Genomic DNA, 72,089 nt, shown 5'->3' on the forward strand with positions numbered 1-72,089 from the left:
TGCCCGCAACGCATGACGGAGTTCACATCCTGAGACGTGTTGGCTGCCCTAACAGTTTTGCACGAGACTATTGATCGCCACGCCCGAGACCTGGGTGCAAGGATAGACGCCATCATTGTTTCGCCATCTATGGCGGCCACGGTACTATTCCAGGGGTCGGTCGTTGGACTTGCTGCTGCATCCGTGGTGGAGGTTTCGGATCCTTGGAGGCACCTTGGGTCACTTGAAGACCGGGCTCCCGTGCCCGCACGGACTGTCTCGGTTGCTCGTATGGAGGAATCTTTGGGACACATGTCTGGCTGGTGGCTGGGGGTGGAGCGCTGTTTTCCTTCTTGGACTGGCCTGGTTGTATTGCGATGGTGGCCAAACTATTTGTCTCTCCTCTCCTGTATGATGTTATTATCTGCCAGCTTTGGGAGGTTCATGGGACCGGCGTTGTTGTTGCCTGATCTTCGCTTTCAATATTTGGACAGATTTGGATTACTATGCTCTTTTATGGCTTCGCCCCGTCCGGGCTCATCCATGCTGCTTGGACCCTCAGGACTGTGCTTTACATTGCTTAACGAGAGGACTTCGGGCGGTACTACCGCCAAACGGGGTCAGGGATGAGGTGGTTTACAATCTATCTGCTTTATTATTGACAGACGGTGCAGTGGGTAACTTTGATTGATATTTCACTGTTTTTGTACTCGGGATGTGTTATTCTTCCTTATGGTATTGTTTCCTACTTGTGTTTCCGAAGTGTAGGGGTGAAGGGCGGGGCGAGGCGGCGAGATGAGGGCCCTCCTCCGTTTATTTTCTTTTCCTTTCTTTTTTCCTTTTCCCTATCTTTCTATATTTCGGGTCCATTAGGGCGACAGGCACGCGGCTGGGGGGTAGGCCATGACCTTCTGCGGGTGTGCAGGGTGGGGGATTGCGGGATGGGTGTTAGATTAGTATTTATTTTGTTTCCATGGCCCTTAGTCTTTTTCCTTTTTCTATAGTGTCGTCTTCACTCACGGTTCCTGTAACGTGTATGTCTTAAGAGGTGGGGTTAGGATTTGCTATCCATTGGATTTGTGCCTACGTTTCTCCTGATTTGTGTGCCTTTCCCCACTACTTCGTCTGTATTTATGCTAATTGTTGACATCCTGATTGCGTGCTGTGTTGCAGGACCACATGTGATTGTACGGCACTTTCTCAGTTCTTATAAATTTAAAAATGAACCTCTGTAATCCTGATTCCGGACCTGATCATCTGTTCAGGAGTTGTCTCCTGGTCTACGTATCGTTCTGGCTTTTGAACTGTGCTGATTTTCCGCATTGACTGCTACAGTTTTACTTTACTTCGCGGCCGGCCGTGAAGGTTGTAGGCCCGTACCTGTAATTGATTGCAAGATTAATAAAGGTTTTCAAAAAAAAAAAAAAATCGTACCAACTACTGAAACATAATTACTTACCTGTCTTAGGTCGAGACCCCAGTACTGAACCTAGGAGCCAAGTCCAGGATTACAAAGGTAACCAGAACCTACTTTACCTGTGACTTGAATTTCCTTTCATTGGAAAACATCTATTACTGAATCTAGGATCCAGTCATAGAGTTACAAAAGTAATCGATAAAGTAATCAGCTGCATTTATGTAGAAAAACCCATTGAGCTCAATGTTGAATTGTGTTTAGAATTGTGTTGCCTACTGCACCCACTGTACCTATTGTGTTTACAAAGTTTATTGGCCCTTTGTAAAGTAATTACCTGAGAGTCATCCAATTGAGTAAAGCATATTTTTATACCTGCTAGTTTTAAAAATAAAAGAACTATATCTCTTGATATAAAAACAATTGGCTTATAGTTCAGTTCTAGAGTGTGTGAAACTTTTTGCTGACTGAGTGTGTACAACAAATGCTTTACACTGTCCTCTGGTACTGCCTTACTACTCGACCAAGCTACCACTTTAGAGAGTAACGTCAGACCTGACTTTAACCTCTGTTTTTATCTCTGGGGTTTGTGGGCTCCATACACACTGTACCTTACTTTGGTCCAGTATATATAGAGCCACTTTTTCACACTGAGACATTCATAAGGCTCGCATGATGTACCTCTATACCGGCCTGTGGCATCCACTAATAACCCAGAAATGAGGCATGCAGAGGGCTTGACTTGCATCAAAGATGCAAGTCAAGCCAGGGTGAAGAGCTCTGAAAATGCCCCTCACTATGCACTGAAATTTAAGTACAGAGTGTCGCGGGGGTGGTGGAGTGGGACTTAGTGGGTCCAGTGCCTCAACTTTAAATGTCCTTTCATCCTCTTGTACCCCTATTACCAGCGACAGCCACAGCTAGCAAAAACAGACAGTGCCCTCTCACCCTGAGAAGAGTCATGTTCCTGCTTAAATTTCACGTTTTACTTACTCTTGCACTCCCAAAAAGTATTTCCTTTGCCATGATGGTATGTTTCTGCTATATTTCCTGCAACATAGTACTAATTGAAGTGTCTAGTGTGAAAAGAGTTGCTCATATGTCACTGTGTGAGTTTCGGTTGTGGGCTGGCCATCATTGAGAGCTGTGGAGTTCAGGCCAAATGCAGTGTGACTTTCTCAGCCACGGCCCGTTGAGGGAGTTGCGGTGGGGCAGAGAGGCAGGGCGGGGGAGGGGCAACAAATTTCGTAGCGTGCCCTGCATCGCAAAATGCGATGCAGCGGGCGCTACAAAATTTGTTTTATTAATTACATTGTTTACTTACCTCCAATTATCCATATGCCGTTTTTTAGCACCCCCGCCCCACCTCTCTGCCCCACCGCAACTCCCTCCACGGGCCGCGGTTGGACTTTCTCACAGGGACTGACAGCGGATCACAAAAAAGATTGGAGTACATGCTCATACAGTCCTTGGCCTTTCTGCAGAGAACACAAAGAAATGGTCATTTGTGCCAATTGTAGGTGTGATTATATGCAAATGCATGTGAAGGAGGTACACATCTGTCCAAATATTGGCACGGCAAAGTTAATAAAAAATGTACTGTGCACAGGTGAGTGAGTGGGTTGCATAAGTGGGAGGATTGGGAAGTGAAGGAGATGCACGGAAGTATGTGCAGGAGAAAGTTAAAAGAAGCTGCTGAAGAGGAAAGAGATGAGGTGTGAGATATGCAGATGGATTGTTTCAGAAAGAAATGAGGAGAAAAAGAGTGTAGATGTCTAACAAAAAGACTGCAGAAGAGAGGGTGTGAAGAAGAGAACAGGAGTGATTGAGACAACCTGAAGTCATGCTTCTTTCACAGACCACAGTAATCTTTAATTCACAGTCTGCTTAAAAAGTTAAAAGTATTTTTATACGCTTGTCGGTGGCCCTATCCGTTTTATCTGTGGCCCTTTATGGGGGCCCTATTTAAATCACATCTAGAGATGCCACTGTTTAAGTAATGAAGCATCCTTCGTACACTCAGTATGTCTCTGTGCATCCTTTGGTATCCCAGTACTGAGACCTCTACTGAATTCTCGCAGTACCACTTTGATTTTGCTGCTCTCTTTGCATTCAGACACTCACGTGCCTCCCACGATACATCTCTATACTGACCTGCACCGTGCAGGACTTGCCTACTGCGAGACGTCCGTGTGCCTCTCACTGTGCCTTCCATTTTCACTTCTACCATGCCCTGAATTGTAGGAGGTCTCATGATTCACATATATCCTGATCTGCAACTCAACATACACCCTAACCAGCCAATATCAAATGTTCACTTAGGCACCGCCTTTGTGACCTGCAGCATGCACTGATGTTCCAATACTGAGACGGTAACAGGGCTTGACAGGCACCCTGCACTTAGTGAGATCTCAGTACTGAGACACATTTACAGGGGTCTCATGTTGCACCTGTGCATGCCCCACTAACACGTCATCTGCTTATTTAAAAGAAGTTTATGACATATGGCTGGGGAATCTCTGACAGAATATCGAGAGACAGGGTATCGACACTCAAAATATCGACGTTGGAATATCGAAGGCAAGTATATCGACACCCTATCTACAACATGGTAAGTACAAAAATATCGAAAATAAAATATCGATGTTAAAAATATCGTAAGTAAATATATCGTTTTTTTATTATTAAAAAAATTTTTTTTTAAAGTAAATAATACTTTTATATAATTTAAACTTATTTAAAAATATTTTAGAATGTTTAAAATGATTAAATAATACATATTTAATGTTAAACATTTAATTAAAATTAAACGTACAATATGTAATATATATTTAATTAATTATAATATATTTTTTTAATTAATTAAAAAAAAATAACAAATACTATAAATTACAAATATATCAACACTCATAAAATAATAACATAAATAATAATAAATATTTATATTTAATACATAAAAACAATGAAATATACTTTAATTATTAAAAAAATTATTTAAACACAACATTTAATTTTTTTTTTTTTTATCCTCATATTGCGATTTTATGTTTTGTGGAAATATCAAGGTTCAGCCTATGCATTAACTGTACCAGCACTGCCCCTGAATACGAGTGTGTACGGGGAGTTTCCCAAAGATTTTGCAGAGGAGTCCCCTTTAGAACCATCACATAAACAACTTTTCTGTTTTTTCGATTGTGGGAGAGAGATAGCCACCTTGACTACCCAATGAGTACTGTACCTATCAACAGAATGTTACCATCGCTTAATGATAGGATCATCATTCCGTCTCGACCACTGAGTTTGGGTTAAAATAATTTTCCCATATTGTCCAGAAATTATTTCTATTGGTATGCTTTCCCCTCCTGTCTAGTTTGTTTATTTTCAAGACTGAATTCATCCATTCCCCAATTGTAGGGGGTACTGAGCTAACCCATTTAATACATATCTCTCTTCTTGCAAGGAGGATTAAGACAAAAACCACATTTTCTTGCTTTTTTGTTAGCTTACCCACTCCTATGTTACTATCGATCCCAAAGAGTACAAGGGTGATACTTACAGTTAGTTGCTGTTGTAAGATCGAGCTTATAGTCTTACCCACTTCAGACCAAAACCCGTCCAGGTATGGGCACTCTTTAAAGATGTGAATGTCGTCTGCTCTCTCCTCTCCGCATTTTGGACATTTCCTGATTTGGGCCCCTTTAAATTTGGACAGTTTTTTTGGGGTCCAATAAGCCCTATAAATCGTGAAGAGATGATTTCTTTTTAAAGCCGCTGATTTTAGTGTGGCCCAGCATTTTTCAATTGACTTCAACCATACTCCCTCTGGGTCTGAAATTTGTAAATCCTTCCCCCAGATTAACTCTGCAGTCTGAGGATTTTCGTCTCCTGATGTTATTAGGACCCAGTACCATTTGGCTATCTCTTTCTTTATGGGTAAAACTTTCTGCATATCTTTCTCCAGCTCTTCGGTATCCTTTTCGTGTTCTGTGAGGCTTTTTGCCCAACTAGAAAGCTGATAGTATTTGAATTTAGAGATGGTAAACTTAGTGATAGTATGAAGATCATCCCATGAGATCAGAGTTGATCCGCTTATGATTTGTCCCCAGTACTTAATGTCGGCTGTTTTCCGAGGGTTTGCCAAGCTGTCTTTTAGGCAGTCTTGGGTGCCCGGGGAGTCCCATATAGGGGCCAGAGGGCTATAGCATGAGATGTTTAAGGTCCCTCTGATCTGAAACCATAGCCTGGCCGCGTCTTTCAGGACCTTCAACTTTATTATTTTTTTTTAATTTTGGATGGCCGAATTTATATAGGAAGTGGTCATCTCTCTTAGTCATTGCTTGAAGGTATTCGGGATAGTATTGGTGAACCCTCAACAATGGTCTCATGTTCTTAAAGTAAAAAGCTCTGTAATACTCTCACAGATCAGGGCTGGCTATCCCTCCGTGCACTTTTCGTCTCCTAATTTTCCTCCAAGATATTCTGGTTCCCTTAGAAGCCCAGATGAAGCTCGCAAAATTCTCCCTGTAGTTTTTTCAGTGAATTCCTTTTGAATTCTAAGGGGATTGTATTAAACAGGTAGGTATATTTGGGCAAAATAGTCATTTTTATGATATTTGATCTGCCTAGGAAACTTAAGGGGAGGGCAGTCTAGACTTTTAAAAGTTTTCTTGTTTCGGCTGCCACACGATTTAGGTTTATCTGCGAAATTTTCTCCAGGTCATGAACTAATGTAATTCCTAGGTATTTAATTTCATTTTTAATACTGGGATTGGTGAAATTTGTTTTCCAAGTGATAATCTCGGTTTTGGAGTCGTTAATCAAATAACCTGAAACTTTCCCAAAATTCTCAAGGGAAATTTTGATTTCAGATATGGAAGACGGATAGTCATTGGTGAAAAGCATTAAATCATCGGCATATAGAGCTACTTTTTTGGACCACCCCTGGTGTTTGAATGGTAGTGTTTTTTCATTTTCCCTTAAAAGGTTTGCCAGTGGCTCAATATACAAGTTAAAAAGTAATGGCGAGAGGGGGCAACCTTGCCTAGTTCCTCTTTCAATGCGTATGTTATTAGTAAGATCTCCATTCACCAAAATTTTGGATCTTGGGGTTTATAGATCTCTTTCACCATATGTAAGAAAGATTCGCCCAGGTTATTTTTTCTCATTACCTTATTTAAAAAGACCCAGTTAACCCGGTCGAACGCCTTTGCGGCATCAAAGGTGAGTATTGTGAGAGGGTTTTTTTCGGAGGTAGCAACGTCTATTGCCCCAAATAGTTCATGAGTCAGGTCCTGGAGTTGTCTTCCTCTGATGAAGCCTTTTTGATCACTATGAACCAACTGGGTCATCACTCTCCCCAGCCTTTTTGCCAAGATTTTTGTGCAGATCTTATAATCACAGTTGAGTAGTGATATTGGCTGGTATGAATCACATCTTGTGGGCTTCTTTCCAGGTTTTAAGATTATAGTTATAATGGCATCGTTCCAAGAGTCTGGGATCTTTTCGTGTTGTTTATACACCAGATTGAGTAGGTCTGTGATTTGTGGCGACAGAGTTTCTCTAAGTGCCATATATAACTCGTTTGGAAGAGCGTCCGGACCTGCAGCTTTCCCTTTTTTCAACCCTTTTATTGCTTCCTCTACTTCTTCTTTGGAGGATTCTTCATTTAGATATTTTTTTTCTTCCTCTGCTAGAGCTAAAATGGGTAGAGTATTTAAGTAACCCTCTATTTGTTGTTCCGATGGGTTGACATCTTCGGAGTATAACTCAGCAAAGAATTTTGTAAATTCCTGCCTTATTACCGTTTCCTCAGATGATGGTGATGACTGGCTGTCTTGTTGTATATTTACTACCTTATTCCTTGCTAGATCTGATTTTAGTTTCCAAGCTAGTAGTTTCCCACAGCCTTCCCCATACTCGTGATTTGCTAATTTACTCGCTTCCCACTCCATTCTTACTCTGTCTTCTAAGATGTCAGCGAGACATTCTTTTTGCCTTTGTCTTTCCTTCTCCATCTCTTCCCTTTTGTTTGTTGTTTGCTCACCCAGTATTTGTGTGTCCAGAAGATTTATAGAGTTTTCCAAGTCCCTTATCTTATGTTTTATTGTCTTTGATCTAAATGCCCCTTGGCTTACTAGTTTCCCTCTAATGACTGCCTTATAGGTATCCCATGTAATTTGTCTTGATGTACCTGCTCTGTTATTTTCAAAGAAGTTTTCTGTTTCTGACCTGAGTTCCTGTATACAATGCTGGTCGAGCAGAATAGCCCGTTTAATTGTCAGTCTACTTTGCGTTTTAATTTTAGTTCTTTTTAACGTAAGCCGGACTGCAGAATGATCTGACAGGTGAGCTGGAAGGTGTTCCAGATTTGTTACCTCTTCTGAGAGGCTTCTATCAATTAAAAAATAATCGATTCTTGATGACCTATGTCCAAGTTTCTTGTTGTGTAGGGTGAAAGGTTGTCTTTTGTCCCCTTTTATTTTCCAAATGTCCATTAGGTCTAGATCCCTCCTATAGTTTCCAAGCCATTCTCTCATTTTTGGGAGATTTGAATGTGTTCCCGGGGGTGATCTGTCTATTTTAGTTAATGTGCAGAGCAGAGAAGCTAAAATCAGAAGAGAAGTGACAGGTCCCAAAAATAAGAGTTACTCCCTCTCTGAAAACTTTTTTTAAAGTCCAACAACTCGCACAAAACGCACAGAACGGCGAATACCTACCCGGTAAGAAACAGAGACAGCAACCGGCCCCACAGGATTTAAGGGACCCCTTGTCCACTGCCTCAGAAGTGCAACCTTCAAACCTAAAGACACAATTCAGGGGGAAAGACCTCACATTTTCCGAAGGTATAGATACGACAAATATGGAAGAGGTAGATCGCACAGGAGAAGCGCCTCCATTGAGCACTGAGGGGAACCCAGTAGGAGAGGAAGTAGAAAATACCATAACGGGCTCTGGGTCTCAGGTTGACTCTATGGAGAAATTTTTGGAGAAAATATTAAGCGAAATGAGAGACAAATTTGCGATATCAGAGGCCAACCAAGGTAAAATTCAAGATGCATGCGAGGCACTGGACTGCAAGTTAAATGCGCTTAGCGACAGGGTAACAGCAGTGGAAGAGGAGGTGGGTGCCCTCAGCAAGAAGGTCGATGCCCACCAAAGAGAGATTAGATCCTTAAGACAGGAGGGCAAAAACATGAGTGAGAAACTCGAGTCACTAGAAAACCAGGCCAGAAAAAACAACATAAGAATTTTGAATGTACCGGAAAATCAAGAAGGTGCTGATATAAAAAAAATTGTAATAACACTTCTTGCAGAACATTTCTCGTGGGCAAGTAAGGAACTGCTCGAAGAGGATATACAAAGGGTTCACCGAGACCCATTCGGAAAAGCCAAAGAAAGGACAACACCCAGGAAAATTCTCGTCAATTTTAAAACATATACGTTGAAGGAGAGAATCCTTGGTGAGGCGCTAAAAAAAGGAATCTTCAGTAAGGACAACTGGTCCTTCAGGATCAGGTCAGATATGTCCAAAGCCTCGCAAGACAGGCAATGGGAACTGGGGCAATTCATGACGGAACTAAAATCTCTCGGTGCTGTGGTGCAAATGAAGTTCCCTCTGTCACTAAGAATCATGTGGAGAAATAAAATGCGCAACATACGAGACCCTGAGGAGGTTAAAGAATTTCTTGAGATGGCCAGAGACAATATCAGGTCTGAAAACCCCATGAACCATTAGAAAACTACATTATGGAAAAGGCAGAAAGAACAAAGTATAGGCGCAAATAAAAAATATAAGAGTCTAGGAGCCTGAAAAGGGCAAGGAGAATGGCCCAAAAAAAAGAAGAAGTAGGCTTCCCCAGGGAGGGTAAACAAGATGTACATAAAGTTAAAGAAAAATATATGAAACAAAACATGGGTGGGGAGCAAATTAGGGAAAAAAAATCAAAAAAAATCCTCAATAATTCAGAAAAAATTGGAAAATCAAGGTTCCGACCAAGACAGTCATAATGACTACCTTTACTCAGCAATAATATATGGAGTCAAACAGTAGAGAGTTTAATATACTCTCATGGAACATAAACAGACTCAGGGTGAAAAACAGAAGAAACAGGATTTTAGAGTATTTAAAGACATCAGACAGTGAGGTTATCATATCACAAGAAACACACCTCCTGAAAAAAGAATGGAACCGAATAATGAAAAATCTAGGGTGGGTGGATATGTACGTATGCACGAATCAGGAATGCAACATAAAAGGGATAGCTATAATCTTCAAGAAAACTCTTAACATCAAGCTTGAATATTCCGATGTAGACAACAAAGGTAGATGGGCAGTAGCTAGGGTAAGAATGGTGAATACCCTCTATACAATAGCAGGTTATTATGGCCCGAACACAGACGATCCGGGACCTTTACAAAAGTTGTACACTCACTCATTGTCAGCTACCTCTCCAATAATTTTAGGTGGTGATTTCAATATATTTAAACACAACATTATGTAACATAATAACAATATTATAAAATACATAAATATTTATAATTTATATTGGATAGCATAAGGCTAAAAATTCCTATTCAAACTCCATAGGGTGCAACAGTAGGGAAAGTGTTAGATAGCAAATAGGTAAAAATTACTATTCCCACTCCAATGAGTGCAACAGTAGGGAAAGCGTTGGATAGTGTAGGGGGTAAAATTACTATTCCCACTCCAGAGAGTGCAACAGTAGGGAAAGCGTTGGATAGCGTACGGGTAAAAATTACTATTCCAACTCCAGTGAGTGCAACAGTAGGAAAAGCGTTGGATAGTGTAGGGGGTAAAATTACTATTCCCAATCCAGTGAGTGCACAGTAGGGAAAGCGTTGGATAGCGTACGGGTAAAAATCACTATTCCAACTCCAGTGAGTGCAACAGTAGGGAAAGCGTTGGATAGCGTAAGGTTTAAAATTACTATTCCAACTCCAAAGGGTGCAACAGTAGGGAAAGCGTTGGATAGCGGGTGGGTAAAAATTACTATTCCCACTCCAGTGAGTGCAACAGTAGGGAAAGCGTTGGATAGCGTACAGGTAAAAATTACTATTCCAACTCCAGTGAGTGCAACAGTAGGGAAAGCGTTGAATAGCGTAGGGGTAAAATTTACTATTCCCACTCCAATGAGAGCAACAGCAGGGAAAAGGTTGGATAGCGTAGGGGTAAAAATTACTATTCCCACTCCAGTGAGTGCAACAGTAGGGAAAGCGTTGGATAGCGTAAGGGTTAAAATTACTATTCCAACTCCAAAGGGTGCAACAGTAGGGAAAGCGTTGGATAGCGGGTGGGTAAAAATTACTATTCCAACTCCAGTGAGTGCAACATTAGGGAAAGCGTTGGATAGCGGGTGGGTAAAAATTACTATTCCAACTCCAGTGAGTGCAACAGTAGGGAAAGCGTTGTATAGCGTAAGAGTAAAAATTACTATTCCAACTCCAAAGGATGCAACAGTAGGGAAAGCGTTGGATAGTGTAGGGGGTAACATTACTATTCCCACTCCAGAGAGTGCAACAGTAGGGAAAGCGTTGGATAGCGGGTGGGTAAAAATTACTATTCCCACTCCAGTGAGTGCAACAGTAGGGAAAGCGTTTGGATAGCGTACGGGTAAAAATTACTATCCCAACTCCAGTGAGTGCAACAGTAGGGAAAGCATTGGATAGCGTAAGGGTAAAAATTACTATTCCAACTCCAAAGGGTGCAACAGTAGGGAAAGCGTTGGATAGCGGGTGGGTAAAAATTACTATTCCCACTCCAGTGAATGCAACAGTAGGGAAAGCGCTGGATAGCGTACGGGTAAAAATTACTATTCCAACTCCCATGAGTGCAACAGTAGGGAAAGCGTTGGAGAGCGTAAAGGTAAAAGTTACTATTCCAACTCCAATGGGTGCAACAGTAGGGAAAGCGTTGGATAGTGTAGGGAGTAAAATTACGATTCCCACTCCAGAGAGTGCAACAGTAGGGAAAGCGTTGGATAGCGGGTGGGTAGAAATTACTATTCCCACACCAGTGAGTGCAACAGTAGGGAAAGCTTTGGATAGCGTACGGGTAAAAATTACTATTTACACTCCAGTGGGTGCAACAGTAGGGAAAGCGTTGGATAGCGGATAGGTACAAATGGCTATTCCCACTCCAATGAGTGCAACAGTAGGGAATGCGTTGGATACTGTAGGGGGTAAAATTACTATTCCCACTCCAGAGAGTGCAACAGTAGGGAAAGCGTTTAATAACATAGAATTTTATTGTCACATACTTCTAAATAATGTTTATATTTGAAATAATGTATAATAAATGTTTCAAATACATCAACATAAATAAAAAACAATTAATGTTTAATAAAACCAATTACATTTCAATAATTTATTGACTATACATTAACAACAAACACAAATAAATAATTATTATTAAATATTAATTACCAAATAATACATATTAAAGAATAATTTATTTATCATAACAATAAAATATTATTTGAATGTACATCAATATTAAAAATTATAAAACATTATACACATTAATATTTTTAGAAAAAATAATGTTTAACAATTATTTAATTATGTTTTCTAGTTATTAAAAAATATTTACAAATTACAAGTATTAATTAACAATTAAAAAAAATTATTATCTATTAAAATGAATATTTACCAAATAATAATTTTTTAATACATTAATCATCCATAACTAAAAATATATAAATAATTAAACATTTACAATAAAATTACTTTCCACCCAATACCCCTATAAACCCACAACACGCTCAGGTACTAAAACATAACATTTAATTAAAATTAACATTAATTACCAATTATATAATTAATTTATCAATTAAAATAATTAATTGCCAATTAATAATTAATTACAAAATAATTTATACATCAATAAATATTTTAATAATTACAATTAAATTACTTCCCACCCTATTCCCCTATAAGCCCACAACCCGCTCCGGTACTAAAACATAACATTTAATTAAAATTAACATTAACTACCAATTATATTCTTAATTTATCAATTAAAATAATTAATTACCAATTAATAATTAATTACAAAATAAATTATACATAAAAAATATTTTATTAATTACAATTAAATTACTTCCCACCCTATTCCCCTATAAACCCACTACCCGCTCCGGTACTAAAACATATAATTTACTTATAAAATAATTTATTAATATATAAAATGAATAGACATATAACATTATTTATTTTAAATGCTTAACTAAAACATATAACACATACATAATAAAAATAAAAAAAATACTAATATCGATAGTAGTGTCATCGAAATTAGTTACATCGATATATATGCTATCGATATTACTAACTTCGATATTACTTACATCGATATAAAGAATTTCGATATTACTTACCTTAGGGTCGATATTCTGTCCAACGATATTCTTGACATCGATATTCTGCACCTTCGATATTTCAAACACGATATTTTGGTAGGTCGATATTTAAAACTCGATATTTTGACTGTTTCCCCTGCTACATTCCAGCAGGTTTGATCTGCTGGAAGTTAACAAAGGGTGAGATATGAACCACATCTGATATTTGCAGGATGTGGTAAATTCCATCCACCTCGTAATACCTACTCTTGCGTGAGCAGGGGTGAGGCATGGAATGGAAAACACGACCCCCTCATCATCAGGGCAATAGAGAGCAAGGCACATAATAAAGAGTAAAATAAAAGAATAAAAACGTAAATATAAAGGTTAAGTGTCTTATACTTGCAATAATTCTATCAAAAACCTGCAAAGCACCCCAAGTGCTCAAAATCTACATATCACCTCAAATTTTTTTTATTTTTTTTAAAGATGTTCGGGTAAGGTAGGCTAAAGTTTCACACCCTCTAATCACCAGGGTTTTCCACTTATCAGCACTCAAAATATTTGTCAGTTTTAGCTTTGTATGAACACCAGAATTTAATTGTCCTGATAGAGCAAGGTCATTAAGCATGGGCGGAAAATCCGTTACGCTCGCGGATTTTGCGGATTTTCGGTAAATTCGCAATCCGCAAGATTCGCGAATTTCCCGCAAAATCCGCAAATTCGCACGCAGCAGATTTTTTTTCTTTGCGGTGTAAGTTCGCAATTGCGAACATGTAGGTGCGGCGGGCAGCAACAATCTCGCACTCGCGAAATTACAAAAATTGCAATTCTGCACAAGAAATCTACAAGCAAGCACCATAGACCTTCTGAAAATGATTATTTTTATCAGAATAACTCCTCAGGTTGACATTTGCCTGCACTTTTTTAGATTTGAGGCCTTTTGATTTTCTTTGGATAACTTTTGGATTTGAAATCAACTTTCTCATATAAGCTTGGTGGGGCATTAAAGTTGCTGTAATGCTGCTCTGCAGAAAAACGAGTTTTGCAGAAGTGAAAGCAGGTTCAAAAGTTCAAACTCATCATTAGTAACCGTTCCCTGTAGTGCTTCCTGACAAGGGCTCCTCCAGAGTTCAGTTGCTAGTTGCAACAATTATATGACCCTGCTCTGACCCTCACAGCAGGCTCATAGAATAGCTACAAGTAGGCCACAAAGGTCCTGGAAAAAAAAATTGCACTGCAACAGAAAGCAAATTACAGATAAGGAAGCAGGTGCCAGACTGGAATTTTAAAACAGTGACACATTAATAAATCAACCCCAAATTAATTCATGTCAGTTGAAGCAGGCAGGTGTGCTTGCTTTTTCCCCCCATAATCTACAGTGATGATGAACCAGAGGGTGGCATAAGGCATTGATGTACCAGAGGGTGGCATGGGTGAAACAGAGGAGGCAGGGGTGAAACAGAGGGTGCTGGGAACCTGTGATGATGAACCAGACGTAGAAACAACATAATCGTGACCGTTGCGGGCCGACATGTAAGTTTGCAATTGCGAACTGTTACAAAACCCTCGCGAACTGTCAGAAATCCTTGCGAACTGGCAGAAATCCTTGCGAACACCAAAAAAAAAATCCGCAAATTCCCAGTTCAGTTGCTAGTTGCAACAATTGTATGACCCTGCTCTGACCCTCACAGCAGGCTCATAGAATAGCTACAAGTAGGCCACAAAGGTCCTGGAAAAAAAAATGCACTGCAACAGAAAGCAAATTACAGATAAGGAAGCAGGTGCCAGACTGGAATTTTAAAACAGTGACACATTAATAAATCAACCCCAAATTAATTCATGTCAGTTGAAGCAGGCAGGTGTGCTTGCTTTTTCCCCCCATAATCTACAGTGATGATGAACCAGAGGGTGGCATAAGGCATTGATGTACCAGAGGGTGGCATGGGTAAAACAGAGGGTGGCAGGGGTGAAACAGAGGGTGCTGGGAACCTATGATGATGAACCAGACGTAGAAACACATAATCGTGACCGTTGCGAGCCGACATGTAAGTTCGCAATTGCGAACTGTTACAAAACCCTCGCGAACTGTCAGAAATCCTTGCGAACTGGCAGAAATCCTTGCGAACACAAAAAAAATCCGCAAATTCGCGAGAATTCGCGGATTTTGCGGATTGCGAGTTCGCAAATTCACAAAATTCGCGAACGCCAGATTCGCAAAATGCACCCATGCTTAAAGGTCATTCATGCGGATAACAGGGCTCAGGGCTGTGTCAGGTAAAGTGAGCAGTGGGGGTATCACTTTAAGACAAGTACTTTATCGCATAATGTGACCACTGAAGTGTAAATTTAAGATGGAGCTTTGTCACATAAAGAGAAGACGGACGTGTTAAATTAAGACACTGGGTGGTGTCACAAAATGTAAGCATTGGAAGTGCTAACTTAAGTCATGATCTGTGCTATTGGTTTGGCCTGGCTTAAATATTGTAAGAGTTGGACAAGCACAAATTTACCACCTAAGACTATTATAAATAGTTGTTTGTTACTGAAATCTTGTAGGAACGTGTATAATTTGGCTGGAAATATACCAGTGTATGTTGACATTGCTAAGTTATTTGCAAACTGCAATGTAACTCAAGAAAATAACAGAGACCAATGCAAAATAGAAATACAACAAAAATGTAACAAGGAACAACACAAAAACAATAAAGAACACCACACGATATCTGGAGGATAACACGACAATAACTCAATGCAATAATGCTACACAGAAACTACATAGGACTAAAAACAATGCAATGCATCGCCCCCACAACAAAATGCAACACTATAAGTATGCACAAATATTCTTCTCTCATGATATGATCTCCAGGAACTCTGGTGCCCTAGTGTGGTGATTACAGGTGTTTGTACCAAGCACAGTCTTAGCACCAAGGACCAGCGGTGGCGCCAGCCAAACACCTTTTTGATACAAACCCAACATATTTTAATCAGTCCTTGCATCACATCCATAAGGTGCAAGACGACTTCTGTCTCTACAGTAATGTAGGCGTAAGATGGCTGTCTCCTCTATACGTTAGTTTCCTAGGTGTGGTCGGGAACATATTCCAATGAGGACTAAACATAGTAGTGTGTTACGTTTGAAAGTGTATCCTCCTAAAGTACAAAGAAATTCTACTGTCAAAATCACCCACAGGCTTTTGACTCCTCTTGGTGGGGGGAAGGGGCTGAGCTAAATTAAGCTTTCCCTCCTATAACCATTCAGCATTGACAAAATGCCCAACAAGGCCCCACCACAGCATCATCTGACCCCCCCCTGGAGGCCCACCAGGATCTGGGCACTGTCAGAACAGAGATGGGACATGAGTTAGCAGTCTCAGATCACCTGAGACAAAGGGAACATGCATGGGGGACAAAATGAGGAAGAATCCACAATGTTTAGAATAAAACAACAAGCCAGTGCAGCTTACTTGCCTCTGCCTGTGTAGAAGCACTGGATCTATTCTGATATATATAGCTGGCTTCCAATTTACCAGTTGTAACCCATGAGGAGAAGTCAGTGATCCAGTGTCATCTGAAAGTTGTTGGGTGTTTTTCAAATACTGCTGTGTTTTTTTATTCATAAGCTCCACTCTTTTGATTCTGTTGATATAAGGGAGGGTAAAAATTGAATGGGGATGGATTGCATTGAAAGGCCCCATCTTGCATTTTCCTAAAGGGTCAGTAGAATAACTTGATTGAGAATGGCCGGTTCATACCTCTTCCCAGGTAAGTATTAATAACAAATGTCAAATCCTCTGCCATCATTTCCGCATTACCCACAAATTGGACTGTTGGAAAGGATCCAGTTGTGAGCCTGAGGCTCTCACAGCCTCTATGCGTGGGGTTACATTATTCACCAATAGTGAAGCAAGGTTATATAATAAACCCTTTTAGATGGTTCTTGATTAACCACCATCACTTTAGCTTCATCCACCATGCTGCTCTTGAGTCAATTTAATTGAATATTTTATTTGAATAATTTAATTGAGTCATTCTCTTCCATCAAATTGCCCATCTCCTCAATATGTTAAACAACTTTTGTACAGTGTTACTTCTACGCTAATCAAAAAAATGGCGGACTGTATTTCGGTTTTTATAGGTTATTTTGTATTCCACAAGTTACAGGTGTGATGATAATCTCACAGTACATATACAAATATAAGGTACGAAATACAGACATCATTAAGCTCAGTAATCGTCATGCTAACAGAGTGCTAAGCATCTCATTGGTTACATAGAACAAAGTGCACAACACAGGAACTGATGCATATCTGTCCAGGTACAATGCAATCAATAAAGCACAGTGGTAGCTACCTATGCTATTGTGTGCAGAAAAATTCATGGGGAGTAGTTCACTTGTACCAAGAAAAATGCAAGGGCTTCCTGCCTTCTGGGTCGGATGTATGTCATTACTATGCAGTTTCTACACCGCGCTACCATTACAATGCAGGTATCACAACGCAAGTCGTTACAACGACTTGCGCTGTAGGTGCTGGACTTAGGAATAGTATGATTTACTATTCCAACTATAGCTTACGCAACAGTAGGGAAGGTGTTGGAATAGTAAATCTACCATTCCTTGGACTCTAGCGCCATCCAGCGCAAGTCGTTGTAACGACTTGCGTTGTGATTCCTGCGTTGTAATGGTATCGCGGTGTAGAAACCGCGTAGTAATGGATGTTCCCCTTCTGGGTCCATCCCCATACACATAAAGGGTCATTTTCAGGCTGTTTATTGTAACTTGGCAACTCCTGATGGTGGTGACCTAAGGCTGCTTGGTAACCTTGTCTTTAGGTCGCTCTGGCCCTGATTAATGCAATAACTTTCTGGATGAATCGTTTCAAGCATATATTCCTCTAGACAAGAACATTTTTTATTTGAAAGCAGCAGGAATCATAAATGGGTGGTTGTCATGTTCTTTTTATTTTTGTATTTTAGTAGTCAAGAAAGGTGTGGCATTGTTTGCATGCTATTATGAAATGTTATTGTATTTTGCTGTCAGTTTCAATACGTCATCACGGTAAAACATTTTTCAAATTTCATAAACATTTTTATACTCTCCGGGAGAAATAAACAGTAGCGGTAAGTGGTGGGAGTGCTGCCGGGCGTTGATGTGGGGCGGGGGAGGGAAAGGGTGGAGGTAGTAAACTATGGAATACGGCCAAATGCAGGTAAGTAAACATATAAATAAATAAAACGAATTTCGTTGCGTGCACTGCATCGCCAAATTCGACGTCACTGCCCGGCATGCACTACTACCACCAACCGCTACTGGAAATAAATGTAAGCCAGTGTACCTTAGCAGAATAGTGCCTTATTTCATTTAAGCCTCCCTCTTTTTCCTCCAACTTCCTTACCTGTGTCTCTCAAAATGCTCTGACACGGATGAGCTAGCTGTGTACACACTTTACGAAATATTATAAATCAACACTTGTAATAATTAGCAGATCTATCTCTCAAACTGCCTTATGATTGTACCCTTATAAATTAAATTTCACACAACAAGTGTGACTAAAGTCTGTGTATCTAACAAGACGTGTGGTCATCATAGTATTGCCAATGCAAATAATGTGACTGAAATATATGAACTTTAACCACATTCATTTAGCATTGGTTTAAAAAATGTCTTCCTGGGAAAGGTTATTGCAGAAAAAAACACAGAGCGGTCCAGTTTCTGGTTTGACCTCACATAGCAGCAAGGGCCAGCACTTGTGTCAGAATCTATCCATCCAGACCTCAGTTCAAGACAGAAATCAGCAAGATTAACAAATAAATACATTTTCTTTGGGTTAATCTTTACATGGAGAGTGACATATTTATTTATAAAGTTTTATATAGCGCAAACTTGATCCCGAAGGATATCAGAGCGCTTTTCAATTTGAGGGAAAGGACGGTAATAGATCACAACAAGAATCAAATGTGGAATCTAATAGGCATTGAATCATACAGTGCACACATAACAGATCCTTTATATACCAGGGGTAACGAAGAATGGGCTAGTCGATGAAACATAATGCCATAAGCAGGAGAGACTGTGGTCCATAACGGGCCCAAATGTGTACATAACATTTCATTCCCTTAAAATCTCCCAAATATGCCTGCGGTGAGGACAATTTCATTTATTTTTTAACAACTGCAGTAGATCCGGTGATGGATCCCAGTAACAACAGAGCTGCAACTCAGTTAATGAGGACAACGGAAATTTGACCCAGGGTTAATACCAGCAGGCTCACTACTGATGGAAGACCACATTAATGCCATTAAGATGTGCTTTGCAGCCAGCCCGAAACGCAAACAGGCATTAACGAAAATAATTTGTGTTTTTGACTGAGCAGGCTATGGATGAATATTAAATATGTTGCAAAATGAAGAACGTTGTGGGAGCTAAAGCCAAGGAAAGAACTTTCCAGGGTGGACAATGTGGCCATAGTTCAGGGTAGACATGAGGTTAAATATTGAAGAAAGTGGCTCCAGAGTGTTACAATCTCTGACCCATCATTCTCAACCCATGGATGACAGCATTAGGTTTAGTTTTTAACCCCTTGCCCGTGGCCGGAATTCCGCTCCTGTGCGGCACATTCCGATCGCGGGCGTGGTCATGACGACTGGGAGCCGTCATCAGCACACGAGCACTGTGTGCCATGACGGCTCCCGGCCGTCATCAGCATGGAAGGGGTTAAAGACTACTGGTGTAATATAAGACCTCTTCTTTACACAAAACATATTCCCAAGTAATACTTTTGATACAACTGTCTACTTCCAGATGTTTAATTTGCCATCTGCACCGTTTATGTTTACCTTAACCAAAGATCTCTACTGCAGATTTCTGAAAACGAACCCGCAACCCATCTTCATGTCAATCTGGTGAAGTGCGGAGAGTGACTTCTCACACCCAACTATGGTCTGATCAGCAATATTTGTGTCATCTGCTTAGCACAAAATATACATGTGAAATGGTCCTGATCTGGGAGGAAAAGACCTTACTTTGGAAAATTTGCTACCCAGATGCAATACCTATAGGCTTTATAATAAAATGTCCAGGACACTGCTCTACCTTAGGCCTTCATTGTATGTATTTGTAGTAGGAAGTATTTATTCTGATCCACTTTTATTCATACCCAAATATGTGTGTGGAGAATTGGAATGGCCCTTCATAGAGATTATGATGTTTATGATGGAAAAAGTCTAGCCTATAATGTATGACATGAGGATAACCTTAGCATGTCAATCAATCAACCACTCAGGGGTTTATAAAGGGACCCAGAGAGGGTCTCAAGGTGCTGGGGGGGGGAGGGGATGGGCTGTGGGGGGGGTCAGCTCCCGATCAGTCGAACAGCCAGGTCGTGAGGTTCTTCCTGAAGGTGTGCAGGGTTGGGGAGCATTGGATGTTCACGGGGAGCTCGTTCCAGGTCTTGGCAGAGATGTAGGAGAATGCTCTCCCGCCTGCTTTGTTTCTGCAGATGTGGGGGACCTCTGCCAGGGCGAGGTCGGCGGAGCGGAGGTTCCTCTTGGGCACGTGGAATGATACTCTATCGTTGAGGTATTTGGGTCCGATGTTTTTTTTTTTTAAACAATTTTTATTATTTTCTGAACATTCAGTTACAACATGCCATTGCCGTCTGCTCCCATCCCCTCCCCCACGGTCTAATTCCATACTTACTACATTCCCTCGATCAATAGCTCACCCCGTTACTTCCTGCTCATTTTTCTGAACCCCCTCCCACCTTCCCTCCCCCCTCCCTACCTGCTGTTGGGTCCGATGTTGTAGAGAGATTTGTAGGAGTGGGTTAGAAGTTGGAAGATGACCCTTTTCTCGACAGGATGCCAGTAGAGGTTTCGCAGGTGTTGGGTCATGTGTTTGTGACGCGGCGTTCTGAGGACGAGTCTGGCCGCAACGTTCTGGATGGTCTGGAGTCTGTGTAGCAGAGATCTGTTCATTCCGACGTACAGTGTGTTGTTGTAGTCCAGTCTGCTGGTTATGAGTGCAGTCGGGCGGATCCACTTGAAGGTTTTGCAGAGGGTGCGCAGGCAGTTAAAGCTAGTGGAGCCGGCGGCGTTGATCAGAAAGTTCATGGAGAGGGAGGAGTCGAGGATGATGCCAAGGTTGAATGCATGGTCTGTAGGAGTGGGTGGGTTCCTGAGGGCAGAGGGCCACCAGGTGTTGTCACAGATAGAGTTGCAGGGTCCGAGGATGAGGACCTCGGTCTTCTCTGAGTTGAGCTTCAGGCAGCTGTCTTTTATCCAGGCTGCCACATTCTTCATTCCTTCCTGGAAACAGAGTCTGGTGTCTGCGGTATCTTTTGTGAGTGAGAGGATGAGTTGGGTGTCGTCGGCGTAGGACACAATGCTGAGCCCATGCTGTCTGACGACGGCGGCGAGGGGGGCCATGTAGATGTTGAAGAGTGTGGGGCTGAGAGATGAGCCTTTGTGTACTCTGCATTTGATATCGGTGGGTTAGGAGAGGAAGGGAGGGAGTCTGATCCTCTGGGTTCTGTCTGAGAGAAAGGATCAGATCCAGTCGAGGGGGGTTCCCTGTATCCCTGTGTCATAGAGTCTGGCTGCAAGGTTGCGATGAGAAACAGTGTCAAAGGCTGAAGAGAGATCTAGAAGGATGAGGGCCGCAGTGTGTCCCTGGTCGGAACGCAGTCCCTCCCTTTAGGGCTCAGAGTCGCTCAAATACCAATACAAAACCTCAAGACCCACTAAAACAGAAGCAGCCATGTCCGACAACGAAGCAGCCATTCTAGCCTTTTGTTACGTCACACCTCCCTTTGACTCCCCTAAATCAAAATCCAAATGATCACAGGTCTCCGAAAAGACCTTCCCTGCACAAATCCCCCGAGACCGCCCGTCCTTACCACCATACCTAGGGCGCCCAAAAGAAATGAGCTATCCCCACCGGTACACAGTCAAAATATCGAGTTGTAAATATCGACCTACCAAAATATCGTGTCAGAAATTTCGAAGGTATAGAATATCGATGTCAAGAATATCGTTGGACAGAATATCGATCCTAAGGTAAGTAATATCGAAATTATTTATATTGATGTAAGTAATATCGAAGTTAGTAATATCTATAGCATATATATCGATGTTACTAATTTCGATGACACTAATATCGATATTTGTATGATTTTTTTGTTTTTGTTTATGTATGTGTTATATGTGTTACTTAAGTATTTAAAATAAATAATATTATATGTGTATACATTTTATATAATAATACATTTATTTATAAGCAAATTATATGTTTTAGTACCGGAGCGGGTAGTGGGTTTATAGGGGAATAGGGTGGGAAGTAATTTAATTATGTTTAATTAATTATTAATTAGTAGGAGTTATAAGTTAATTTTCATTAATTGCTAATGAATTTTAATTAATTGGAAATTAATTTTAATAATTGATTAATTGATAAATATGTTTTGTAGCGGGTTGTGGGTTTATAGGGGAATAGGGTGGGAAGTAATTTAATTATGTTTAATTAATTATTAATTAGTAGGAGTTATAGATTAATTTTAAGTAATTGCTAATTAATTTTAATTATTTGGAAATTATTTTTAATTAATTGATAAATATGTTTTGTAGGGGGTTGTGGGTTTATAGGGGAATAGGGTGGGAAAAAATGTAATTATGTTTAATTATTTATTAATTAATTGGAATTAAAAATTAATTTGAAATAATTGCTCATTCATTTTAATTAATTGGTTATTAATTTTAATTAATTGGTAAATAATTTTCATTAATTCATAAATAGATAAATGTGTTCTGTTGCGGGTAGTGGGTTAATAGGGGAATATGGTGGGAAGTAATTTAAATGTAATTAAGTAATAATGTATTTAAATTAATTGTTTTGTTAATAATATAATTGATAATTAATTATTAATTGGTCATAAAATAATATACATTGGTATTTTTTAATATTTTATTTGGGCTAAATATATTTTGATAATCATGTCTTTAATAATTATGTATAGGCATTGTGTATGGTTTATATTTATTTAATAGTTTACATTTTTATTACGATTTTTTTTATTTAGAAGTATGTTATTTTAACCCCTACGCTTCTCCAACACTTTCCCTACTGTTGCACTCTCTGGAGTGGGTATAGTAATTTTTACCCCTACGCTATCCAACGCTTTCCTTACTATTGCACTCTCTGGAGTGGGAATAGTAATTTTTAACCGTACGCTATCCTACGCTTTCCCTACTGTTGCAATCTCTGGAGTTGGAATAGTAATTGTTACCCCTACGCTATCCAACACTTTCCCTACTGTTGCACTCTCTGGAGTGGGAATAGTAATTGTTACCCCTACGCTATCCAACACTTTCCCTACTGTTGCACTCTCTGGAGTGGGAATAGTAATTTTTCCTCCTACGCTATCCAACGCTTTCCCTACTGTTGCACTCTCTGGAGTGGGAATAGTAATTTTTACCCCTACGCTATCCAACGCTTTCCCTACTGTTGCACTCTCTGGAGTGGGAATAGTAATTTTTACCCCTACGCTATCCAACGCTTTCCCTACTGTTGCACTCTCTGGAGTGGGAATAGTAATTTTTACCCCTACGCTATCCAACGCTTTCCCTACTGTTGCACTCTCTGGAGTGGGAATAGTAAATTGTACCCCTACGCTAACCTACGCTTTCCCTACTGTTGCACTCTCTGGAGTTGGAATAGTAATTGTTACCCCTACACTATCCAACGCTTTCCCTGCTGTTGCACTCTCTGGAGTGGGAATAGTAAATTGTACCCCTACGCTATCCAATGCTTTCCCTACTGTTGCACTCTCTGGAGTGGGAATAGTAATTTATACTCCTACGCTATCCAACGCTTTCCCTACTGTTGCACTCTGTGGAGTGGTAATAGTAATTTATTCTCCTACGCTATCCAACGCTTTCCCTACTGTTGCACTCTCTGGAGTGGGAATAGTAATTTTTACTCCTACGCTCTCCAACGCTTTCCCTACTGTTGCATTCTCTGGAGTGGGAATAGTAATTTTTACCCCTACGCTATCCAAAGCTTTCCCTACTGTTGCACTCCCTGGAGTGGGAATAGTCATTTTTACCCCTATGCTATCGAACGCTTTCCCTACTGTTGCACTCTCTGGAGTGGGAATAGTAATTTTTACTCCAACGCTATCCAACGCTTTCCCTACTGTTGCATTCTCTGGAGTGGGAATAGTAATTTTTACCCCTACGCTATCCAAAGCTTTCCCTACTGTTGCACTCCCTGGAGTGGGAATAGTCATTTTTACCCCTATGCTATCCAACGCTTTCCCTACTGTTGCACTCTCTGGAGTGGGAATAGTAATTTTTACCCCTACGCTATCCAACGCTTTCCCTACTGTTGCACTCTCTGGAGTGGGAATAGTAAATTGTACCCCTACGCTATCCAACGCTTTCCCTACTGTTGCACTCTCTGGAGTTGGAATAGTAATTGTTACCCCCTACGTTATCCAACGCTTTCCCTACTGTTGCACTCTCTGGAGTGGGAATAGTAAATTGTACCCCTACGCTATCCAACGCTTTCCCTATTGTTGCACTCTCTGGAGTGGGAATAGTAATTTATACTCCTACGCTATCCAACGCTTTCCCTACTGTTGCACTCTGTGGAGTGGGAATAGTAATTTATACTCCTACGCTATCCAATGCTTTCCCTACTGTTGCACTCTCTGGAGTGGGAATAGTAATTGTTACTCCTACGCTATCCAACGCTTTCCCTACTGTTGCATTCTCTGGAGTGGGAATAGTAATTTTTACCCCTATGCTATCCAAAGCTTTCCCTACTGTTGCACTCTCTGGAGTGGGAATAGTCATTTTTAACCCTATGCTATCCAACGCTTTCCCTACTGTTGCACTCTCTGGAGTGGGAATAGTAATTTTTACTCATACGCTATCCAACGCTTTCCCTACTGTTGCACTCTCTGGAGTGGGATTATTAATTTTAACCCCTACGCTTTCCAAAGCTTTCCCTACTGTTGCACTCTCTGGAGTGGGAATAGTATTTTTTACCCCTACGCTATCCAACGCTTTCCCTACTGTTGCACTCTCTGGAGTGGGAATAGTAATTTTTATCCTTACGCAATCCAACGTTTTATATAATTAATTGTAAAAATATTAAAAGTATATTTAATTTTGTATGTTTTTTACATTTTATTTATGTTATTGTTTTATGTTTGTTAATGTATTTGTAATTTAGAATATATTTTATTAATTTATAAATTAGCAAAATAATTATTACAACTTATTGTTCAGTACATATATATTATATATTTACTGTATATATTTAAATAATGTTTTATTATTATATATGTATTATTTATTAATTTTAAACATTATTAGATACTTTTAACTATGTAGAATTTATTTATTAGTGTTATTTACTTTATTTTACATTTATATGTAAAAAAAAACGATATTTTTAACATCGATATTTTTAACATCTATATTATTTTTTGGTTATTTTTGTACTTACCATGTTGTAGATAGGATGTCGATATTCTTGCCCTCGATATTTTTGACTCGATATTCCTGTAGGTCGATATTTTGGAGGTCGAAATTGTGTCAGTGATTCATCCCCACCATGCTTAGACATGCTTGTACGCCCGGGCTTCTCCCACTTCAGAAAATTTTTCAGAATTTTTCAGAAAATACCAGCGGGGGAGAGGGGTTGCTATCATCCATAAAGAAAACATGGTCTTCACGGAAATACATTCATACGACTACAGCACATTTGAATGTCTCTCAACTAACATTAAGACCAAAGACAATGGTTCTTTACTTTGTCACCTTCTCTATCATCCTCCAGGTAAAACCTCAGCATTCAGAGAACACTTATCCGACCTAATAGCTCAGGGTGCACTTGATGATGCCAAAAATCTAATTCTTGGCAACCTGAACCTACGGTGGAATGAGACCAATAACCCGCTAATCCAATCGCTATCCAGTCTCCTCTGTGACAACAATCTAATCCAGTGCTGCACAGAGGAGACGCACTACAAAGGAGCCACCTTGGATGCCATCATCGCTCAAAAAATACACAATCACTATCAATCACATACTCCCCGTCGACTGTTCAGACCACCACATGATCAAATTCCATATCAACAAACTTACTCTCTCTCAATCACCTCTGCAAGACCCCCCAAATGGTTGAGAAACTTCTCTCAGGTTCCAATGGGAGTCCTCGAAGAACAGATAAGCTCACTTCTCCCCGACACCAATGACCACCTCTCCACTAATGACCTCATCGATTGTTACAATGCAAAGCTAGTGGCCTTGCTTGACAAAATAGCTCCCCTAAAGCTCAAAAAGAGCAGAGCCATCCCATCGAGATCATGGTTCAACCCCGACCTCAACTCTGAAAGGAGAAAACTAAGGGGTCAATTAGGAGGCAGACAGACAAAGTCTGTCCCCCATCCTGTCGGGGAACGGGACCGTCCGCCACAGGGGCGGAGGTCCCGTGCCTCGAATTAGGATGCGCCCGCCACAGTGGCAGGTGCATCCCGCATTTTTAACATTGCGGTGGGCGGCGCTGAAAGCGCCGCCCGCCGCAATGCTAAAAATGCATGTTGTGCGTTCAAAGCACAACATGACAGGCACAGCGCGGTGCCTGCCATGTTGTATTTTGAAACACAGGGGGGTACCATAGGTACCCCCCATGTGCACCCCCCAGACCCCCCTTCACCCTGGGGGCCCGCAACGGTCCCCAAAGCAAAGACTGTATGCCTTTTCATGGCAGCATTGCCGCCATGGAAAGGCATTGCCCACAGCACATCATAATATGGCTGGTGGTGTGTATTAGACACTGCCACCATATTAGACCTTTTCCGTGGCGTAAAAAAGCGGCAGACGGTCTTCCCATCCGCCGTGGTCCCCCCCACCATTATAATATGGCGGGGGAGAAATAGGTGGGTGACGGGCACGGATGGCGGACGGATCGCCACCACCTGCATGGTGGTGGCGATCCGTCCGCCATCCTAATCGGCCCCTAAGAGCCAAAGAAAGAAAGTGGAGCAATAACCCTACCTCCATCCTCTGCGATCAACTCGAATCAGCCAGTAGGAAGTACAACAACCACATCAAAAACAAAAAATCCAGCCTTTTCCGCTCTGCACTGGACAGTGCCAAAAACAGACCCAAGGAGCTCTATAGCACCATCAGACAACAAACCTCCAAGCTCGATTCCTCTTCTGTACAGGCGTCCAAGGAACTATGCGACAACTTTGCCAATTTTTTCAACGATAAGATCACAAAAATCAAACTCTCACTGGACGTCAACACCACGCACCTCTCGAAGAGCATTGCGGTGAGGTCGCTTGATCTCTCTCCTGGTTCCTCTCCCAATTCCTGGCTTAGTTTCCGTCCCATTCAAGAAACTGAGATAATCACGTTGATCTCCACCTCCAAACACTCAGCTCATGTCCTAGACCCCATTCCTCCCCTACTGACCAAAAAAATGAAGCATGCTTTAGCTCTGCTTTTGAGCACGATCATAAATAGCTCCCTGAAAAACTGAGTGGTTCCAGACTGCCTTAAAATGGGACAAGTCACCCCCCTGTTGAAAAAACCTAGCCTAGATGCGACAGATCTGAACAATTTTAGACCGATGTCGAACCTCCCCTTTCTCTCAAAAGCACTAGAAAGATGCGTACTACATCAACTAGCCCCTGGACAACATCAACCTCCTGGACCCCCACCAGTCTGGCTTCAGAAAAGGCAGTAGCACAGAAACCGCGATTCTCAACATCATCGACGATATACATGGATCACTAGACTCTGACCAATGCTGCCTCCTCATTCTCCTTGACCTCTCTGCAGCATTCGATACTGTTGATTACAAACTCCTCCTAAGGGCTCTCCAAGAATGAGCTGGTCTTGGCGAGGTAGTCCTCAAATGGTTCTCCTCCTTTCTTCACAATCGCACACAAAAAATAAAAATCCAAAACTTCACTTCTGAACTCCAGCAAGTCAACAAGGACGTCCCTCAAGGCTCTGTGCTTTCACCGCAACTCTTTAACATCTACATGGAACCTCTTTCCAAACTACTCAGAAAAGCCAACATCTGCTTCCATCTCTACGCTGATGATACTCAGATCTATCTGGAAACTACCTCTCTCAAAGACATACAAAGACTTAATGATGTCCTGAAAGATGGTTGACAAGCAACCACCTGAAACTAAATCCTGATAAGACTGAGACACTCCTCATCTCGAATAAGGAAGATAACCCCCAAATTGCCGAGTGGTTAAAGGCCATCGATGTACTCAACGGGAATCTCATACTAGCAGACTCTGTCAAATCTCTAGGCATCACTCTAGACCCAAAACTGAACATGACGAGACACATTAAGAATTCGGCCAAAAGTGCGTTCCTTAACCTCAGACTTCCGAACAAAATAAAACCCTGCAATCCACCCAATGATCTCAAACAGGCCACTCAAACTCTGGTACTATCAAGACTGGACTATGGGAACGCAGTTCTCTAAGGAATTCCAAAATCACATCTGGCTCCCATCAGAACAACGTTACATGCGGCCGCCACAATGATCACCGGTATCAAGAAATTCAACCATATCTCTCCTGCACTCAAGGAACTTAAGTGGCTTCCAGTCAAAATGCGAATTAGCTTCAGAACAGCCTGCCTCACCCAGAAAGCCCTTCACACCGGCAAACCTGAGTACCTGGCAAAAAACTCATAAAAGCCGGCCAGTCCAGGAACCTGAGAAGCTCAAACTCCCTCCTACTCGTCCCACCTAAAACTAGAAGAAAAGAAACTGCGGATCGATCTTTCTCCAGAAGCGCTTCCAAAATTTGGAACTCCATTTCCCCTCACATCAGAACGATTCCCTCCTTTGTAGAATTCAAAAGCCAACTCAAAACCCTGCTCCTCAACCGCTCCCTAGGAAGTGGATAGCGTGGGGCAGATAGCAAACATTGAGCTCTGCTCCAGCTCTAAGACAGCGAAGAACCCTGAAGACAAAAGTGTCCTGCACTACAATGTGTTGTTCTTTATTTCTGCGCTCCTCTGTTGATATGTCGCTCTTCTATTTTGTATATGATGATTATCTGTTATGTACCTACTGTAAAGCGCTCCGATACCCCTGGGTCTGGCCAGTGCTATAGAAAACGTTGTCAATAAATAAATAAATGTCGTGAGTGGCGGCGAGGAGAGCGGTCTCGGTGCAGTGGTTGCTGCGGAATCCAGACTAGGAGGCACTTAGGATGGAGTTATCTTCAATCAAGGTGGTCAGCTGGGCGTTAACCAATCTCTCTGTGACTTTGACCGCGAAAGGGAGGAGAGATATGGGCTGGTAGCTGATAGGAAAGGATGTGGCATAATGGCCAGAGCTGCTGACTTCAGAATTTGGGAACCAGGTTCGAGTCTCTGCGTCAGCTCAACATCCTGTGATTCTGGACAAATCACTTTATCTACCCCTAAATTAATGTGTCTGTGCTCATGAAAAGTGCTGGTGCTGATGATTAAGGGCCATATGTATCAAACAAATTTTTAGTCGCAAACGCTGCAAATCGCAAAAAACAGCGTTTGCGATTAAAAATTTGCTATTTCCAATGTATTATGCACAATTGCATAGCCAAATGAGAAATCGCAAAAATAGCGATTCCTTACGTTGCGAGACCCAGAATTCTGCAAATTCCCTAGCAATTCCTTATTTTGTGATTTTCTCAGTTAGCGAAACTCTCAAACGGAAAATCGCAAAACAAAAAATCGCTATGGAATGTATGAAAAAATTGCAATTAGCGATTTCACGAAATCCGCAATTTAGAGAATCGCAATTACCACCAAGTAGGAGCAGGTGGTAACCAGGTGCATACTATTTAAGGAGTCCCACAAGGCAACAGACTTTTTCCACGTGTTCCTTGATGCCATGGTACAGAGGATGCATTACCACATTCACTTCCCAAGCACACCACAGGCACTAGACCAGACCAAGCAGGACTTCTATCAAATAGCCCAATTTCCCAGGGGCGTAACAAACGCCCCCGCAGTGCAGGGGGGTGGGGATTGGGGGGGGGGCACTCTCTTCAGTAAATGAAGGGGGCCCAGCTCCCTATGCTCTTCTGTGAGAGAGGCTTGCACTGAAGCAAGCCTCTCTCCCTCCAAAGCAGGTGCAGGCTGTCTACAGCATGCTCTGAGCCCTTCACCCCCTCCCTCTGACTGAAGAGAAACAATGTTTCAACTTACACTGTTTCTCTTCAGTTAGAGGCTCAAGGCCGGAAAGAGTATAGGGGGGGGCACAGAGCACTGCTCTGGACCCTGACAAGGGTGGGAGTGGGGGTCCCCAGAGAGCATTCTCCAGGGCAAAGCTCATATGAGAAGGGATGAGGCAGCAAAATGGTGTCCTCAGGTAAGCACTCTTGTTAGAAGCACCATGTGGCCGTCTGCAGGGGGGGCCAAGGGGGGCGAGAAGGGTGCAAGGCATAGAGGAGAAGGGTGCAAGGCAGAGAGGAGATGTGTGCAAGGCGTAGAGGAGATGGGTACAAGGCGGAGAGGAGATGGGTGCAAGGCGGAGGGGAGAAGGGTGCAAGGCAGAGAGGAGAAGGGTGCAAGGCAGATGGGAGAAGTGTGCAAGGCAGTGAGGAGAAGGGTATAAGGCAGAGTGGAGAAGGGTGCAAGGCAGAGGGGAGAAGGGTACAAGGTAGAGGGGAGAAGGGTGCAAGGTAGAGAGAAAGGTGCAAGGTAGAGAGGAGATGGGTGCAAGGCGTAGAGGAGATGGGTGCAAGGCGGAGAGGAGATGGGTGCAAGGCAGAGGGGAGAAGGGTGTAAGGCAGAGTGGAGAAGGGTGCAAGGCAGAGGGGAGAAGGGTGCAAGGTAGAGAGAAAGGTGCAAGGTAGAGAGGAGATGGGTGCAAGGCGTAGAGGAGATGGGTGCAAGGCAGAGAGGAGATGGGTGCAAGGCAGAGGGGAGAAGGGTGCAAGGCAGAGAGGAGAAGAGTGCAAGGCGGAGGGGAGAAGGGTGCAACGGGGAGGGGGAGAAGGGTGCAAGGCAGAGCGGCAAAGGGTACAAGGCAGAGGGGAGAAGGGAGAAGGGTACAAGGCAGAGGGGAGAAGGGCGCAACAGGGAGGGGGAGAAGGGTGCAAGGCAGAGAGGAGAAGGGAGCAATGGGGAGGGGGAGAAGGGTGCAAGACAGAGGGGAGAAGGGCGCAACGGGGAGGGGGAGAAGGGTGCAAGGCAGAGAGGAGAAGGGTGCAAGGTAGAGAGGAGATGGGTGCAAGGCAGAGAGGAGAAGGGTGCAGGGTAGAGAGGAGAAGGGTGCAAGGCGGAGGGAAAAGGGTGCAAGGCAGAGGGGAGAAGGGTGCAAGGCGAAGGGGAGAAGGGTGCAACGCAGAGGGGAGAAGAGTGCAAGGCGGAGGGGAGAAGGGTGCAAGGCGGAGGGGAGAAGGGTGCAAGGCGGAGGGGAGAAGGGTACAAGGCAGAGGGGAGAAGGGTGCAAGGCGGAGAGGAGAAGGGTGCAAGGCAGAGGGGAGAAGGGTGCAAGGGGGAGGGAAGAAGGGTGCAAGGCAGAGGGGAGAAGGGTGCAAGGTAGAGGGGAGAAGGGTGCAAGGCAGAAGGGAGAAGAGTGCAAGGGGGAGGGGAGAAGGGTTCAATGCAGAGGGAAGAAGGGTGCAAGGTAGAGGGGGGAAGAGTGCAAGGGAGAGGGGAGAAGAGTGGAAGGGGGAGGGGAGAAGGGTGCAAGGCAGAGGGGAGAAGGGTGCAAGGCAGAGGGGAGAAGGGAGGGTGCAAGGCAGAGGGGAGAAGGGTGCAAGGCGGAGGGGAGAAGGGTGCAAGGTAGAGAGGAGAAGGGTGCAAGGTAGAAGGGAGAAGGGTGCAAGGCAGAGGGGAGAAGGGTGCAAGGCGAAGGGGAGAAGGGTGCAAGGCAGAGGGGAGAAGAGTGCAAGGCGGAGGGGAGAAGGGTGCAAGGCGGAGGGGAGAAAGATGCAAGGCAGAGGGGAGAAGGGTACAAGGCAGAGGGGAGAAGGGTGCAAGGCAGAGAGGAGAAGGGTGCAAGGCAGAGGGGAGAAGGGTGCAAGGGGGAGGGAAGAAGGGTGCAAGGCAGAGGGGAGAAGGGTGCAAGGTAGAGGGGAGAAGGGTGCAAGGCAGAAGGGAGAAGAGTGCAAGAGGAAGGGGAGAAGGGTTCAATGCAGAGGGGAGAAGGGTGCAAGGTAGAGGGGGGAAGGGTGCAAGGGAGAGGGGAGAAGAGTGGAAGGGGGAGGGTAGAAGGGTGCAAGGTAGAGGGGAGAAGGGTACAAGGCAGAGGGGAGAAGGGTGCAAGGCGGAGGGGAGAAGGGTGCAAGGCGGAGGGGAGAAGGGTGCAAGGTAGAGAGGAGAAGGGTGCAAGACAGAAGGGTGCAAGGCAGAGGGGAGAAGGGTGCAAGGCGGAGGGGAGAAGGGTGCAAGGTAGAGAGGAGAAGAGTGCAAGACAGAAGGAAGAAGGGTGCAAGGCAGAGAGGAGAAGGGTGCAAGGCAGAGGGGAGTAAGGTGCAAGGCGGCGGAGAGAAGGGTGCAAGGTAGAGAGGAGAAGGGTGCGAGGCAGAGGGGAGAAGAGTGCAAGTGGGAGGGGAGAAGGGTGCAAGGCAGATGGAAGAAGGGTGCAAGGCAGAGTGAAGAAGGGTGCAAGGTAGAGAAGAGAAGGGTGCAAGGCAGAGGGGAGAAGAGTGCAAGGGGGAGGGGCGAAGGTTGCAAGGCAGAGGGGAGAAGGGTGCAAGGCAGAGGGGAGAAGGGTGCAAGGCAGAGAGGAGAAGGTTGCAAGGGGGATGGTGATCAAGTTAAAAATCTGCCCTCCCCTGGAAACATTTCTGCGGATGCCCATGGAACGCACACCACTTTGTGAGAGAGAGTGGGAGAGTGGAGAGAGGGAGAGTGGAGAGAGAGAGAGTGGAGAGAGAGTGCAGAGAGACAGTGGAGAGAGAGAGAGAGAGAGAGAGAGAGAGAGAGAGAGAGAGAGAGAGTAGAGCGAGAGGGTGGAGAGAGACAGTAGAGAGAGAGGGAGAGTGGAGAGAGAGAGTGGAGGGAGACAGTGGAGAGAGAGTGGAGAGAGAGAGAGAGAGAGAGAGAGAGAGTAGAGCGAGAGGGTGGAGAGAGACAGTAGAGAGAGAGGGAGAGTGGAGAGAGAGAGTGGAGGGAGACAGTGGAGAGAGAGTGGAGAGAGAGAGATTGAAGAGAGAGAAAGTAGAGAGAGAGTGGAGAGAGAGACAGTAGAGGGAGAGTGTAGAGAGAGTAGAGAGAGTGGGGGGAGACAGTGGAGAGAGAGTGGAGAGAGAGGGGAGAGAGAGAAAGTAGAGTCAGTGGAGAGACAGCAGAGAGAGAGTAGAGAGAGATAGTGGAGAGGGAGAGTAGAGAGAGAGGAGAGAGAGAGTGGAAAGAGAGAGTGGAGAGAGAGTGGAGAGTGGAGAGAGACAGTGGAGAGAGAGTAGAGAGAGAGCGAGTGGAGATAGACAGCAGAGAGAGAGAGAGTGGAAAGAGCGTGGAGAGACAGTAGAGAGAGTGGAGCGAGAGAGAGGAGAGAGAGAGAGGAGATAGAGTGGAGAGAGAGAGTGGAGAGAGAGAGTGGAGAGAGAGTGGGGAGATTGGAATGGGAGAGAGTGGAGAGATTGAAGAGAGAGAGAGAGTGGAGAGAGAGTAGAGAGAGTGGAGAGAGAGTAGTGAGAGAGTGGGAGAGAGTAGAGAGAGAGTGTGGGAGACAGTGGAGAGAGAGTTGAGAGAGATTGGAGAGATAGAGTGGAGAGACAAAGAGTGGAGAGAGAGAGAGAGTGGAAAGAGAGAGAGTGGAGAGAGGGTGGAGAGAGGGTAGTGAGAGAGAGAGACAGTGGAGAGAGACAGTGGAGAGAGAGTAGAGAGAGAGAGAAGGGAGAGAGGGTGGAGAGATAGAGAGTGGAGAGAGAGTAGAGAGAGAGTGGAGGGATACAGTGGAGGGAGACTGTGGAGAGAGTGGAGGGAGACAGTGGAGGGAGACAGTGGAGAGACTGGAGAGAGAGAGTGAGAGAGTGGAGAGAGAGTAGAGAAAGAGAAAGTGGAGAGAGAGACAGTGGAGAGAGAGTGGAGAGAGAGACAGTGGAGATAAGAGTGGACAGAGTTGAGAGAGAGAATGAAGAGAGAGAGAGAGTGAAGAGAGAGTAGAGACTGACTGACTGAAACACAGACTGAATACTGACTGACCGAGAAACTGACAAAGAGAGAGAGACTGGCTGACTGTGAGAGTGAGTGACTGACTGACTGACAGAGAGAGAGACTTATTGAGAGTGAGACTGACTGACATAGAGAGAGACTGACTGACTGACAGAGACTGACTGACTAACGTAGAGAGATACTGACTGACAGAGAGAGAGACTGACTGACAGAGAGACTGAGAGAGGCAGAGACTGACTGACTGAGAGAGAGACTGGCTGACTGAGAGAAACTGACTAGGAGAGAGACTGACAGAGACCGAGCGAGAGAGACTGTTTGAGGTAGAGAGAGAATGACTGACTGGGAGAGAGAGAGACTGACTGGGATGGAGAGAGAGACTGACTGACAGAGAGAGAGAGACTAAGAGAGAGAGACTAAGAGACTGGCTGGCTGAGAGAGAGACTGACAGAGAGAGCGAGAGAGAGAGACTGACTGAGAGAGAGACTGACTGACAGAGACTGATGGAGAGAGAGAGACTGAGAGACTGACAGAGAAAAAGAGACTGACCGGCCAAGAGAGAGAGACTGACTGACAGAGAGAGACTGACTGAGAGAGAGAGAGAATCACAGAGAGAAACTGACTGACAGAGCGAGAGCGACTGACTGTCAGAGAGAGAGACTGACAGAGAGAGTCACTGACTCATTGAGAGAGAGACTGACAGAGAGACTGGCTAACTCATAGAGAGAGAGAATGGCTGACTGAGAGAGACTGACAGAGTGGAGACAGAGAAAGAGAGAGAGACTGTCTGGAAGACTGACTGACTGAGAGAGAGAGACTGAGAGAGAGAGAGGCTGAGAGAGAGATGCTGAGAGAGAGAGACTGACAGAGAGACTGACAGAGAGAGGGAATGACAGGGAGAGAGACTGACTGAGAGAGAGAGACTGACAGAGAGAGGAACTGACAGAGAGAGGGACTGACAGAAAGAGACTGACTAAGAGAGAGACTGACTGACTAAGAGAGAGAGACTGACTGACTGAGAGGGACTGATTGAGAGAGAGAGACTGACAGAGAGAGAGACTGACTGAGAGAGATTGGCTGAGAGAGAGACTGACTGGGAAAGAGAGACTGACAGAGAGAGAGAGAGAGAGAGAGAGAGAGAGAGAGAGAGAGAGATAGACTGGGACTCTGACAGAGAGAGAGACTGACTGACAGAGAGAGAGAGAGAGACTGACTGAGAGAGAGAGAATAAGAGACAGAGAGAGACTGGCTGACGAAGAGAGAGAGAGAGAGAGAGAGAGAGAGACTGACTGAGAGAGAGACTGGCTGACTGAGAGAGAGAGACTGACTGACTGTCAGAAACTGACAGAGAGAGACTGTGAGAGACTGACTGACAGAAAGGGAGAGACTGACTGACAGAAAGAGAGAGACTGACAGAGAGAGACTGACTGACTGAGAGAGACTGACAGAAAGAGAGGGTTAGAGAGACTGACAGAGAGAGAGAGACTGAAAGAGAGACTGACAGACAGAAGGACTGACAGGGAGAGAGACTGACTGAGGGAGAGAGACAGAGAGAGAGACTGACAGAGAGAGAGACCGACTGACTGACAGAGAGAGACTGACTGACTGACAGAGAGAGACTGACTGACTGAGAGAGACTGAATGACAGAGAGAGATAGACTGACTGACTGAGAGAGAGAGAGAGACCCACTGACTCAGAGAGAGAGAGAGAGACCCACTGACTCAGAGAGAGAGAGAGAGAGAGAGACTGTGATGGAATTGGGGTCACAGTGTGTATGAAGCTTTGCAATGCCTCTTAAGATTGCTATTGTCTACTAATAAAAATGTATTATTAAAATTTGCTCTTTGTAGTTACATCTGCTTTGTGAAATACTACATTGTCGCATTGTCTAATGTTTTAAAACGGAAACGAGAAGGAGCAGTGGATGCACTTTCGTCAAACCTGAAGGATGAGTGGGCCCGATGTATATCATGACAGGAGTCTGCATCAGGAAACCCACAGTGAATCAGATTCATCAGATGTGGAGGGGCCGGCTCCAGGACTCATGCCAGTCGGTGTAGTTGGTGCAGCTGCTGGGCGCCAGAGGCAAGATGAGATTACACCCAACTATTTCTAGGTAAGAAAATATGACACAATTCTAGATATCAATTGTGAGACTGTGTTTTATTCCTTAACTTCAGGAAGAATGACGTCACACAGCCTGAGTGACACACCATGTCTCTCCCAATGTCCAGCACATGTTACAGTCACAGTGCACGTCTTTCATCAGGAGCAAGTGTCCATGTAAAGTGGGGGGTGTCAGGGGTATGATGACATGCTTCTGACCTTGTTCTGTTACTTGGGGGTCGGAGCTGTCAAGGTCGGCCACGCCCATTACACTTTCTGGTAGCAGGGTTCCCTCCACCAGTCCTCAAGAGGTGTGGAGTCAGTGGCAGTGGAGGTCCCTTCACCAGTCTTCCTGGACTGCTCCAGCCTGGCAGCCACCTTCTCCTTGGAGCGCTGGTGCATATCATACCAGCGCTTTCTTAAGTCTTCCACACTCCTGTGTGTGACACCAACAGCATTCACTTTCTGCTGGATTTCTGCCCATATACGCCGCTTGCGTGTCTCAGGCACCTGGAGTGATTTTTCCCAAATAGGAGCTCATGTCTTGTCACCATTTCTTGGATGAGCCCCTCCAACTCAGCTTCAGAAAACTTTTATTTCCTCTTTCTCTGGGTTTCCCCCTGCTGTTGCTGCTGTGTGTCCTGGCTGTCCATGTCTCCAGCATCTTCCATTGTTTTCAGCACTACAGAGTTCCTTCTCCACCACTCCTTTTCTCTGACTGTGCTTCAGAAACTCAGGTGCAGCATGGGTAGTCACACTTCCTGGTTGTGATGTCATCAAGCTGCACCTGAGTTTCCAATTATCAGATTTGCGAAATTCACAATTTTGCGTTTTTTTCCATAAAGGAATCGCTATTTGGGGTGTCGCAAAAAAAAAAATAGCACTGTTTACTGAATCACTATTTTTTAGCGATTTTTTACATACATGCCATATTGTGACTCTGCAATTGCGATTCGTTAAAAATCGCAAATTGAGAATTGCAAAAGGGGAGCATGATACATATGGCCCTTGGTGCTAGCAGTTAAAATGCTCCTCTGTAACACAGAGTTTGTGGTTAGCCCAGTGGTACACAAACTCTTCCTTTATCAATAGCACTTCCGCATCGGTACGAACATGAGAAATTGGTCTGGTTCACGTGAAGTCGAAAAACACGTCCCAGACATTTCTAACGCTCCTTTTATGAGTGACATAAAAGCAGCCACATGAGTGATGTGAAACTGCAAAAGCTGTTATCTGAAAGCAGTAGGAGAACACCAAGTAACACCCCTCTCCTACCAGAAGAAGAAGCCTCGGAATTGGGAACATTGACTTTATTCCCTGATGTAATTCTAAGTGAGGAAGCTGTTAGAGAGTTCACTTTCGGCATATATCGAAATGAAAAACTGTAAGTGCGAGCGTTTTTATAGAAATGCACAGAGCAGATTGACAATCGGCTCAGAGCGGAATGCGGGCTTATTTAAATTAACTCAGCCGCAAACACCAATAAAAAGGAAAGTAGTCTGCAATAAAAAAGATGTTTTTACACCTCAGATCAAGTAGAGAAGATTCAATCTACAATGAGTTGAAGAAAAATTCCACGCAAAGAACAAAACCCACGATGCAACAACTGTGTCCCAACACGGCATGACGCCACGCACTGTACTAGCTATAAAGCTGTACTGTAGCAATAAGTAATGCGGCACAACACAACACATAACCGGCAATCACCATCCACCGTTAGCATGTGTTGTTCACCAGATCCTACCAGGCACATGCATCAAGCGATTTAGGAATCTCAAACAGTGCGAATCGCAAAATTCGGCCGTTTGCGATTCCCAAATCACTATTTGGGATGCATCATCCTTAAAGTGAAGAAATCGCTATTTTTGCGATTTTGTAAAGTGCGATTGCTTTTAAGGAATCGCAATTTTACGATTCCTTAAAAGCAATGCATGAAACTGAAACAAATTGCGATTTCGCAATTAGAGAGAAAAAATTACCATGAGGTTGGACCTCATGGTAATTTTGCAAAATGTTAGAAATATGCAAATTTATGCATTTTTTTAACTTTCATGTTGTGCACACACATGCCCTTAGGGCATGTGTGTACACAACACATTTGCATTGTTTGATTTCAGGGGTGCAACAGGGTGTCCTTTGGACACCCCTGCACCCTTGAAATAGCAATCTCAATTTGCGATTATCTAATTGCGATTCGCAAATTGAGATTGTCTTCCCATTCATTCCTATGGGCCTCTAGGCCCATAGGAATGAATGGGAAGGGAATCCTTAATTGCGATTCGCAAAATGCTAATCGCAATTAAGGAATTGTAAGAAATCGCAATTTATTTAGCGATTTCTTCATGCATAGGCATTTGCGATTCCTTAATTGTGATTCCTTAAAAATCGCAATTAAGGAATCGCAAATGCCGAGATTGATGCATGTACCTGTACATCTTGCTGGCCATACAATCAAATTTAGGGTGTGATTTGACATCATCTGAAACACAAACAAATCAAAAAACAAATTGCTGAATCATTCTGGAATCGTCTTACGAAATTCGATGTAACAAAGCGCACATCTGTGCCAAACAGAGGAATACTGCATTGTGTAAAATATTTATGCATTTAATGTGTCATCTAGGAGTAGCTAGGGTGGTCCTTTCTATTCATTTGTCGTTGCTTGCCAGCCCTGCAGGCTGTATACTGATGACATGCAGTTATATCATGACATGGCACCTATCACGGATGTGAACAACCTGTGGGGCTGTACTTGTGCTATCGAAGGTTAAATGTCTTTTTTTTCCTCTGACATTAATCCTGTAAGAACCTCCCCCACACCAAGAATGTCTTTTCTCAATGTCTTCAATAGGCATATGTCCCATGCTGACCCACAAGGGAACTCACGCCTCTGCCATGCACAGTTGTGTCATCATTGATGTTGCAGTGATGTTATCAATGGTGCAATAGAGCATGTCATGAGGGATGTGATATGTGTTGTGATTGGCTGTGCATGGCAAGGGCATGAGTTATAGTTACCACACATTAAGCAAACTTCGGGAAATCACAGCCGAGAGCCAAGCTGGGCAGCCATCCCCTCCCTGGGCAGCCAACCCCATGCTGTGCATAGCGTGTGTCCAACCCTCCACAGGCAGCCAACGACAGCCGCGGTCCATGCAGGTAACATCGGAGGGGCCGGGTTGGGGGGGATTTCGAGAGAGGATGGCAGGTAAAAACTAAATAAATCATAAATTTTCCCACAGCATTGTTCCTCGAAATCCCCCCAACCCGGCCCCTTTGCCCCACTGCTGTTACCTGCATGGACCGCGGCTGGCCAACGATATACCCTCTCAATGGGGACACATCCTTTGGCGAGTGTGTTGTGGGATTGGCCAACCAGCATTCAACTCATGGCAGCAGAAAGCTAATCCCTGCCACGCATGATCTTTGGCTGCGTGTGGTGGAGGTTTGGCTGCAGGACCTGGCATCCAGCCAGGTCCCATGCCCAACCCCCTGCGAGGGCCCTTGCCCGACTGTGCATGGCCTTCGCCCATAGGCTGTGTTGGATCGGGCTTAAAGCCTGGTCTGCGGCGAGGGCCTGTGCCTAACGCTCAAGCCTCTTAGCTCCTGCAGTGCACACCATTCTGGCATGTTTGGCATGCAGTTGGTCTCGCAGATCCTGGGCGCACAACAGCAGACTCACTGACTTTGTCATACAGTCACAACACCAAAATATAAAAAGTGGGTCTATTGACTTTATCAAGGAGTGAGCATATCAATTTATTTAAAGCAGATTTATCATCTTTCTCGAAAAATCATCAATATTTTTAATAAAATGTACATTTCAGTAATTCACACAATGCAATGTTTAATAACAGTGATTAATATAAAAACATTTAATAAAGCTTTCAATACAAAAACATGCATGTTAATCGTTATTTTAACAGCTTTTCTTATTGCATTTTGTGGGCTGAAAAAACAGTAAAAGAAATACTCAGGAACATATATATATGTTTTTATTAAAACAACATGTTTCTTTTAACATTTTTCAACCTAGAAATATACTATCACATACAACAACCGAAAGAGAGCCTTGCTCTCCAGAGGAAGAGCAAAGAGCTCCAACTTAGAATGTGTTGTAACCATCTTGGTATATAATGCATCATCTTCATTGTTGTTCTCTGCCTTGCTGCTCAGCCAGTGGTGAGGTCATTAGATTGCTGGAGTGTTTAAGCTGGAAGAGGTGAGTCAGTTGGAGTGTATGGGCTGAGCAGCAAGAAGGCTGCTCCCGGTGGGGAATTACATGGAATTTACCACCTTCCTGTAACTGAAGATACAACTTGAAGAATAAACATATGACCTTTTTCTAGATGACTAGTTTCCCAATTCCTGTCGCCAAGCAAAGTGTGAAGCGACCCAGAATCTGGTAGAACAGACAATTGTTTTCCCCGAACACAAATCTCACACTCAGGCATCACTAACTTGTCACCCTCAACCACACCATCCTCTCTTACTCTCAGCACAAATTTCTTTTCCTCCTCCACACAATGTACAACTTGACTTTTTGGTACCAAGACACACTTATACATAATTCCCTTTCTTGTCACATTTCTTACATGTGGAATACCTTGAAAAACAATCAGGACTGTTAGACAGGTGACCTTCACTACCACACCAGAAATATTTAAATCCAGTAGTACTACGCCCAGGACTCAAATTCTCATTTCCAACTACTTTCTTGTCCACTTCATTTTTGATTTGTTTTTTACTTCACCAACTTTGTCACTTTCCTGTCGGGTACCCTGGGTGTTGTGCCCTGAATGAGGCAAGGTGGGTTTGGTTATGTATTCCCCACTGCTTAAGGGCTAGAGTATACCCTGTGTGTTGTGCCCTGAATGATGCGAGGTGGGTCATGTTGTGTATTACCCACAGTTTAGTGTTTAGAAAGATACCCTATGTGTTGTGCCCTGATGTGAGGCAAGGTGGGTTAGGTGACATTCACTATGTAGGGGATGAAATACACCCTGTGTGTGGTGTTTTGTTGTGAGGCGAGGTGGGTTACGTGGTACCCACTGTTTAGGGGTGAAATACCCTGTGTATTGTTTAGGGGTAGAGAAACCCTGTGAGGAGTTGCCCTGAATGTGGGGCAAGGTGGGGTGAGATACCAATTGTTTGGAGTACATCCACTGTGTAACATTTGAAACTTTATATGAGTGTTCTTCAAATTTGGGAGAGCATTTGGTTTGGATAATTTATTGGATGTGTGGTTTTTGTGTTAGCTTTCTGCGTTCGTTAGATTTTCGATTGTCTTTATAAGGGGGAAATGTGTTGCAATCTACTTGTTATATAATGCATACCCTCAATATTGTTCTCTGCCTTTCTGCTCAGCCAGTGGTGAGGTCCATATCCATACTAATATAATACAGAGAGAGCCCAAACCTTTGAGGCGGGTAATCTCAGGAACCACAGCACCAATCACAACACCCAATACAGCGTTGGAAAGGGCAGTTGCAGCAGAAAGGCATAGGCTATGCAGACGCCCACCATATACATTTAAAAGGTAAAAGAACTGTACCAGCAAAGTAGTCCCTTGTGGGCGTGTCTGCGTTGTGCTGTGGGCGTGTGCTGGGGGGGGTGACAAACGCTGGGGGCGTGTGGTACGTTACGCCCTTCATGCCATGTCTCATATCGTGTGCTAATACCACCCTGCTCCCTTTAAATGCCCCTGCACCCCATAATCATAACCCACCCTTACTCCTTAAAATACTCCAACACCCTTAAACACTAACCCATCTTAACCCTATAAATATACCCTGTACCCCAAAACCCAAACCTATCCCTAAACCCTAAAAATACCCCTGTACCCCGAAACCAAAACCTAGCCATGAACCCTATAAATACCCCTGTACCCCAAATCCCAAACCTAGCCCTGAACCCTATAAATACCCCTGTACCTCAAAACCAAAACCTACCCCTGAACCCTAAAAATACCCCTGTACCCCAAATCCCAAACCTAGCCCTGAACCCTAAAAATACCACTGTACCCCGAAATCCAAACCTACCCCTGAACCCTAAAATACCCCTGTACCCCAAAACCCAAACCTAGCCTAACCGTCTTCTGAATAACCAGACCAATTACATTCCCTTACAGGAAGATCCTTCTGAGAGCTTAAAAATAGAACTTTTGGAACTAGTGACTACGGCGGAACATGATGGCATTATTAGCAAGCATGAGGCAGATTTCCTCACCACTACAGAGGGCAAAATTCAATATTTTTATACCCTCCCAAAAACTCACAAAGGCGTCCTACCACCACCTGGTCGTCCAATTGTTTCGGGTTTGGGTTCTATACTCGAACCCCTTTCAAAATACTGCGATTTCTTTTTGAGACCAATTATTGAGGCTACAAGCACCTATATCAAGGACACGAAGAGCCTACTGGCTATGCTGCAGACAATCAGGTTACCAGACGATCCCTGTTTTCTTGTAACTCTCGATATCGAGAGTTTATATACCTGTATACCACAGGATGCAACAATTGCGGTAGTGGCAGAGATGCTACAACAGACAACTTGGGAATACAACACCACAAGATCGTTTGTCGTGGAATGAACAACTTTGGCCCTAAAACGTAACTTCTTTGAATACAATGGGAAGTTGTTTTTACAAGCAACGGAGACTTCAATGGGAAGCACGTTTGCGCCCAGTGTGGCAGGATTATATGTGTACCATTTTGAGTGTGAACACATACTGGCCCAATCGAACCCTTTTTCGTCAAATATGTTACTGTGGCAACGGTACATAGATGACGTTCTGTTGATCTGGAGAGGTGATGGAACCTCCTTAACTTCGTTCTTTGATTGGATAAACTGTCTGAATCGTCATCTTAAGTTCACCCACGACTATGCTGAGGATAAGATTGTGTTTCTAGATGTGACAATCTTTCGCGCAGGCAATGAATTACGACCTACAACTTACTACAAACCTACGTCAAAGAACAACTTACTGCACTATTCTAGCTTCAATCCACAAACACTGAGGGACAACCTTCCTTTCGGTCAGTATCTGCGAATACGACGCAATTGTAGTGACCTGAGCGATTTTAAACAGCAAGCCCAGGACCTGACAGGCAAATTACAACGCCGGGGATATCCGAATCGTCTCTTGGAGAAAAGTTGTAAACGGGCTCGAAACCAACATAGGGATGCCCTGTTAGAGAACCATCTGAAAGAAGCTTCTTCTGAAGTCCCTCTCACATGCGTGACTACATTTAACCCATTATCCAATGCAGTCCCTCGGTGTATAAACAAACATTGGCGAGTGCTCACTAGCACTAATCATGACTGGGAGAAGTCACTTTTTTCGTTCAAATGAGCGAGAAGCCTGAAGGATGCTCTTGTCCACACCCGCCCAAGAAAGCAAGACATCACCAACACTGATGGGGTTTTAAATGCATGGGGTTTACCTCCAATAACTGGACATTACCCATGTGGAGGATGCAGTGTGTGCCCTTTAACAAGCACCACAAAAACTCTGAATCTGAAAGTGGGAAAGGTGTGGCAAGAAAGAAATCACACTAATTGAAACTCGTGTCACGTCATTTATCTAATCACCTGCCCCTGCGGGTTAAAATATATCGGAATGACAACAAGACGAGTGAAATTACGGATCGGTGAACACCGGAGTAATATCCGGTGTCATAAAAGTAACACGAATTTAACATCTAATTTTTTACAGCAGAATCACACACCGGACGAACTAAGATGGACTGTTATCGAACAACTGGCCCAGGGCTCTGAGGCCAGTTTATTTGAAAAAGAGAAAAGGTGGATATATCGCCTTTCGTGCCACCAAACGGGCCTTAACGATGACATTCCTTGGGGGACAGTAATGAAGAGATGAAATAAAAGTATTTCCATAAACCTGTAACATTATCCCTGCCTAGTTCCCCAGTTAAGGTCCTTCTAGATCTTGTGACTCTTTTCACGATTTTTTGGACTCTACTTAGGGTTTCAAATAACCAAAGAGGCTCCTTAATGTTAGTAATGACCTAGCAAAGACCTATGACATCGATTGCATGATAATTGAAATATCACTTCCCCTTTGGTTTTCTGTGAGATAGATGGCAATTGTCATTGTTTCCTTTAGTTAAACATCACAGGCTTCCATGTCTTTCCCCATGAGTTATTTTACTAAAATTACTTGCATATCACACTATGGGTAATTTAAGGACACCAGCTTAAATTATCGTCATGAAACTGGGAACATGGAATAACTCAGGGTTTATGCACTACGATTTGGTTGCTTCTGACCTATAGTATATTTGGCAATGAAGTACCCGTGTAAATTAATTTATCTTAAGAAAAACGGGGTCAAAGCATGATAGAGTGATGTTATTAATAAAGTTTTTTTCCCTTTGTAAGAAAGAAAGAGAGCGAAAAGCTTGCACGGGGATTTGAGAATCACTACGATATGTCCTTACGTGCCATTAGTGGTTATTTCAGGGCCTCAATGAATCGCGTGAATAACAATTTCAATGACTTGTAATTTGTTATTGATTCTGATTTAAATGCAAGATCTTTAGCGTTTTGTTTTACCATATTACAATTTTCTGACCTTACACCTTTAAGGATCAGGGCACGCACAGCGCACGCTGAGCACGTGACTCACCCCTGACCTCTCTTTTTTACTGACGCGCCGTGCTGGGAGTTTCACTATCCGGGCGGCGGCAGTGAATTGAGCAGGTTCATGGCGGCGAGTCGTTACGAGCAAAGTAAGTGCTGCGTGATTAATTGGTAGCCTTTCAAGAGCTAGAGTTATGGAAGTTTGGGGATTTTTATCTTCAGACTCATTTTGACGCTATTATTTGTCTTACACAGTGGCCGTAGCGTGAAGAGGGCCCCCTGTAGTAAATAGAATTATGTAGGCAGCAGGACACGTCTTCCAGTAGTTAAGTTGGATTTATTAAGTTACAAAGAATAAGATAAGACAGCAAGGCACAAAGCCTCACAGCTGACCAGACCAACTGCCAGGGCTAGAATCTCAACACACCAGATAGAACACAGCTAGGTAAGAAGATAGAAACACAAAGAAAGGACTAAAGAAAACAAGAAGCCATATAAAGCTAAGTATGAATTTACAACACATCTTCCCCCCTTACAAACAACACATATGAAAACCTCAAATACATAAGAAGATAAAGCATGGAAAACACAGAGAAGAAAACGTATAACACTTAGGAGGTCGAAGACCTCATGAACTTCCAGAACAGGGAGAAAAGAATCAGGATCAAGAAGTGAAAAAAGATAAAGATCACTATGACCACCTTCTCCCCTTCAAAAGACAAAAATGAAGAGTCAGTCCACTCTCTACGTTCCATTATTGTGGCCACCAAAAACAGAAATAGAGAGTTTACTTTCTCCAATAATAATTGGCCATCGCAGATATTTGCTATTTTGAAGGTAGAACAGTTCTGGAAGAATACTCCCGAAGAAAATTTGGATCTAGACTTCTTTCAGTCCAAAAGCTAGTTCTGAACCAGGTGTACAGGTTCTGGGTCTTTCCTTCGGGTTAAGTGCCTCAGATTGTTTTTTAGGCTTCTGAAATCTCTTAAATTTCATTTTTCAAGCTCTAGTCCTTCACGAACCACAGTCGTGAACCCTGCCGGACCTGGGACTGTCTTCATCCTCTCCCGGTACAATTGTGGGAGTTTTGTCCTCCACTGGTCCTGGGACGTCATCTGTCCACTCCCGGTACTATTCCTCCGGTCCTGGGATATCCTTTGTCCTCTCCCGGTCCTAAATCTGGAACTTTTGTCCCATTCTAGTCCAGAGACATTCTTCTGTCACCACCCAACTCTTGGTTTAGCGGGTTCTGGAATTTACTTTTTACCCTTCCAGTTCAGGGGCATTTTTCTGTCCCCACCCAACTCTTGGTTCAGCGGGTCCTGGAATTTGCTTTGTTCTCTTCCAGTCCAGGGGCATTTTTCTGTCCCCACCCATCTCTTGGTTCAGTGGGTCCTGGAATTTGCTTTGTTCTCTACCAGTCCAGGGCCATTTTCCTGTCCCCACCCATCTCTTGGTTCAGCGGGTCCTGGAATTTGCTTTGTTCTCTACCAGTCCAGGGACATTTTCCTGTCCCCACCCATCTCTTGGTTCAGCGGGTCCTGGAATTTACTATGTTGTCACTTTTTTTTAAAACATATGTCCCCTTAAAGCACAGGAGTCTCCATCCAGATTAACTGAGGCACTGGAGCGTTAGTCCACTACCACATGAGACCACTTCCGGGACAATTGTCCTCTCCTGGTTATGAGACCTTTGTCTCGCTCCGGTCGTGGGACTTCGTTTTTCCGCACTTCATCTGCGACTTTACCATATATGTGCAATATCACATCACTATTACAACTCAACTCTTTCCATCTAGACTCTCTGTACTTGTTCAAAAATTATAATCATGTTTAGTTTACTGCATGTCAACTCCAGGTAAATATTTCAATACTATTCGTCACTTTCCAACATGTCCAATAATACCTCTTTTCACTAAATACAGTCTTTCTGTATGGTGGCATGTGACACAAAGAACTCTGTAATGTATGTTCCTTTCCTCGTCGCCAAAATGTAGTAAATAGAATTAAGTAGGCAGCAGGACACGTCTTCCAGTAGTTAAGTTGGATTTATTAAGTTACAAAGAATAAGATAAGACAGCAGAGCACAAAGCCTCACAGCTGACCAGACCAACTGCCAGGGCTAGAATCTCAACACACCAGATAGAACACAGCTAGGTAAGAAGATAGAAACACAAAGAAAGGACTAAAGAAACCAAGAAGCCATATAAAGCTAAGTATGAATTTAGAACACCCCCCCGCTAAGCCTGTGACGACAGCACTATAGGATCATGCTGTAAGTGAACAAACCAAGGTTTTCTATATTTTTACTGAGTCCCGCTTTATTCTTTGTTCACGCTACGAGCGGGAAGAGTATAAGAACTCATTTTAACTGTTTTACTAGTGAGCTGGGTCACATTTGCACTAAGGAATTGTGAACAGACTATCTTTGGAAACTCATCTGAGCCAGGTGTACTTAAAGTATGTCACTTAAGGCTGTTTATTTTGATGAGACTTAATCCATTATAAAAAACATTGTGAATGCGTTTTAAAAAAACAGCATATTCGCAAAATGGGAAGTGACAATTTTGAGTTGCTCCTTTACTTACCCTAAATATGGGTTTTAAAGTACCAGGTCACTAAGGAGTGACTATAAATGCCGGAACTGAGTTGGATATATGCATGATAAGACTAAAAGTTATATTCTATATGATTGACAGAGAAACATTGAAACGCACGAATATGTCTAATTAATGTTGTGCTTTATGATTACACATTTTTGGCCCCTGGAAATACTAGGGTTGCAGACACGGAAAAATTCCGGTATTTTTTAACAATATATCTTTTCACACACTATATAGCCACTGGTATGGACACGCCTTAGCGAGCGGGGACCACCGGGGATATTCACTTTTTTGGTCCTGAAGAAAGCTGCATTAATAATTTCAGACAGCTGAAACATGTCGACCTAATTCCCAAAGGATATAAGTGGTAAAGAATATTACCACTATAAGTATCCAATACACTATTTTTAACAATATTAGCTGACCGTTAAATAAAGTTGTTTTTGGTACAGCTGATATTTTTTTAACCTCACTATCACTTGCACATAACACATACCTAAAACAACTTTTTTTCACAACAACCTACTCGGCTGTAAATCAGGCGTTGAAGCACACTGGAGGGACATTTGGTTCCTCCGGTGGGAACCCCATGATGAAGCATGTCACCACTAGGGTGAGTGAGGGTTCTTCTTAACAAAATATAAGTTATTTTCTTTGTCTTTTTGTATGTGTTTCACTTTTTTCCCTATTTTCAGTTTTGATATCGCCTCGTCACTGATGATGTGAGGTTGTTTTTCCTGGTGACTTTGGCTTTATTTTCCTGACCACAGCACCGACAAGTCACTCTTTAGTTGTTTTTTGCATTTATTATTGAGGATATAGGAGTAACCTCTTGTTTATCCTCACTCTCCTGTTGTTGATACAGTCTATAATATTTGTATTTATGCCCTGTCTACACGACATACTTCATTTTAAAAGAAGGCTTTACAAAAAGTGGTAAGTTCTCCTCAGGTTATGGATTTATTGACCCAGGATACTTACTGGTTTTTTTTTATATTAATGGGGGGAGCTGCACTTTCTGCAGTCCCCCAAAACAGTTAAAAAAGTGATTGCTGGTCACAAAGCCACTTTTTGGGGCACCACCACCGGGAGCTAAAAATAAGTACATAGGGCCCTCACAGGGCATTATGGGGAGCTCCCCTGACAGAAGCAGTGAATATGAAATCAGCACCTTTACCACTTATTTAATATTCAATGTTATGCCATTTTTTGATTTTTAAGGCAGAGTGTCTTTCTTTATTTTCCCATATGCAGCACGGGAGTCCACTCCAGTGTAGCCATTTTTTTTTCTGTAGGCAGTGCAGAGAGCCTACTCTGGGACTGCCATGTCTTCCCCCCCCCTAAAGGCAGTGTGGGGTGCTGAATTTGCACTGCCACATCTGTTTTTTCTCCTGTAGGCAGGGTGGGGAATCTACTCCTGCACTGGCTTGTCTGGTTTTTTTCCACTACAGGCAGAGCTGAAAACGAATATGTATCTTCACATCGCATGCGAATACATCGCATGCCATTACAACGCGGTTGTTACAACAAGCGCATTGTAACAATGCGAGTCAGTACATCGCAAGTCGTTACAACGACTTGCTGCAGGGAGCGCGCTGGATTTAGGAATAGTATTATGTACTTTCCTACTCCAGTTTGTGCAACAGCAGGGAAGGTGTTGGATTGTAAATCCAACACCAGTGTGCTCCTTATAGCAAAAAGTTGAAAAATCTTGCGATGTAACGGTACGCGTGGTAACAACGTGGTCGTTGTAACGACCTCGTAAAGGTACCGCGTTGTGGAGACAGCGTTATTAATGCTGCTTCCCGCTGAAAATTCACTTCTGCCCTGCCATGTCTGTTTTTCTTTCTTCTATAGGCAGCAAGGGGATCTGATTTCCATACTGCCTTGGAGACCGCTGAGGGAGGCCAATGTCCCCCACGACCCCACCAACTTCTTCAGCACCCTTCGTGGTGCTTGGTAAGCCAGCTTCTCTGGTTTGCTCCACCGGTGGGAGCGCATTTTCAGCTGCTCTCACCAGAGGATCAAACCTCATATTCCTGTCACGATCTGGATTGGAGTCCCTGGGGCACTGCTTCACAAGCGCCCTAGTGGATGGGGTGTCACGGGCCAAAAGCAGCTCATGAGTGGCATCCATGCCCCCACTCTGCTTCAAAAATTGTAGTAGGCCCGAGCAGACGGAGTCCACAGGGCCGTATGTAGCTTGAGGAGGGGAGACCCACGCCCTCCACTTTACTATGTGCATGAGGCACCAGGAGATGGGGTCCCTGGGGCTGACATCAACTATGGGAGGTGGTGCCCCTCAAAAGCCCCCTCCCCATTTTATTTAATTAAACAATGAGGGTTTGACACCAGGGCCCTGGCCCACCTGGAGGGTAATTTTTAAGAAAGAAAAATGGTGCTAGACATTTTTTCTTTACCACAATCCTGTGGGCGTATTGCAGAATTGTGATAATAAACTTTTAAAAAAATGTTTGACTCTCAGGGGTTTCATATGGGATCCTCCTACAACTCTATCCCTGTCTTACTCCCTATCTTGTTTTACTTACAAACTGAGGACAAGGTGCTAAGTCCCAGAGTCCTCTAATAGCTATCTGTAACATTTCTCCTTGTGTTGCAGGCAACCAGTCAGAGCACTCACTCCCACTGGAGCCTTACTGCTGTGGGAGTGAATCGGCCCAAGGGAACTAAAGCCCATTGGCAAATCAGAATGCTTTTGTTTTTTAAATTGGGTTCAAGAGATTCATGCGAGAGTCCCTCAAACCCAACCATCCAGATCTACAAATATTTTTGATCTCTAAATTCTCTAAAACTACTGAAAGGAATTGCACAAAATCATGAAAAGCACACATTCTGGGCCAAGATCTAGCTTCCTGCCACATTTGATCAAATTTAGTTTACCAGTTTTTGTGATTTCGCTCTCCAAACAAGTCTAGGGAAAAAGAACAGGGATTTTGCGTTTTGAGACCCCCTCCTTTTTCTCGGCGCCTGCGACCGCCACAACCACAATAGCGAGCTACCCGCGCCAACTGGATTGGGACATTACAAAATGGACAGGCGCTTGGATCACGATGACGAGCGTCTGCGGGTAGGTGGTAAAGGAAGGGGAACACGCGGCCGAATGAGGGTCACTAAGTGATGTTACTTGTGCAGCAACTAACTGTCATCATCATTTTTAATGTTTGCCCAAAACAATTGTGGAGAAACACCTACCAAAGGCAATAGAATATTGGGGGCAACAAAACGCATTGTTTTCAACTACATGCAAAGATGGCAGAGACTAATATAGACTATTCATTGTGAACTAATAGTCCTTCTATGATTTCACCCAATATGAGAGAGGTAAGCCGCTTTTAAATCGAAATGGGAAATCAGCAAGCCATACAAACATTGATAAAGGCAAGGATGACGAAACACGTCTGTTTGAGCCAATAAACATATACTTGGAACCCGCTGAGTGCTCCGCCTTTGGTGAATAATTTAAATACAGGTTGCCACAGGTGCTACAAAGGTACCCATTCACGAAACGAAAAGTTAGACAGCAGTCAGTTGTAATTTGGTGAATTATATATATGTATCTATATGGACTGAAAAAAACAAAGGTTACTGGGATGTTATGGTTCGGAAATAAATTTGAAAAGGTTGCAGGGACGTTATAGTTAGGCTCAGATTTCACTCATATAAAGCCATTCAAATTCAGCAGTTATAGTTAAGGTTATCTCAAGTAACTATAACTTGTGCCCGAAGGTAACCATAACTTGCGCCCTCCCCATGCACTGCTAACAGCCCCACATATTTCATGCAACATGCATTAACAAAGCTTAGTTACAGTGAAGGTTTTATTGTGTCAAAGATTCCCCGGCAGTTCAGGTAAATCGGTAACTTCTCCATCAGCAGAACTTGCTGATCAAAGGAAAGGGGAATACAGAACGTACTGAACATTGATACTAGAGACTGGCTGATGGCCACTGACTTGGGGAGGGGAGATCACGTAAGCACTTGCCATATTCGTGCTACAAATCCTTGAGGGAGTACAGCACTTTAAAGCACTGATACTGCGGTAAAGTAGCAGTTTGTATTGTGTTGTACCTGTAATACACTAAAATCCAGCGTACAACTGGGTTATTATAAGAATGAAATACTCCGTTTTATGAAGACCAAGTATTGCCTTGGTATTTTAATTAGCAGTGGGTTATTGCATGCATTGTTGAGTTATGAGTCTCTAATGCCACACCACCTTCCTGAGTAGGCCTCGGACTTCTCACCCACATCTATCACTGAGAGACAAATGCTAAAGGAGTGTAGTTGGTTTGCAGGGCCAAAGAAAGAAGGTCACAAGATGGCAGTGGTAAATGTTCTAACTCTAGTGGTGTAGCATACGCCTGGCAGCCCCCACGCTGATGGGGGAGCCCAAGCTCCAGAGGGCCCCCTCAGCCAGCACAGTACCCTGGTCTGAGAGCTCCAGACTGACTGCGGGGGGAGCCTCCTTGTACTTTGCAGGGGACCCCCTCAAGTTTCATTACGCCGCTGCCAAACTCCCATGACCTTGACCTAATAGCCCCTCTACACTCAGGACCCTGCTTTGGGACTGACACATCAATCACTGGCAACCATAATCTTGTTTTATGAAGGACTGAACACAGTCTATTTAACCCCTTCGATGCTCATGACGAGCTCAGCTCGTCATGAACAATGGGAGTCAATGTTCCTCAGCACAGAGGGGGAATAAGGCCAGCATTGATGGTGTTAAATACCAACAACTGTGGCCATGTTACAACACTGCAACGCATTAACAATGTAATGAATACCGATACAGGGAAACTCATCTGCATGGTTGACTTCGTTGCACAGTCCAGAAGACCAAAAGCATTCACAGGATGAAAACAAATTAGTACAGTGGATCATTGATGGAATACAAGCATTCTGTTTCTCAACGGTGTCCATGGAGTACATCATCTTAGCCGTGATTGCGAGTTTGGGCCACAGGTACTTATTTTTGGGTTATTTACCGAACGTAATAGAGGGGAAAATGCACGCAGGGAAAGAAGAAGGAAGTGAAAGACGAAACAACCATCACCAAGGGAGAAAGCAGAAGCCTGCAAGATTGAGATAGAGGGGCAGGTTGTGTCTGGTAGTGGATTAAAAGGGTATGAGCAGGATTTAAGACTACCAGCCTTGGAATTTGGCATGCTGGTGTTTAATTGCACTGGACGTGGGCTTCTGAGCAGAGCTTCGGGCACTGCCTCTCTTTCTTTTCCAAATTTAGCACTGTGCCCATGTGCAACAGAACAGTGCCTAATCCCATACATGTGGGAAGCAGCCAGCAACATAGAGTTGGGCTACCCTCTATTGCACCTAATGCAAACTGCAATTTTGCTTTTATGTAATGGTATGCCTTTTACCCAGTTCTAGAGTTTGGAAACAGAGTAGGACAGGAGAGGTTCATTAACGACGAGGAGTTAGCAAGAAACCCATGACCTAGGAAGAGTATTCCTCGTTTCTACTTTAGGGTGTTTTCCTCGGGGGGGATTGGTGGAATTCTAGGCTTCTCTTCCTTAGGACACTTTCATTTTTGGCCGAGCTACTAACTATTGATCCAAGCGTGCCCGAGAGACGCTGTGGGTTATCGCGTAAATGTATTACAGAGCTTAGGTCCTAAAACAGTTCAGAGTGCATCAAATTTAGACTTGGAGACATATGTACAAACATATTTTTCCATAGACACAGAATGGGTGAAACCCTTTGATACATGTGGCCCTTGATTCTGTCTTCCACCTCTACTAGGACTGTGACTTCAGTGAAGATATCACAAGGTTTCCTCTGCCAGAGAACATCAGGGAGCACACAGAATGCAATTACAGGGTAAGAGGCCTACATGAGAGAAGAACAGACATCGTGTCTGCAACAGGTGAAGATACAAAGACAAGGGTTGCTGCTGGTGGTCTCCAAAAAGACATCTTTTTACCTCTCGCTCCTTCCACCTTTGCATTAAAGAAGTGCCACAGGTTTGTCCACTCTCTTCCTCCTCTTCCTCTTCTAACTGTGGAAGGGCTGCATCAACACTACGTATTGCAATCATCCTGTTTTAGATCCAATTCCAGCTCATCAGAATGGGTGACGCGTCCCCTCTCGCAATCAGAGCCCAATCACAGCTTCTTTGTGTCTGATGGCAAGTCTTGACAATGAGTTGAAAACTGGTGATTTTCCTGTGCAGCTATATGTAGGCGGCCACTTGGAGCAGCTGTGCGTACCCTACAGCTCTGGGCTCTTAGTATTTTAAGGAGGACGGCAGGCAGGGATGCAGGACTATTTTAAGGTGTGTGTTTTAGAAACCAAAGAAACCGATCTTGGCAGGCACTATGCTGCAGAAGGTACAAGAACAAAATAAAGTGTCAAGTAATGAGCCCTTCTCAGGCAGGAGTGTACTCCTCTTCAATCCAGACATAAAGGTTTCAGAAATGGAACCCTCCAAATGACAAAGCAGAGGTTTCCTCTTCGGCCACTTCCTTAACCTTATACACATTATTTAGGGGGAAGGATGTTTACATTTATACATCTTCAGAAATTGCCGAATCAAAGCTAAAATAACCAAAATGTAGATACACTACATTATCAATTTGTAATTAATCTGAAATGCTTGTATTGGGATAAAGTTATGTGTATAAAGCCCACATCTTTAGCAGTCTTGTCATTTCACAAAAAGGACAGACATAGAGGAAGTGCATCACACACCACCTAACCCCAATGACATCACAGGCCTTACAGGCGTCGCAAAAACATCACTGTAAACAGATCTAATTGCTGAAAACGATAGGGTGCATCTTGCTAACTAACAGTGACCCACAATAGACACAACAGAACACTAGCAAAAAGCCTACTTACTTCAAAGGATTTGTATTGGTTGCTTTGCAGTCCACAAAAGTTGCGTGTTACGACACAAAGAGGTGTCACGCAATTCTAGCTCTAACTGAACCCCCTGTTATCACTAGGGGTCCAATGTGCGAACAAGGGTGCTCACCTTATTGCAGAAAAAAGTCACCTGTGTTTCTAAAGCAAGCAGGGGTGGCTCCTACGTTATGGCAGAGGAGCGTCGCACCACAGCTGGAACCAGCAGACGCATGTAAAATCATATGATAAGAAAGCAATTAATAAAACTGCTTTATTATCATTTTATTTTATTCCAGAACCACAGGCAAGTTTTCGGGACGGGTCCATCAGCTGCAGAAGGAGTGGTGGGCATGGGGCACTGTAGGTGCCCATGTCGGTTTGGCCGACAGTCTTAGAGCGACCAAACTGACATGCGCACTTGGATATCTCCAGGCTGTTGCTTGGAGATATCAACAGGGCTCAGGAGAATAGGCTCTGAGCCCCTGCTGGAGCTTGGAACCAGCCCCCTCCACCCAATCTCTACACTTCTCTCATGTTGGATTGGGGCAGGGGAGTTTGGGACCCTGTGTGAGCATCGTCAGAGCTGAAGAGGCGGCAAGGGGGCTGAAATTATGCTGCAATTAAGTTTTTAAATATGTATATATTTTGTCCCCAGCACTGTTCTACCAATTTCCCCTGGTACTGAGTCTATATCGAAGCGTGATTCCACTCCAGATCGGACGCACTGCTTAATTCGAGCAACATGACAAATTTATGCCAAATTCATCCAAATTTCTTCAGTTTTATTCAAAGTATTCCAAAAATTTATTTCCATTGTGTTACGTGTTGAGCACTTATGTATAAACAAAGCTTCGAAACGGCAGATATACCTCCAGGCCTTTTTCTGTCACGTGCCATATACATAAATTCATCCATAGTGATACTTCTTTTCTACCCAATGCATTTCAAGCTTTTATTCTCTCTTCTTCAAGGGGTTCACTATAAGTGTTAAAAAACAACCATTAGATTTTTTTTTTAGACTAAAACTGAAGTGTATGTAAATGTAAATGCCATTTGTAAAGCGCACAGCTACCTCCAACGGAGGTTTCCTCGTGCTTTCCGTATACCGCTTAGGAACTCTTCCTGGTTTTTAGGTCTTGCCTGTCGATGCGCATGCGCATCGAGCTTGCGAGACTATGGGGGCTTAACCACTCTTTAACTAACTTGCAAGGAATCGTGGCGATTCCTTGCAGTGCCCGTGACTTTTAAGCTCAATGCGCATGCGCATTGAGTTTAAAAGCGCGTGCACATCAGTTCCCTCATCCGCACGTCGCATTTCTCCTCCCCCCTCGCCCCCTCCCCTGCCCGCCGTGTCGCATTGATCCTCCCCCCTCCCCTTATCTGCCTTCCCTTCTCGAGGTTCTCCGACGCCCCGCACCCTTCACTTTCCGGGCCACTGCTTGTGCTCTCGTCAGTCACTCTCTGCCGGCCTGTGTATGCCATTCTTGTCGGCATGCCTCTGCTCTTTGGTAGCCTCGCTGGGCCCCTCTATGCCCGCTGGACCCCTCTATGCCCGAGCTTCTAGTGCTATAAATGTCAGGGTCTCTCGCTCTCCCTTCCTGCCTCTGCCTACCCCCCTTCCAGTTCCCTCATCCGCACGTCGCATTTCTCCTCCCCCCTCGCCCCCTCCCCTGCCCGCCGTGTCGCATTTCTCCTCCCCCCTCCCCTTATCTGCCTTCCCTCCTCGAGGTTCTCCGACGCCCCGCACCCTTCACTTTCCGGGCCACTGCTTGTGCTCTCGTCAGTCACTCTCTGCCGGCCTGTGTATGCCATTCTTGTCGGCATGCCTCTGCTCTTTGGTAGCCTCGCTGGGCCCCTCTATGCCCGCTGGACCCCTCTATGCCTGAGCTTCTAGTCCTATAAATGTCAGGGTCTCTCGCTCTCCCTTCCTGCCTCTGCCTACCCCCCTTCTCTGTCTTTGCTAGTCTCTCCTTCGCACCCCTTAGCCCGGTACGTTTCCTCTTTTATTCTAGCATTTGACCAAGTAGCCCCTTCTTACGGCCTCGTTTCTTTCCCCCCACAGTGTCTCCGCTTCCCTCATCTTAAATTCTCTTTCTCTCTCTCACTTTCCACCTGGTGCACGCTTTTTTCGTTCTCTCCTTCACGCCATTTCTTATCCCATTCGCCCACCCTTCTTGGTTCCCATGTCTCCCCCCCCCCCCCTCCACCACACCTATCGCCACTTTCCCTGCTGTTTCGTATCCAGAGTGCTATGGGTCATAATGTAGTCGTGGGTTATTTGCCCCCCAGCCCCAAGTGACGTAGTAATAATAGCTTTAATCCGAGTGTCACTGCATCAGCTGTGCACTGAAAGCTAGCCCTCTGCTCGCCTCTTCCTGCCTCAGCCCTCTTTCTTTTTCCACTTTTTCCTCCTCTTGAAGTCGCTGTCGTCTCTTCCACCCATCCATTCGATCCTTTATTAGTCTAAATATTCCCACTGTCCGTTTTATTTCTCTCATCTGACCGGCTCCTGGTCATCTCTCCCTCTCCTTCTCCTTCCTTTCTCTCTCCCAGGACCATCTTTCTCCCTCTACCAGATCCTTTCTACAATATGTCGTCCATTTTATCACGTTGGCCAGTCTCTACCTTTCTTAAAACCCATTCCTGATACTTGCCACTGCGTTCTTTGCGCTCCCTTTCTTGTGTCTCCCTTTTTTTTTATCTCTCTTGCAGCCTTTTATTTTCTTCTGTCCCTCATTCTCACAGCACCTCGCGCTCTGCCCTTTCCCTCTTTCCATAAACCGCTCTTCATTTTCTCTCCCCCCGACACGCACTCACCTTCCTCTCCGCACCCCTCATTCGACGTGTCTGCCACGACTTTCTCTCTTTCAACCAGTCCCCACTTCTTTAATTCTCTCATTCACGTGTATCTCCATATTCCCTCTTTCTACTCGTGTGTCTCCTCCCACCCTCTCCCCTCTTAACTATCCCTTTTGACTTTTTCTTGTTTCCCTTCCCCTCTTTTTCTCTTTATCCCCTCGCAGCGCCTTCTTCCTCCTTTCGCGCACTCTGTGAATATTTCCTGCCACCCCCTTCCTCCACAGATCATTCCACTTCACCCTCGCCCTTCATTGGGCACCTCGTCCTCCCCTCATACCCTCCGCTCGCCGTTTCCTGTCTCCTCACCTACCCCCGCGCCTTGCTGATGCACCGTGACTATTGGCGCCTTTACGACGGGGAGTGACTTAGGTCTGTTTTTCTCTGGTGGGGGTCAGTAAGGGGCGGATTATTATTATTTTTTGTTGGGTGCGTGGGGGGGTGCTTGTATGGGTGGTGATCGTCATATTTAGGGCTGCGTGGTATCAATGCAGCGCCTCGCACCCTTAAGACAAGCAGATGTGCTGCGTAGTTATGATCGAATATTTCAATATTAATGCAATTTATTAAAACACCGCTGCTCCCTGGCTTCTGCTGTCCCTCTCGGGCCCAGCGAGGAAACAAGTGAGAGCTCGCGGTCAGTGGGGGCCGCTGTCAGGTTAGACCAGGTCCAGGGCCTGAGGCATCTGATTGAGACCCAGGTGGCTCCAATCGGAGCAGGACCAGGGCTGATTTGCATATGACACGGGTGCATAGTGGGCAAAAACGATGGATTGGAATGCTACCTGGAGGATTGCAAGTGGCTAGATCCACTACAACCACCACCCCATCCACCACTACCACCACCACCGCATCCACCACAGCCACTGCATCCACCACCACATCCACCGCATCCACCACCACATCCACCGCATCCACCACCACATCCACCGCATCCACCACCACATCCACCATCACCACCACATCCACCATCACCACCACATCCACCACCACCACCACCACCACATCCACCTCCACATCCACCATGACATCCACTGCCACATCCACCACCCTCACATCCACCACCGCCACATCCACCAGCACCACCACATCCACCAGCACCACCACGTCCACCACCACATCCACCACCACTTCCACCACCACCGCATCCACCACCACCGCATCCACCACCACCACATCCACCACCACCACTACATCCACCACCCCATCCACCACCACCCCCACCACCGCATCCTCCACCACCACCATCACTACATCCACCACCACATCCACCGCATCCACCACCACCACCGCATCCACCACCACCACCACCACCACCGCATCCACTGCATCCACCACCACAGCATCCACCACCACCGCATCCACCACCGCATACAACACCACATCCACCATCACCATCACATCCACCACCACCACATCCACCATCACATCCACCACCACCCCATCCACCACCACCACCCCATCCACTGCATCCACCACCACATCCACTGCATCCACCACCACATCCACCATCACCACCACATCCACCATCACCTCCACATCCACCATGACATCCACCGCCACATCCACCACCACATTCACCACATCCACCACCATCACATCCACCACCGCATCCACCACCACCACCACCGCATCCACCACCACTGCATCCACCACCACCACCACCACTACATCCACCGCCACATCCACCACAACCACCACCGCATCCACCACCACCACCGCATCCACCACCACATCCACCGCATCCACCACCACATCCACCGCATCCACCACCACATCCACCACCGCATCCACATCCACCACTTCCACCGCATCCACCACTTCCACCGCATCCACCACTTCCACCGCATCCACCACCACCACTTCCACCGCATCCACCACTTCCACCGCATCCACCACCACCACCACATCCACCACCTCATCCACACCACCTCATCCACCACCGCATCCACCACTACCACATCCACCATACCCACCACCATCACTTCCACCACCACATCCACCACCACTTTCACCACATCCACAACCACCACCACATCCACCACCACTTTCACCACATCCACCAACATCACCACCACATCCACCACCTCCACCACCACCACCACCACATCCACCATCACCACCACCACCACATCACCACCACATCCACCACCACCATATCCCCCAGATCCACCACCACCACATCTATATGTGTGTGGCTCTGTGTGTGTTTAGGTGCAAATGCAATTTTCGTCACAATAAAATACACTGAACATAATCTTCACAAAAGTTATTTACAAACGTTTAAGCTATTGCCATTATAAATTACAATAACTTTTATTTAAGTATTAATTATTTACAAAATTAAAAGCCATTGTTATTTGTAATATCAATACATCTAAGTCACGTAAATACAACACACATTGCATTACAAATGCTTTAGGTGTCACATTTGCAAAAGCTAAAACTATTGACATTGTAACTGACAAAGCTATTAATTTTGCTACTTTCAAAACCAACACATAAATAAAAAAAGTGTCATTTACAATACCAATAGCTCAAACTTTCCTAATGCGAGACCTATTGCATTTCCAATGCTTGTTCCCTGTGGAATGTCAACTCCTGGGCACCCCCAAGGTGAAGCCAGGCATCCCAGCATTGTTGGGGCCGTTGTGGAGATTAAGCAAGCTATTGCCCAGAGTTGCAGAGTGGGACCCATGATTAAAATAGGCACCAAGGCGAGAATTATCAGGTCGGAGGAAATTGAGCCCAAGACCCGCCGAGGTAGGTTTCGAACCCTGGTCCCAGACCAGACCTCTGCATTATGGTCTGCCGCTCTAACCATTTGAGCCACACTTCTCCACAATTATTTACTAAATTCATGCTACATTTTACTCCAAACCAGTAATCAGCGTTTCCCTCTATGTGTATATGTCTACGCTACAAACAGTTATCTAAACGAGTCTCACCCCGATCTTGACATTTCACCATATTACCAATGTCTTACTTGTTCCCCCAAAGGTTGTGTTCGATGATATTTTTTGGTAAACCCATCGCTTTAAACCAACAACATCACCTTTCCTCCGTACTTTTATCCTCTCTCATTACGATTTTTCTCCAAACAAGTTTTCTCCTTCTAACAAAGTGGCATTCTATTCACTACTCCCATCCTCGTTCTTAACTAATGTCAAATAACTCTTCCCCTCTACATCAGCCAATCCCATTAAACCACGTCCTTTTGAATTCACTGTCCACATTACTACGAGTCCCATAATGAATTTTTTCAACCATTCTCCTTCCCTTCATTATTCAAGACTTGGGGGCCTATTAGGATGGCGGACGGACCTGCGTCCGTCCGCCACCTCCGAGGTGGAGGGACCATCTGCAGGGGCAGCGGCGGTCCCTCCGGTGCAATTAGGATGTGACCGCCACCCTGGGGGTCACATCCCGTATCTTTAACCTTGCGGCGGGTGCAGCTTTAAGCAGCACCGCCGCAAGGTTAAAAATGCATGTATTGCATTTACATGCATTTATGGCGGGTACCTATGGTACCCCCCTGCATTTACATGCACAAAGCGGCAGGCACCGCGCGGTGCCTGCCGCTTTGTTCATGTAAATGCAATGCGGTACCATAGGTACTCCCCATGTGCACCCCCCACCCCCTGACACCGTGGGGGCTTGCAACGGGCCCCCAAACTCAAAAGACCACATGCTTTTCCACGGCGGAAAAGCCGCCGTGGAAAAGCATGTTTCCTGCCCCATCCTAATATGGCTGGCGGTGTCTGATAGACACCGCCACCATATTAGAGCTTTTCCACCACGGTCAGGAGGCGACCGTGGCGGAAAAGCGGCGGACGGTTTTTACGTCTGCAGATGACCCCCCAGCCATCCTAATCTGGCGGGGGTCTTTGAAGGCACTGCTGCTGTGATTCCGCATCCTCCGGCCGGCGGTGGCTGCCGCCGCCCCGGAGGATGCGGAATCACCGCAATCCTAATCGGCCCCTTGGTTAGGCATCTTTTTCAAATACTCTGCCCACCCTTAAATGTGTTAACCATCGATTATGGCATATTCTGGAATTTTAAAGCATATAACTCAATTATGTTATTACTGATTAATCGTCAACCTCTAAATACAATCAGTTCAAGTTAAATCCATCATGTTTCACACCGCCAATTCTGGAGAATTAATTGTTCTTATATCGGCTTCGCATGTAATTTGGCATAACATGTCATGTTACTTGAATTAACCCCTTCAATACTTCTGTCGGCCAATGGCCGCGCAAGCACTACCTCCGTAGTGCTGCACACATCCATTGGTCGACGCTGCCCTTGCCCACTTAATTAAACGGCCGCACCACGGCGGAACTTGCACCGCGGTTAAGCAGTGCATCCGATCTTGAGTGGAATCACGCTTCGGTTTCAGTATGTTTATTAACGCACGTGGTTCGAGGGCTGACCGCGATTCGGGCAGCACGCCACAACCTCTATAAATCACTGAATAATTATGGAACATGTATACACAGGAGTGCCTTGTTAACTCTCTTCTTTTGGAAACTGAGTCTATGTCCTCATTTACAGAATAACAAAAAGTGGAATTTTAGAATTGTTAAGTGCATGTTCAGTTGTGGAAAATAGCAAGCTACGTAGGGCAGAATATTCATTTTTCAAGCAGGGGTTGGGAATCATACCTTGGTAGTTGAATAGCTGGTGGCTGGTATTCTTACTTGTAAAGGAAGCTTGGATACAACATTGTGTAAAGTGAAGCCTCTAAAGAGTAGACTAGGGGCACAAATAAAGAGTTGGCGATGGTGTACTTTAGTGGAAAAAAGTTACATTTGCCTATACCATTGTGATATGGCTGGGCGGCCAAGAGACACATCACTTAGACCATGGGGACAAGTAGAGAATGGGCAAAGCTGTTAATGGTATGCCTCACTGGTGGAATACTTCCCATGCCTGTAAAGTTAAGGCATGTGTGGCTGACCAGGAGAGACATCTTACACTAGCGGCATAAATAAAGAATAGGCATTCCTGTGAATGGTATGCCTAAGTGCTAGAACACTGCACTTGTCTGTACAAAGAAATAATGGGCAATGTTGTAAATGGAATGCTAAAGTACACAAAAAAGGATGAATGGAATGCTTGAATTAATCTTAGTCACTGGGAATAAGTCGGACCACATCCCAGTCCATCGTTATTTTGCACTCCATACCACCTGAGGTTGGACCTGGCCATTTGCAAATTAGTCTTGACCAGGTCCAATCTCAGGCAGGAAGGAGTGCAAAATAACAATGGACTGGGATGTTGCCCCAACTTATTTCCAGTGCCTGAGATGAATTCAAGCATTCCATTCATCATTTTTTGTATATATTAGCATTTCATTTACAACATTGCCCATTCTTTCTTTGTATCCAAACAAATATGCAAACAATTACTCTAAAAGGGGCTACATAATATATAGTCAGCGGTTGTCCCGAACATGTTACACTGGTCTTCCCCTAGTAAATCAACATTCAACCAACCACAATAACCATAAAATAGATATCATTTATAAAAGATATTTTTCCAATTGTTATGCCGTGCAATAAGACTAAGGGTAAAGGAGGACATTTTTACTAAGCAACTCTAACATCACCTCCTTCAACGTATAGTTCCTTTGAAAATACGGCTTGTTGCTCATGTAGGAAAAATGATCCAACCTAGGTTAAGGGCTTAAAATGTCATCAAGTCTGTTTGTTCCTCATGAATGTGTTTATATTGTTTAACATATTTTATTGAGTTATATATTTTATAAGACTAAGACAGATATATATATTAGCAGAAATAGGAATACATTAATAAGCATATGTTTTGCAATAGTTTAACACAGTACTTCCTAAACATTTTAGAACCACAACCCGGTTGTTAGAATGACAAAGTTTCACGACCTACCAAGCTTTAATGGTCAGGAGGTGGGCAATTTTTAATATAACAAAAGCATCGTTTGGTAGCCCACTGTCATGTACACTTTCCATTGAAATGGCCATTACATTTTCACACACATACCATTTTACTGATAAAATTATATCGCACGCATACGATAATGTGTGTAAATCGGGTTTCAGTGAATATTTACCATTTATGCATCATCAAATAAAATGACTTGATTTGTTTTGATGCTATTAAAATCTGTGTTCGCATCACAGTTCGAATTTCAAAAATGTATGCTTCATTTTTGCTTTCCTAACTGCTGAATGTACACAGTTCATTTGCAGGTACTCACAGTTTGCTGTTTGATACAAAAATAAGACATCAGACATCCTTTCCTTTCCCAGTACCCCAGCAAGGTTTTCACATAATTCAGTTTACTTTTTTTTCTCTGACTGCAAAGTGAGAGGAATTTATAAACCTAGATCTCCATCTTAGAAAATAAGCAGCAATTTGTCAGAAGACATAGCCTAACATGTGACCTCTGTCTTTAAAGCAAAGAAAATGAGACAAGATAAATAAAGGTTTGAAATGCATCTGTATGTATTGCTTCAACTTTTGATGCTCACAAACCACCAGCCAAGCACGACCCTCAGTTTGAGAAACACTGGTTTATAGTCATCAGCAGTAATGTAAGAATGCATATCTAGCATGAACCTATAAAAGAAATACTTAAATTATACAACAATTTTAGAGTTTCTTATGTAATAGAAAATAGTTAAACTGTGATATATTTGTTTGGATTAGAAATATAATTATCAAGCTTATTCGAGATTTCAAACAGATATTGAATGTTGTTTACAGTTCTAGTAAAAAGAAACCTCAATTCAATTTCTCATAAATAAAATACAGTCTCACCAAGCATTAAAAGACAAAGTATTTAAATGTTTTAATTCAATGTGATTAATCTTATAGCCAAGGAAATTAAAAGATCAAATAATTTGATAATTTGCATAGCACATATGAGGTACATACTATAACAGTAGATTTACCCATAATGAGCTAATATGCAATAGGTAAGTTCAAGTAGAACATTTTTGAGACTTTTTACCAAACATCACACCCGAATTTAAAAATAATTGGCACACAAATAGCATGTTGTAACATATCAGATTCCTTATTGCGGTGCCATTAATCTGATTTGTCAATTAATCTTGTTTTTAGTAATTATGCAGGAGACCAAACACAATTACTTAATATAAATAAAGTAGTCTGACATACAGAGGATAGTAATCAACTTAAAATATTCCATAACCATATTTTTCCATTGTTGAACCATAAAATTATCCTGTAGAATGGGATTCCAAGATACACTCAGTTTCGTTTAATAAATAGAATTGGTGGATATTAATATGTTGTATACTATAGAGGCAATATGCTCTATGGATACTAAGGAGGAGTTCTACGTTTGAACATTTAGCATGTGGAATAGAATTGTTATATGCATGCATCACAAAATAGGTCATAATTATGATATTCTCACAAGGTGATATGAAATTTAGGGCTTGATGTACAAAGTGATTTTAAGGTAGCTAAGGCCAAATTTGACCAATTGCAACAGTATCAGATTGAATACAGAATGGGTATTTGGAAGCAGCATGTAAACATCGTCCCATTCAAATACTGATTCCTTATGTGTTATTGTTTTGCAACTAAAATCTGGTTGCAGAACATTAATATTTCACTACCAATTCCAAATTGGTGGTAACCGTACGCAAACAGAATGGGGTTTCAAATCCAAAGGGACCACTTCTCCTTTGTGCATGTAGACAAAAACATTTCTCAGGAGCAAGCAGTGGTCCATGGGACAATTTTGAGATCAATGCTGCTTCTATAAAATGTTTGCAAAATTATTCATTTCCACTTTTTTAAAAGCACCTTATTTTCCTTTTTAGGAAAGAAGACTGTATCTAAAAAAAAGTTTGAGTTATTTAAAAGCAATCACAGACCTTTGGATCTGCTGACCCCAGCCGGCCTCTATGCCTGTGAGTCTAATTAATCATAGTGGGTCTCAATTTGTGATCTACAGCATGCATGTTAATGAAGTAGGTCAGCATGTGACACATTACGAATCTGTAATTTGTGAACCAACCTACTAATACATGGATTGTTTCACTAAATATCAATGTATTCAGTAGAAGTTAGTGTGTAAATTGCACCCATGTCTGCCAAATCTATTCCTAATGAGCAACCACAAATTCCAAATCGTTACTTGATTCAATTTATGATTTCTAATTGGAAATTATTGTACATCAGGCCATTAGTTTGTATATCTAGGAAATAAATGAACTTCTTGTTCTGATAATATCTGTATATGAAATGATCCAGCTTTAGTCCAGGCATCCCAATAGGAGATTGGTTTGTTCAATTGAATTATACCAAAGATCCTTTCTGAGAGGTCATGATCTTTGTACACAATTTGTCATGTAAACTAATAAAGCATGTTTAGTTGTGTTAACTATCAGGGTATACATGTCTATTTTTTAAATATCCATGATTAAGATTGCCAGCAATGGGAAAAGTTAGACAATATTTTTTCAAATTAAAAGCCATGGGTAGTACATTCGACTCAAAGTCATGGTACCAAAAGCATTTTGTGCAATCAAAATTGAAGAGGTTTGTTGTTTTAAAATCAGGAAACATTAAATCCACCATCCAATTTAGCAGCGTGGACTAGTTTATAACTAATCCAGAGCTCCTTAATATTCTAAATAATCTTAGGAAGTATTTTGGTCAATTTATTGAAGAAACAATGCAGAAATGTTAGTAGGAACATAAATTATATATATAACACTTGTGGAGAGATTACCAATTTAAGAGCTTCTGTTCTTCCCCAAAATGATACATTTAAAGAGGTTTATTTACTTTTTAATAATTTTAAAGATTCATATCAACTCTACTTTTAATTGTATTTAAAAAAAATACCTATATATTTAAAACTTGATGGATACCAAAGTATCCCAATATAATGTAATACATCAGCAGTACAAAACCCATTTATAGAAAAATAAATCAGCTTCATTAATATTCAAAGTATATATCCTGACACCAATGCATAACAATGAATAATATTTAATATAACCTGAATGGGGTGAAATGGGTCGTTAGCATATCATAAAATAGTGTCTCCATATGCTGATGCTTTTAGAACTGTCTCATTAATAGCAATATCTTTCAGCCGCGGTCCATGCAGGCAACAGCGGTGGGGCCGTGTAAGGGGGGATTTTGAGGGATGATGCAGAGGGAAAATTAAATAAATAATTAATTTTACCTCTGCATTGTCCCTCGAAATCTCCCCATACCCGGCCCCACCTCTGTTACCTGCACCGACTGTGGCTGATATCTTTATTGTCTTTAAAATTATGACTGCTACATATCAATGGTTCAGTGGCTAACAAAACAGAGGAGGTATGGTGCATCCTTGTCTTGTCTCATTAACCCCTTAAGTGCTGCGCACGTTCACTGGCCGACGGCACCACTACCTCCGTAGTGCTGCCGTTGGCCGTTGAACGTTCGAACTGCACCTGCGCAATGGAACGTCCAGCACTGGAGCTGGACGTTCCATAGCAGTTATGAGGTTAAATAATGTAAACGATGGAGCATTAAAACTGTTAACATATATTGGCATAGAAGGAGACAAATATAATGTTTGAACCATCAACATATAGTTAGAACTTAAATGAAATGATTGCATAGTTTTAAATTAAAAAAACTACAATTAACCGTATCAAATGCTTTCTCAGCATCCAAAGCTAAGAACCCTACAGGATATTTAATTATATTTGAAGAGGCTAGCATATGACAAAGAAGAATATTACTGCGTGATGATATCCTTCCTTTCATAAATTTAGTGTGCTCAGGTGCAAAATTGAATGAAAAATTAGAGATAATCGAGTTGCCAATATTTGTGCATAAATCTTACAATCTTTATTAATAAGAGAGAATGAACGATAACTAGAAACCAATGTGTGATCTTTGTCAGGTTTAGGAAGAGCAATTTATTTCTTCCTCTTTAAAGGAGCCTTCTACTGAAACACTGTCACAAATTCCTATTATAGTGAAAGGGCTATAATTAAGTACTAAAACTTTTATAAAATTCTGCCAGAATACCATGAAGACGGGAAGGTTGTTTTTAACTGAGAGATTTAATGCTGCCTGAATATCTGCTCATGTTATGGGGGATCCAATTTATCTCCACCATATTGAGATACGAGTGGTGATTTGCAATTAAGTTAGAATTGCTCAACATAGTGTCTTCAACATCTAGATCTGAGTAAGAAGTCCTGAAATCTTTGGCTATATCATCGGCAGAAAGAATACATTGGTCAGCTGAACATCCATCCTATAGAACATCTATAGCATGTATCTGTTTTTTATCTTTTTTAACATCTAGGAAATTAGCAAATGTTTGATGAGACCTATTAGCATTAAATTGGAAATTTACTTTTTTAGAAATGAAAAAACAGCTAAGGAGGGTGTTATATTCATAACAAAGGTTTTGCACTGTAATTAAAATTTGATATCTGTTGAAGATATACATATTTTATTAATTTTGGCAATGTGTTTCTCAAAAGTAGTGAATTTGGTATAGAGCAATTTATTTTCATATGCCATATTAAAAATGGTGGCTTCTGTTATGAATGCTTTAAAACCATCTAAATAAATACTTTTAGAGGGGTCATCTGGTTTATTATTATTTCAATAATCAGAAATTATGTCTAGTAATTTACTTTGATTCTCAAGAGATAGTATATTGTCATTGTTTATTTTCAGGTGGTTTTAAAGTACGTTATCAAATGTAAGAGTAAAATAAATTCAAGCATATTCTGATATGGCGATGGGGTCTATTTTAGGATGAGAAATAATATGACACAAATTTCTAAAAGAGGACAGGTAATCAGTTGTTGAATGTGTAGAGTGGGAATCTGAGAAAAGAGATAGATCTTTGCTATGAGGATATGTGAGTCTTCATTGCTTAATTATTTTGGTATTAGCCACAAATCTTTTAGATGATGCATATGAGTCATAGGACAATATTTAACTGTGGAAATTCTATCTAATAATGGTTCTGAAATCATATTAAAGTTCCTGAAAATAACAAGATGCACATTAAGATTAATCATTACTTTAGAAGATATTGTCTGCCACACTGTATGGTCATCCTGGATAGGAGTCTAAATATTAGCTAAATGAAGAGATCATTATTTAATCTGAATTTCAAAATATATAAAATAGCCCCCAAAGTTATTTTTATGATTTAAAATACTGAATTGAAATTTACTAGAAAAGAATATACTAGCACCATACTGTGTCCTCTTTGCAAGGGAGGAAACAACAATACATACTCAACATGTCCTCATATGGGTTAATATATTATCAACTATATGTGTTTCTTGGATAAAGCATATCTGAACCTTAAATTTAATTAAGTTATCTAATATGTTCTATCTTTTAACCACATGATGTAAGTCCTTAACATTCAGGGAAGCATTCTTTAAAATACACTTGTTAGCCACACGTTTCTATTTATAGTAAGTGTAAATATGAGATGTATTATTCGAATATTGAATCCGCAAACAAGAAGCCATATAAACAGACAAACAATATAAACAGTAAGGACATAACATATAAAATCCCTAAAGGGGAAACACATTGAGAGGAACATTAAGCAAAACTGAGGTACACTCAAGAAGTGTTACTGTGCTATGGCAAACTGCTCATAACGAAAAATAATTAGTAAATATGCGGTGGAGAAATTATCCATTACTTGTGGAAGCTAATACGTCAGCGGCCTCAGCAACAGGGTCCTAGTGAGTCAAGTAAGTGATTAAGGGTCTGATTATGAATTTTGGGGTGTGGTAGCGGGCTGCCATGCCAGCACCCTGCTCCCACACTGCCAAACTTGACCGCCAACAACATGCCAGATTAGGAGTTTTCTCCTGGTCTGGCGGACGGTGCTTTTGTGGCCGAGGGGGTGAGCCTTAGAAAGGCACTGCAATGAAAACTATGGCAGTGAGGAAACTTGGAATATGCTTGGAAGTGCTGCAGCAGCACCACCAGCATATTGTGGGCCTCAAACCACTGCTAGACCGACAGGAATTACTGATCCCTATCAGTAGCAGCAGCCCCATGGTAGTCTGATGGCCCAACTCGTAATAGAGAGGTTGGACAACCGGTGCAGAAATAGATGCACCACCACCGTGGGTCTGGCGGTCCATCAGACAGCCAAACTCAGCGCCGAGACACCCAGGGGTATTTGCGCGCTCTATAAATCGTTAAATAAATAAAAATAAATAATTATGCCCTAATTTTGTAGGTGAAGTGATTTAGAGATATAGAGATGTTGTTTTTCCAAAATCTCAAGGCTGATGCATCAAAAAGAACATATTTATAACCATCTTCTATTAGCCTAGGGTGCTAGTTAAAAAAGTGTGCACAGCCACAGATTCCATCCCTAAATTCTGGTGTATACTTATTTTTATTTTTATTTTTTAAAATTTTTGGAAAACCTTTATTTTCAAATCAGTGCACACAGCTATTTAGCCTTACATCCCAGAGGCTAGGCAGCATATTATCGGTCAATCGGCTGGTGTTCAATGAGCATATTAGCAAAACGTACAGAGGTTTAAAAAAAATTTTTTTTTTAAAGTAACGTAGATGAAAAAGGGAAAAGCACCAAACTAGTGCTAAGAAACAAGGCAATTAAACATTTGTGTAACGGAGCCCGATCATAGGAAAAGCTAGTCCCAATAGCATAAAAACAATGTGATCAGCACCAATTACAAGACCATGGAGGGGGGGAGGATACAGGATACATCAGCCAATAGGACGTATGTTGGAGCCGTAGGCTACGGGGACATTCGTTCTTCCAGGGGGGCGGTGTCAGGCGGCAGGCAAATATCACCCCTATACTCGTATATACAGGCCTCCCATATCTTTTGCCACTTTTTGGGTTTACCCCTGGCCATGTACACCGTCGTTTCTCGGAACATGCACCAATCCATGTTGGCCTTCCACTGTACCACCTTTGGGGCTGTAACAGCACCCCACATCTGAGCAATATCTCGTTTTGCGACCATGTTCTTCAAGGTGACCCATTGTGTTTGTGCACTATTATAATCAGTAGGACCCCACACATTCAGGAGGCAGCGCCGGGCCTCTGCCGTCACGTCTACCCCAGTCACCTCACTCATGATCATATGTACACGCCTCCAGTAGGAGGCGACCACCTGGCACTCCCAGATAATATGCATGAAGGTGGCCAATGCACCACAACCACGCCTGCAGAGGCCGTCCACTGAATGACCCATGTGTATCAGCCTGGGACCCGTCACGTGCACTCTATGGAGAATCTTTAATTGAACCAGCCGCAACCTGGCCGGGATCGCCACCTCCTTGGGGGTGGACACTGCATATTGCCAGTCTTCATCATCCAGCTCAATCCCATCCCGCACCCACTGGTCTCTCACCCCAAGGAGGAGGTCTGCACGGACATTGATGAGTTTTTTGTATATTAATGAAATGGCACTGTCCGGCATGTGGCCGTCCAGCACTCTGTCCTCCAACGGGGAAGACTCAGAGATCTTCTCGCCCTCCGGCATCACTGCCAGAATGACATGACGCAATTGGGCGTACCGGAAATATTCTGTTTCATCCAACTGGAACTCCGTCTGTAAAAGAGTAAAGGACTTTATCTCCCCTTTCACAATCATATCTTCCACCTTGGATATGCCTATAATATTCCACCTGTCGAATCCCTTCGTGTGCCATAATTTGCCCAGTATTTCAGATTCAAATAGAGGAGTTGCCATCGTAAGCCTACCCTTCCACCCCTGTGACTTTGTGATTGCCCGCCATATATGTACAGCTGTCTTCGTCGGCCCCGACATCCTACCATCCAGAGATCTCGAGTATAGCGCTCTATAATACTTTCCGTCGTCCAGGAGCCACCGATCCATGGCATAACCTGGGCTTACTGCTGGACCGTAGAGGCCGTGATTATGGGCCCCTAACTGAGAAGCCCAATAATATCTCCGGATGTCAGGCAACGCTATGCCTCCGTCATACCATGGGAGCGTAAGCTTCGTAATAGCGATGCGCAGCCTGCCATCCCAGAGAAGAGCCCCTTGCAAACCCTCGACCTCCCTAAAGTAACTGGATGGGACCGGATCCTGGGTATTTTGGAGAGCATACAGGAATCTGGGCAGGGACGTCATTTTAAACAGTGCCGCACGCCCGGGCAGGGAAAGCGGGAGCTTCCGCCATCCCTCTACATCATGTCGGAGACGTGCGAGAAGGGGGAGCAAGTTATTCGTGTAGCGTACCTTGGGATCCGTTGAAATATAGACCCCCAAGTATTTGAATCCCTGCCGCGTGACCTGTATGTTGCATTCCCTTGGAAGCCGAGGTGTCCCACCTCTCAGCACGTATAGGTGTGACTTTGACCAATTAATAACCAGGCCAGAGTGCCGACCAAAAAGACGTAGCACATCACACACAACGATAAGTGACTTACAAGGAGAGGTGAGATATAGCAAGATGTCGTCTGCATACAGCGACACGCGGTCCTCGAATCCAGGGGACCAGCGTATTCCGTTTATATCCGGGTGGAGTCGCAGCCACGCCGCCAGCGGTTCAAGCGCCAATGCAAACAACAGGGGCGACAGGGGGCAACCCTGCCTGGTGCCTCTGCGGAGAGCAAAGGACGCAGATACACGACCATTAACCGTTACGTTGGCAAGCGGGCTAGCGTACAGGAGCTTGACCCACCCTATGAATTCCGGACCAAATCCGAACTTCGCCAAAACTGCCCACAGATAGTTCCACTCAAGGGAGTCAAACGCCATCGTAGCATCCAAAGACGCCAAGACGGCAGGCTCCGTGAGCGTGTGGACCCTCGCGAGGGCCCCATGTAGTCTCCTGAGGTTAAGGGCAGTGTTGCAGTGTGGAATAAAGCCTGACTGGTCCGGGTGAACCAAGTCGCTAATCGCACCAACCAAACGGTTGGCAAGCAGTTTAGCCAGAATTTTGGGTTCAGCATTCAACAGAGAAATGGGACGACACGATCGACACAGGTCTCTGGGTTTCCCTTCCTTATGAATGACCACAATGGTGGCCAGTCTCTGGTCCAAGGGAAGCATGCCCGTCTCTCGCGCCTCCAAGAACATGTTCTG

Source organism: Lissotriton vulgaris, chromosome 5, assembly GCF_964263255.1.
Source record: "Lissotriton vulgaris chromosome 5, aLisVul1.2, whole genome shotgun sequence".
Taxonomy (NCBI): Eukaryota; Metazoa; Chordata; class Amphibia; order Caudata; family Salamandridae; genus Lissotriton; species Lissotriton vulgaris.